The sequence below is a fragment of the Loxodonta africana genome, unplaced genomic scaffold, assembly GCF_030014295.1.
Source record: "Loxodonta africana isolate mLoxAfr1 unplaced genomic scaffold, mLoxAfr1.hap2 scaffold_299, whole genome shotgun sequence".
In the NCBI taxonomy this organism is placed as follows: domain Eukaryota; kingdom Metazoa; phylum Chordata; class Mammalia; order Proboscidea; family Elephantidae; genus Loxodonta; species Loxodonta africana.
In genome coordinates this window covers 42065-114153 of record NW_026975019.1, presented here as the reverse complement: position 1 = coordinate 114153, position 72089 = coordinate 42065, and the positions used below count along the sequence as shown (strand labels likewise).

General features: G+C 41.6%; 1 long non-coding RNA gene across 2 annotated transcripts; it reads left to right on the top strand.

Moving 5' to 3' along the window:
* The first annotated feature begins 15717 nt into the window (after positions 1–15717).
* LOC135229452 (uncharacterized) lies at positions 15718–58032 on the top strand. Of its 2 annotated transcripts, none has more exons than XR_010320156.1 (3): positions 15718–15782; positions 48157–48304; positions 55385–58032. It is a non-coding gene; the product is annotated as an uncharacterized LOC135229452 (long non-coding RNA). The 2 variants fall into 2 exon arrangements; XR_010320155.1 differs by lacking the exon at positions 15718–15782 and adding an exon at positions 29170–31492.
* Positions 58033–72089: the final 14057 nt, after the last annotated feature.

The window sequence follows — 72089 nt, the reverse complement described above, 5'->3', positions numbered from 1 at the left end:
GGGTAACAGCAATGTTATCATAGAAAAGAAGACAACATTAGAATAATAAAGAGGGAGTAAGAAATGTTATCATACACCTTCCATATGGAGTGGAAAATACGGCAATACAAAGAAATAAAAGTTACATTTAAATTTAGAAAAATAGGGGTAAATAATAAGGTAACCACAAAGGAGACAAGCTACCCTACTCATTAAAAAAAAAAAAAATAGAGACTCAGCAGAAACACAATCAACAACAACAGATATGAGGAAAGGACAATATATAAAGAAAATCTACTCAGCACATAAAATCAAGTGGGAAAAAGAAACTGTCAATACACAAAAAAAGACATCAAAATGATAGCACTAAATTCACACCTATCCATAATTACTCTGAATGTAAATGGACTAAATGCACCAATAAAGAGTCAGAGAGTCTCAGACTGGATAAAGAAACACGATCTGTCTATATGCTGCCTACAAGAGACACATCTTAGACTTAGAGACACAAACTAAAACTCAAAGGATGGAAAAAAATATATCAAGCAAACAATAAGCAAAAAAGAGCAGGAGTAGCAATATTAATTTCTGACAAAATAGGCTTTAAAGTTAAATCCATCAGAAAAGATAAGGAAGGACACTATATAATGATTAAAGGGACAATACACCAAGAAGCTATAACCATATTAAATATTTACACACCCAATGACAGGGCTGCAAGATACATAAAACAAACTCTATCAGCATTGAATAGTGAGATAGATAGCTCCACAATAATACTGGGATACTTCAACACACCACTTTCGCTGAAGAACAGGATATCCAGAAAGAAGCTCAGTAAAGACACAGAAGATCTAAATGCCACAATCAACTAACATGACCTCATAGACATATACAGAACACTCCACCCAACAGCAACCAACTAAACTTTCTTTTCTAGTGCACATGGAACATTCTATAGAATAGACCACATATTAGGTCATAAAGCAAGCCTTAGCAGAATCCAAAACACTGAAATATTACAAAGCATTTTCTCTGACCAGAAGGCCATAAAAGTGGAAATCAATAACAGGAAAAGCAGGAAAAAGAAATCAAACACTAACTAAACAATACCCTGCTCAAAAAAGATTGGATTATAGAAGACATTAAAAAAAAAAAATAGGGATGGAATAAAGAAATTCATAGAATCCAATAAGATGAAAACACTTCCTAACAGAACCCTTGGGACACAGCAAAAGCGGTGCTCAGAGGCCAATTTATATCAATAAATGCACACATACAAAAAGAAAAAATGGCCAAAATGAAAGAATTATCTCTACAACTTGAAGAAATAGAAACAGAGCAACAAAAAAAAACTCACAGACACTAGAAGAAAACAAATAATAAAAATTAGAGCAGAACTAAATGAAATAGAAAACAGAAAAACAATTGAAAGAATTAATAAGACCAAAAGCTAGTTTTTTTGAAAAAAATCAACAAAATTGATAAACTACTGGCCAAACTGACAAAAGAAAAACAGGAGAGGAACAAAATAACCCGAATAAGAAATGAGATGGGCGATATTACAACACACCCAACTGAAATTAAAAGAATCATATCAGATTACTCTGAAAAATTGTACTCTAACAATTTGAAAACCTAGAAGAAATGGATGAATTCCTAGAAACACATTACCTACTTAAACTAACACAAACAGAGGTAGTACAACTAAATAGAGCCATAACAAAAGACAAAGTGAAAAGGGTAATCAAAAAACTGCCCCCCCCCCCCCACCAAAAAGCTCTGGCCTGGACAGTTTCACTGAAGAGTTCTACCAAACTTTCAGAGAAGGGATAACACCACTACTACTACAGGTATTTCAGAGAACAGAAAAGGACAGAATACTCCCAAACTCATTCTATGAAGCCACCATATCCCTGATACCAAAACCACATAAAGACATCACACACACACAAAAAATTACAGACCTATATCCCTCATGAACTTAGATGCCAAAATCCTCAACAAAACTCTAGCCAATAGAGTTCAACAACATATAAAAAAAAAAATAATTCACCATGACCAAGTGGGATTCATACCACGTATACAGGAATGTTTCAACATTAGAAAAACCATTAATGTAATCCATCATATAAATAAAACAAAAGACAAGAATCACATGATTTCATCAATTGATGCAGAAAAGGCATTTGACAAAGTTCAACACCATTCATGACAAAAACTCTCAGCAAAATAGGAATACAAGGAAAATTTCTCAACATAATAAAGGGCATTGATACAAAACCGACAGCCAACATCATCCTAAATGGAGAGAGCCTGAAAGTATTCCCCTTGAGATAGGGAACCAGACAAGGATGCCCTTTATCACCACTCTTATTGAACACTGTGCTGGAGGTCCTACCCATAGCAATTAGGCTAAATAAAGACATAAAGGGCATCCAGATTGGCAAGGAAAAAGTAAAAGTATCTCTATTTGCAGATGACATGATCTTATACACAGAAAACCCTAAGGAATCCTCCAGAAAACTACTGAAACTAATAGAAGAGTTCAGCAGAGTATCAGGATACAAGACAAACATACAAAAATCAGTTGGATTCCTCTACACCAACAAAAAGAACATCGAAGAGGAAATCACCAAATCAATGCCATTTACAATAGCCCCGAAGAAGATAAAATACTTAGGAATACATCTTACCAGAGATGTAAAATACCTAAACATAGAAAACTAGAAGACACTACTGCAAGAAACCCAAAGAGACCTACCTATGTGGAAAAACATACGTTGCTCATGGATAGGAAGACTTAACATTATAAAAATGTCTATTCTACCAAAGGCAATCTATAGATTTAATGCAATTCCGAGCCAAATTCCAACTTTTTAAAAATAATTTGTATTGTGCTTTAAGTGAAAGTTTACAAATCAAGTCAGTCTCTCACATATAAACTTATAATATACGCCTTACTACACAATGAGACAGCCTGCTCCCTCCTTCCAGTCTCTTTTTTGGTGACCATTTTGTAAGCTTCTAACCGTCCCATCTTCCCTCCAAACAGGAGATGCCAACATAGTCTCAGGTGTCCACCTGATACAAGTAGCTCACTCCTCATCATCTCTCTCTCCAATCCATTGTCCAGTCCAATCCATGTCTAATGAGTCCAATGACATTTTTTAATGATAAGTAAAGCATTACTGGAAAAGAAGAACAAAGTGGGAGGCCTCACTCTACCTGATTTTAGAACATATTATACTGCCACAGTAGTCAAGTCAAAACAGCCTGGTACTCCTACAACAACAGATTCATAGACCACTGGAACAGATTTGAGAATCCAGACATAAATCCATCCACATATGAGCAGTTGATATTTGACTAAGGCACCAAAACAGTTAAATAGGGAAAAGACAGTTTTTTTTTTTAACAAATGATGCTGGCATAACTGGATATCCATCTGCAAAAAAATCAAACAAGACCCATACCTCACCCCATGCGCAAAAACAAACTCAAAATGGATCAAAGACCTAAATATAAAATCTAAAATGATAAAGATCATGGAAGAAAAAATAGGGACACTGTTTGGAGCCCTAATACATGGCATAAAGAGTATATGAAACATTATTAATAATGCAGAAGAAAAACCAGGTAACTGGGAGCTCCTAAAAATCAAACACCTATGCTCATCCAAAGACTTCACCAAAAGAGTTAAAAGATTACCCAGACTGAGGAAAAGTTTTTAGGTATGACATTTCCAATCAGTGCCTGATCCCTAGAATCTACATGATACTGCAAAAATTCAACTACAAAAAGACAAATAACACAATTAAAAAAATGTCAAAAGATATGAACAGACACCTCACTAAAGAAGACATTCAGGTAGCTAACAGATACATGAGGAAATATTCATGGTCGTTAGCCATTAGAGAAATGCAGATCAAAACTACAATGACATTTCATCTCACTCCAACAAGGCTGGCATTAATCCAAAAACACAAAACAAGAAATGTTGGGGAGGTTGTGGAGAGATTGGAACACTTACACACGGTTGGTGGGAATGTAAAATGGTACAACCACTTTTGAAATCAATTTGGCGCTTCCTTAAAAAGCTACAAATAGAACTACCATAAGATCCAGCAATCCCACTCCTTGGAATATATCCTAGAGAAATAAGAACTTTTACAGGAACAGATATATGCACCCTTATGTTCATTGCAGCACTGTTTAGAATAGCAAAAAGATGGAAGCAACCAAGGTGCCCATCAATGAATGAATGAATAAATAAACTATGGTATATTCACATGACAGAATACTGCGCATTGATAAAGAACAGTGATGAATCTGTGAAACATTTCATAACATGGAGGAACCTGGAAGGCATTATGTTGAGTGAAATTAGTTACAACAGAATAAGTATTGTATAAGACCACTACTATAAGAACTAAGAAATAGTTTAAACAGAGAAGAAAATATTCTTTGATGGTTAAGAGAGATGGGAGGGAGGGAAGGAGAGGGATATTCACTAATTAGGTAGTAGATAAGAACTACTTTAGGTGATGGGAAAGACAACACACAATACAGGGGAGGTCAGCACAACTGGACTAAACCAAAAGCAAAGAAGTTTCCTGAATAAACTGAACGCTTCGAAAGCCAGAGTAGCCGGGGCAGGGGTTTGGGGACCATGGTTTCAAGGGAAATCTAAGTCAATTGGCATTATAAAATCTATTAAGAAAGCATTCTGCATCCCACTTTGGAGATTGGCATCTGGAGTCTTCGGCCCTAGCAAGCGGCCATCTAAGATGCATCAATTGGTCTCAGTCCACCTGGATCAAAGGAGAATGTAGAACACCAAGGACACAAGGTCATTAAGAGCCTAAGAGACAGAAAGGGCCACATAAACCAGAGACTACATCAGCCTGAGACCAGAAGAACTAGATGGTGCCCAGCTACAACTGATGACTGCCCTGACAGGGAACACAGAGAACCCCTGAGGGAGCAGGAGAGCAGTGGGATGCAGACTCCAAATTCTCGTAAAAAGACCAGACTTAATGGTCTGACTGAGACTAGAAGGACCCTGGTGGTCATGGCCCCCAGACCTTCTGTTGGCCCAGGACAAGAACCAACTCTTCAGACAGGGATTAGACTGGACAATAGGTTGGAGAGGGATGTTGGTGAGGAGTGAGCTTCTTGGATCAGGTGGACACTTGAGACTGTGTTGGCATCTCCTGTCTGGAGGGAAGAGGAGAGGGTAGAGAGGGTTAGAAGCTGGAGGAATGGACATGAAAAGAGAGAGTGGAGGGAGGGAGTAGGCTGTCTCATTCGGGGAAGAGCAATTGGGAGTATGTAACAAGGTGTATATAAGTTTTTGTGTGAGAGACTGACTTGATTTGTAAACTTTTGCTTAAAGCACAACAAAAATTAAAAAAAAAAAAGAAAGAAATCAAAAGACACATTGCATTGGGCAAATCTGCTGCAAAGGACTTCTTTTAAGTGTTGAAAAGCAACTATGTCACTTTGAAGACTAAGGTGTGCCTGACCCAAGGCATTGTGTTTTCAATCGCCCAATATGCATGTGAAAACTGGACAATGAATAAGGAAGACCAAAAAAGAATTGACGCCTTTGAATTGTGGCGTTGGCAAAGAATATTGAATGCACTGCCAAGAGAAGGAACAAATCTGTCTTGGAAGAAGTACAACCAGAATGCTCCTTAGAAGCAAGGATGGCGAGACTGTGTCTTACATACTTTGGACATGTTGTCAGGAAAGATCAGCTCCTGGAGAAGGACATCATGCTTGGTAAAGTACAGGATCAGCGGAAAAAAAGGAAGACCCTCAAAGAGAGAGATTGACACAGTGGGTGCGACAATGGGCTCCAGGATAGTAACGATTTTAAGAATGGTACAGGACCAGGCAGTGTTTTGTCCTGTGATACATAGGTTGGCTATGAGTCAGAACAGACTTGATGGCACCTAACAACAACAATCAATTTGAAAATGATACCTTCAGTTTTTTTTTACTCCAATTTACTGAACGCTCTGTAATTCTGGTTGACTCATAGTGCCACAGTATTTCAAATTTATTTTCCTAACTTTTTTCAGATTCTTCGAAATCATCCTACTGAGTGATTTGGATAACTTTTATATACAACTTCCATCAACCTAGTTGCATGGTACATTCAAATATTAACAAAAAAAAAATTAGTCAACCCATTTATTTAAGTCTGATTAGAGCCACTTCATTTCTCACAAAAAGATTTAATAAATATAGAATTATTTTACAAATAGTTGTGTTGACATTTGTAAACATATTCCATTTTCTCATGCTGTACTTGAGTCATATTAAGCCCTGATATCCTCCTTCCTTTTGGGAATGTGAGAGTGGAGAGGCAATTAAGAATAATCCACAGCTGGCTCCAGTCAGGCATCTCCTTTCCATGAACCCTTTCTTTATGATAAAAATCTCACATGAGATGATTCTAGATGATGTAATTATCAAGGAAGAGTAAAATTCCCAGGTTTCCATATGAGGTTTCATTTCACTGAGAATTAAGTTACCTTGATTAGTGTTTATTTTCCTCGTGCCACACACAAGCAGTTGCACCTAGAAGATATTGCTTGTTTAAGATATTTCTGTTCATTTGTTTAACTTTAAGAGTCTTCTTTGGGACCCAGTCAAGACAGCCAAATTGCATTTGGTTCTTTTTCTGGTCTTTAGGAGCCAATGATGTAACCACCAGGAAGGTAAGTAGCTATAAAAATGAATGTTTCTGCACAAATGAGTTCAAATGCATGACTGCAGGACATCCGGAATGTTCTGGATGAAATATGATGAATATGTTGTTGCTTCTAAGATTTTGTGGAAACTCTGGTGACATAGTGGTTAAGTGCTATGGCTGCTAACCAAAGGGTCAGCAGTTTGAATCTGCCAGGCACTCCTTGGAAACTCTATGGGGCAGTTCTACTCTGTCCTTTAGGGTCGCCATGAGTAGGAATCACCTCGACGGCACTGGGTTTGGTTTGGTTTTTTGGTTCTAAGATTTTGCAGGTAAGGATAAATTTTCTTAATCTTTTTATTCCCATAAATGATTGTCTAATCAAATATACATTATTCTATTTTAAACACCATTGTAGAAGCAACCTTCTGTATGTTCCTGCTATTTTGTTTGATTATTACTGTTCTAGTCCTACCCTTCTGAGAACCAATCCTTTTGAAATCCTCACCTGCTCTTCATATTAGGTTTCTAACTTACTCTTCTTACATTAATAACAAAATATTAATATCTATATTTATAAATTTATCACTTCAACATGACAGTTAAATTATCTAGCCTGATGTATGGATTCAATAGATAATAAGTAACATATTTATATTTTCTTACTATTTTAAATAACTTTCGCATGCCATGTGAGGCAGGCAGTGCAGGAATTATCTATATTTTAATTTCAGGAAGGTAAATTGCTTACTTAGATGCATACCCCCAATAGCATATAAACACTGAAATTCAACCTAGCGTTTGTGAATTCACAATGAAACTGAAAGGGAAACAAAAAGAGGTAGCATAGAAAGAAAGAAGACGGGAAGGAAGGAAACGTATCTGAGCAAACTGTCTAGAAGCTTGGAGTGAGTAAAGAAGGCAGGTAGAAGAAATAGCAATATTTGTTAGTATTGGCTTTGTTTCATCCATTGTCAGAAGTAAGTTTCATACGTATGTATATATATATATATATATACATATATATATATGTATATATATATATATGTATATTCTTTCCAGATGAGGGTCATCATCCCATTTTGTGGGTGAGTAAATCAAGGCTACGGAAAGTAAGGAAGCATACTTAAAGTCATCAGCCAGTTAAGGGCAGAGTGGGATTACAAATACAAATCTGCGTAATTAAAAAGCCAACATTGTATCAATGATATTTCCCTTAACGTTATAATGGCTCCCACTTTATACTTACAATGTAAGCATTGCTGGACAGTATAAAATACCTATTTGATTTCTGAGTTTCCTATACAAAAAAGTAATGATGAAAGTGGTGAGAAATTTAAAGTATTGAACACTACAAACACTCTGGGCTGTACCATACATAATACGACATGAACAATTGACTTCGTTCTCCAAAAGTAAAAGATAAGAAATATTAGACAGTAAAGATAATTTAAATCTATTAGCCAGCAAAACATGTGAAAATAGTAGCCCAACCACTCCTGACTGTCTACTGTGTTAGTATCATAATCACTATTCAGAGACTGATGCTGAGTTTGTGCCATTGAGAATGGGTGAAAACAGGAGCACCAACTGGTCTCAAAGGCATTTAAACCCCTACTGAGAACTGGAGCTAATCATTTGATCTTACTTATTTGGAATTTATTATAATTTTTGATCAATTTACATTTAAAATTTTAAACATTACATAATTCTCTTTGACATATTTCATGCACTAAACACATAGCTGGAATATAAGCTTATCAATTTATCTGACTTATTACAAGAAAGGAATCCTGGTGATGTAGCGGATTCCAACCTGGCTGCTAACCAAAAGGCCGACAGTTCAAATCCACCAGCCACTCCTTGGAAGCCCTTATGGGGCAGCTCTCCTCTGTCCTACAGAGTCGGTATGAGTTGGAATCAACTTGATGACAACAGGTTTGGTTTAGTTTTTTTTAACACAAGAAAAATCTAAATGTTAACATCATTTTTGGTGAATTTATATTTTGAAATTAAAAAGAAATGTATATATCTAAAAAAAGCATAGATAGATTGTAACCTGTTTTACAAATGTTGAAATTAAGTTTTATAGTCAGTAAGTATTGCCGATATACAGCTAGTCAATGAAGGAAGTAAAACCCAGGTGATTGAAACTCGATTCTAAATCCCATTCTGTCTCCACAAAAATGTAATTACTTTTTAATCATGCCTGAACTCTGAGTGGACAAGAATATAATAAAAGAAAAAAAACAACAGCAAATAAAATGAAACACTGTTTTAAGTGTTAAGGTAGAGAAATAAGAAAGACATTTAAAAGTAAATAACAAGGCTTCAACAACAGGTAAAGAGCGCAATAAGGCAGTAAACATGTTGAGTCGACAATAGTGACCATAGTGCTATAAAAAATATATATATATATAGGATGTTAAAAAAAAAAAAAAGACTTCACAGGGACACAGAGTGACCAGTATCACATAAGATGGTGGTGGGACTAGAACTTGGGTTTACAGCACTGTGAAGATTTTCACAGCTATTTAGGAAGTGGTAAAGGGAAAAGTAATGCATTCAGAATGGGAAGAGCTGTGAGCAAAGCTATGTTTATGTAATGATTTAAGCATTTTTTCTACAGCATGGGACTTGTAAAATGATTTATTGCATTAAAATAATACTTGAATGACATGGACAACTAGTTTAATTCCAATAAATCAGAAATTGCAATACCTGCTAAAGGGAAAAGCTGCTGGATGCACATTTTGAAGCATCTAGCTATTTTATTTCGGTGTCAAGATGCTCCTCTCTTTTACATAACGCTGGTAACCTCTGCTGCACTTATTTTTTATTCTTTGTTTTCTGTTTGTATCTGTCATGACAATAGGTATCTATTGACTTATTCTGCTGTTTAATGTGTTTTTATTTGTTTTTGTCTTTTTTAACCATCCGAATTATTACATTAAACATTTACCTACAAGTACACCTATAGTTATGGAACATATTTGTTGTTGAAACTTTCATGTCAAAATATTTTTTGATTCAGTATTCTCTAGCCACAATAGTCCCTCCAACTCTTTAAACCATTGGAACATCACTTTATAATTTGAAATGTAATGATATACACATTATTACACACCTGATTGTTGTCTTAAGCCACATAAAAAAAAAAACATAGTGGTGAAAAATTTATATAGAGACGATGATTTGATGAAATAGTGGTTTGCCTGATAATAAAACTTAACATTTTTATAAGATTTTTCACTGTAATTTTCAAGGAGAGATTCGGAGCCAATTCTTGAACAATGCTCTTGGCAGGCTGAAGAATTTTTACCTTAATAGAAGGTGAAGAGCCCTTGCAAATATTGAGACAAAGCTGTCTTTCTTCCTGTGCTGAGATGAAGGTCCGTGTTGCTGTGCGGAACTGCATCAGGTAGAGAATTTCTAAAGGGAGACAAGACCCACTATGCAATTTCTTCATCCTTAGAGTTAAATAACCGTAAGAATATTTCCTATACTTCAATTTATTCTTGAACATTGAGTGAATGGTCAAAAAAATGAATGATATTGGGTAATATTTGTGAGAAAACTACGTGTAGAATGTTCATTATATGTACACAGAACTCTGGGTATATGGAGCAAGAAAAATATCTACAAAAAATATGAATTAATCAAGAGAATTAGATTCTGGCAACCAGCACAGAACCAATATGCACTTACGTCTTTAGTGATGTTCAATATCCAATGCCTTTATTTTTAACTGACTTGCTTACAGAGCTGTGTTTTGTTCTAGAGATCAGTGTTATGAAGGCAAGTGGGACTTGCTGAGGCACCGCAAATGCAGTCAGTGTGATTGTGTGTATCCAACTGGGGATCCGTCACCAACACTGCTGGGAAACTGCTGGTAAGGAAGCACTTTTATTCTACCTGTTTCTGACTAAAAGAGCCAGTCCCCAAAATATACTAAAAGGTGGATGTCATGGATTGTATTATGTCCCCCCCCAAATGTGTGTATCAAGTTGGTTAGGCCATGATTCCCAGTGTTCTGTAGTTGTCCTCCATTTTGTGATTGTAATTTTATGTTAAAGAGGATTAGGGTGGGATTGTAACAAAAACATTACTAACAATGTGCAAGCACCCAAAGAGAAATTAGGTAACTCCTAAAAATCAAACACTTATGCTCATCCAAAGTCTTCACCAGGAGAGTAAACTGATTACCTACAGACTGGGAAACAGTTTTTAGCTATAACATTTCTGATCAGCATCTGAACTCTAAAATCTACATGATATTGCAAAAACTCAATAACAAAAAGACAAATAATCCATTTAAAAATGGGCAAAGGATAGGAACAGGCACTTCAACGAAGAAGACATTCAGGCAGGTAACAGATACATGAGGAAATGCTCACAATCATTAGCCATTAGAGAAATGTAAATCAAAACTACAATGAGATACCATCTCACTCCAACAAGGCTGCCATTAATCCTAAATCACAAAATAATAAATGTTGGAGAGGTTGTAGAGAGACTGGAACACTTATTCACTGCTGGTGGGAATTTAAAATGGTGCAGCCACTTTGAAAATCAATCTGGCACTTCCTTAAAAAAGTAGAAATAGAAGTACCATAGCATATGGCAATCCCACTCCTTGGAATATATCTTAGAGAAATAAGAGCCTTTATATGAACAGATATATGCAAAACCATGTTCATTGCAGCACTGTTTACAATAGCAGGCTGATGGAAGTAACCAAGGTGCCCATCAACAGATGAATGGATAAATAAATTGTGGTGCATTCACACGATGGAATACTTCACACAGATCAAGAACAATGATGAATCCGTGAAATATTTCATAGCTTGGAGGAATCTGGAGGGCATTATGCTGAGTGAAATTAGTCAGTTGCAAAAGGACAAATATTGTATGAGACCACTATTATAAGAACTCAAGAAATAGTTTAAACAGAAGAAAATATTCTTTGATGGTTATGAGGGTGGGGAGAAAGGGACGGAGAAGGATATTTGCAAATTTAGATAGTAGACAAGAACTATTTTAGGTGAAGGGAAAGACAACATACAATAAAGGAGAGGTCAGCATAACTGGACTAAATCAAAAGCAGTTTCCTGAATAAACCAAATGCTCCAAAGGCCAGAGTAGCAGGGGCAGCAGTTGGGGGATCATGTTTTCAGGGGACATCTAGGTCAATTGGCATAATAAAATCTATTAAGAAAACATTCTGCATCCCACTTTGGTGAGTGGCATCTGCAGTCTTAAAAACACTATCAAGCGGCCATCTAAGATGCATCCATTGGTCTCAACCCACCTGGAGCAAAGGAGAATGAAGAACACCAAAGATACAAGGTAATTATGAGTCCAAAAGACAGAAATGGCCACGTAAATCCGAGACTACATCAGCCTGAGACCGGAAGAACTAGATGGTGCCCATCTACAACCGAAGACTGCCCCGACAGGGAACGAAACAGAGCATCCCTGACGGAGCACGAGAACAGTGAGATGCAGACCTCAAAGTCCCATAAAAAAATCAGACTTAATGATCTGACTGAGACTAGAGGAACCCTGGAGGTCACGGTCCCCAGACCTTCTGTTGGCCCACGGCTGGAACCATTCCCAAAGCCAACTCTTCAGACAGAGATTGGACTGGATTATAGGATAGAATATGATAGTGGTGAAGAGTGACCTTCTGGTCTCAAGTGGACACATGAGACTATGTGGGCAGCTCCCATTTGGAGGGGAGATGAGAAGGCAGAGGGGGACAGAAAGTGGCTGAATGGATACGGGGAATACAGGGCTGAGAGAAGGAGTGTGCTGTCTCATTAGTGGGAGAGGAACTAGGAGCACATAGCAAGCTGTATACAAATTTTTGTATGAGAGATTGACTTGATTTGTAAAGTTTCACTTAAAGCACACACACACAAAAGATGCAAAGAATACACAGAGTCACAGTACCAAAAGAAATGGTCGACTCTCAGTCGCTTCATGAGGTGGCATATGATGAAGAACTGGTAGTAGTGAAGCAAGAAGTCCAAGCTACACTGAAGGCACTGGCGAAAAACAAGGCTCCAGGAGCTGAGAGAATACCCACTGAGTTGTTTCAACAAACAGATGCAGCCCTGTACATGCCCACTCCACTATGCAAAGAAATTTGGAAGCTAGCTACCTGGCCAACAGACTGCAAGAGATGCATGTTTGTGTCCATTCCAAAGAAAAGCGATCCAACAGATTGTGGAAGTTATCAAATGTAAATCATAGTATTAGTAAATATGGTAAACAAACAGACAAACTATCTACTCCACAGTGAATATGACATTCTATCCCCAGGAGATCTAGTGAGTTTATGATGTTGTTGTCAGGTGCTGTTGGGTCAGTTCCAACTCATAGAGACCCTGTGTACAACAGAACGGAACAGTGCCCAGCCCTGGGCCTTTCTCATTGCTGTGTCTGAGCCCACTGTTGCAGCCACCATCTCAATCTGTCTCATTGAGGATCTTTGTCTTTTTCACTGACCCTCTACTTTACCAAGCACGATGTCTTTTTCCAGGGACTGATTCCTCCTGATAATATGTCCAGAGTACGTGAGACCAAGTCTTGCCACCCACCTTTCTAAGGAGCATTCTGGCTGTACTTCTTCCAAGACAGGTGTGTTCATTCTTCTAGCAGTCCATGGTATATTCATTATTCTCCACCAACAACATAATTCAAGTTTCAGTTCTTTTGTCTCCCTTATTCATTGTCCAGCTTTAGCTGCACATGAGGCGACTGAAAATATCATGGCTTGGTTCAGGCACACCTTAGTCCTCAAAGTGATATCTTCGATTTTTAACACTTTGAGGTCTTTTGTAGCAGATTTGCCCAATAAAACATGTCATTTGATTTCTCGAAGTCTGCTTCCATGGGTGTTGATTGTGGATCCAAGTAAAATGAAATCCTTGGCGACTTCAGTATTTTCTCTGTTTATTGTTCCAGTTGTGAGGATTTTTGTTTTCTTTATGTTGAAGTGTAATCCATACTGAAGGCTGAAGTCTTTGATCCTCATCAGTAAGTGCTTCAAGTCCTCTTCACTTTCAGTAAGCAAGGTTGTGTCATCTGCATGTCTAGGCTGTTAATGAGTCTTCTTCCAATCCTCGTGCCCCTTCTTCTTCATATGATCCAGCTTCTTGGACTGTATGGATTACATGTTTTTTTAAAGACACTGAGTTTTTGGTAATTTACTATGGCAGCCCTAGAAAATGAATACAGAGCCCTTCACCAAGGACAAGTCAAGTTAGCACCAAAAATGCTCCTGTAAGGGTAGCCACGTAACATGAGACATGGCAGTTTTTAAAAAGTATGAAGTAAAACTTTCAGCTTTGACAAAGAAAGGGCTCCTCTAAGTCCAAGTTCTAAGTCCATTGCTGTTGGATCAATTCTATCTCATAGCGACCCTAAACGACAGAGTAGAATTGACCCATAGGATTTCCAAGGAGTGGCCGGTAGATTCGAACTGCTTGAATAAGTATTGTGAAAAAATACAACCCTGACACACAACTTTTCTGAGCTTAGTATTAAAACAAAACAAAAAAAAAGTCGCTATTGAGTGGATTCTCACTCATAGGGACCCTATAGGACAGAGTAGAGCTTCCCCACAGGATTTCCAAGGAGCGACTGGTAGATTCAAACTGCAGACCTTTTGGTAGCAGCCAAATGCATAACCACTGCACCACCAGTGGCTTTCAAATCAGCTATAGGCTGATGATCTTCAAATTCTTAGAACCCAGAAAACTACTCTACCTCAGAGTGGTATCCACAGCTGGGAACTGTTCTCCACACTTGGATGACCTCAGACATCCAAATCTAACATGTACAGAAAAAAATCTTTTGGTCATTTTCTCAAGCTTGTTCCTCCATGGTTTTCCACATGGTAGAGAATGGCTCTGGTGACCATGCGCTCATGGTAGCCTGAATTCTAGAAGTCACCTTTGATTCTCCATTCCCCTCATCCCATACGTCTGATCGACCACCAATTCTTGGCAGCTCAAGCTCCAAAGTACACCTCAAGCCTGCCCACTGTTCCCACCTGCACTTCCACCATCACTCCTCACCCTGACCACTGCAGAAGCATCCTGACCGGTCCTCTGTATTTGCTGTCTTCAAGTTCTCCTGGGCTACAGTTAATTCCTGGGACACATTCTTTCTGAAGACCATTGAACAATAGAAGGAGAAGGGCATTTAGTTGTATGCTACCTCCTCCGCTTGAGCTGCATGCCCCTCAGAAATCACTTTTCAGTGTGCAGTCTATAATGTCTCTATCCCAATTTCCTGTCTTTGGCTGCACTGCTTTGATAGCGTGCATGCATGTGTGCTTCAGGGGTCATGTAGGCAGATGCTTGGAGGAATTTTTCTTACTACAATCATGGTTGTGTGCCATCAAGAGATTCTGACTCATATCAACCCTGTATGACAACTTAGAACTGCCTCACAAGGTTTCCTAGGTTGCAGTCTTTATGGCGCAGCCCTGGTGGCACCGTGGTTAAGAGCTCGGCTGCTAACCAAAGGGTGGACAGTTCAAATCCGCCAGTTGGTTATTTGCAGAAAGACATGGCAGTCTGCTTCTGTAAAGACTTATAGTCTTAGAAACCCTATGGGGCAGTTCTACTCTGCCCTATAGGGTCACTATGAGTCGGAATTGATTCAATAGCAACTGGTTCGGATTTTGTTTGGTTAGAATCTTTATGGGAGCCCATCTCCAGATCTTTTCAACCCCTGAGCTGGTGGGTTCCAACGGCCCACCTTTCAGTTAGCCAAGCACTTAACCGTTGCACCTCCAATACTTAACTCTGCACGTGAGAGGGCCCTCTCCTGACGTCTCCCGTCTCCTCACCTCGCACACCTTGGCGTTGTCCTTGCTTCTAGACCCCACTCTCCCCTCTGGAGGCCCAACCCCCCCACGCCCGCCCCACACCCGGGCCGCTGGGCGGGGCCGGCAGCCATGTTCCTCGCCCCCCAGCCAGTTACTCCCGGAAGCGCCGGGAGGGGTGGTGAGGGGCCCGGGCCGGATGGCGCGCCTTAGCGCGGACGGTGTTCGTGCTGCTTTCCGTGCCGTGGTTTCTGAAAGGTAGGAAACTCCGGCAGGTGGGTGGAGGGACCCGCTCCCAGACTGAACAAGCCCGGCCCCTCGAAGGTGTGGAGGGAAGGCGCCAGGAGGGCGGTTCCCAGTCCCAGCACCCCGTGGGCTCCAGAGGTTGGGGAGTCCGGACGTTGGGTTAGCAGCTGGCATCGCCCCCTCCGGCGTACCCCGTCCCGAGTGATCCCCAGGGGCGGACGCGGCACGGGGCCGGGCGGACGCAGCCACTCTAGGGGCTGCGAGAGGGAGCCTCTGGCCCGGGAGACGCAGCTGGTCTGCGAAATTTCATCCCCATGGATTTGCTGCGGGGGGGGGGGTCCAGCCGCGGGATCCAGCTGCGGAGTGCCCTCGGGCCTGGGGGCTTGAAGGGCTTGGGGAGAAAGGCCGTGTCCAGGGCTGCGCCCAGGTCCCTCCTCTGCCCGGGGCGGGTTTGCGGGCCAAGCTGGGGGATGGGCTCCTGCCCCCCCCGCCCCCCACCTGCTCCCTGTGTCGGGGGGAAACGAAGGCCCAGAGTTCGCCCGGGGGGGTGAGACTCCAGACTGAGGACGGGGCATTCGCCCCCGTTCGTCGTCCCACCCCCACCAGACTCCATAGGGTGCCAGGGACGGGGAGAGAGGGATCCCCCACCCAAGGCCCTGCTGCCCCTTACTGTTTTGGGCGCTGTGCCTGGGAGGCTGAGGCACCCCGCGCCCGCGCCCGCGCCCGACTGGTCTACTCTCGGGGCTGGGGCGTCGGCGCGGCCCCAGCCCCACCTGGAAAGGAAGGGGTCCTGGGAATCTGTGGAGCAGCGCGGGGACCCTACTCCTTGTGGAAGCAGCAGCGATTCAGTGTGTGTTAACAGTGTGGATGCCGGGTCCCGCTCCCCCTCTGGGTGGCGGGGGTGGGGGTAGCAGGAAGGGGTCCTGAGCGCCCATGTTGTTTGTTAACTTAAACGTTTGTGCGGCGCTGTGTAGCGGTAGCTGTGAACGCGGTCTCTGGTGCTGAGGGGATTTGAGGGTTCCTCAAACTGGTGGGATTTGGAGCCTCTACCCTGGTGGCAGTGGGTTCAGTGGGTTACCCTGGTGGCGTAGTGGTTAAGTGCTAAGGCTGCTAGCCAAAAGGTTGGCAGTTTGAATCCACCAGGCGCTCCTTGGAAGCTCTGTGGGGCAGTTCTACTCTGTCCTATAGGGTCGCTATGAGTCAGAATTGACTCGATGGCAACAGGTGTGGTTTTTTTTTTTAGGTTGGAGATTAGGTGTCTCTCGGGCTGACATTTGAAGGTCTGGAGCTGACGGTTTATGAGGGCTTGTAAGGGTTTTAATCGCTCCGGCCATGGGCACCAACCCGATCTTCCAGCCCCTGCGGACTGACCGCCCCCCCCCCGGGGGGGTTGGCTGCTCTGGGACCCTGAGCCCAGAGGGCGGTGAGAAGCTGACAAACGTGAGTGATGCCCTGCAGGCTCCAGTCGGCGGGGCAGCCCTGCTCACAGGGTCTCAATACGGGCAGTCGGCTTCGTGCCTGGGGGTGGTTTCCGAATGTTTCCTCGTGGCCCACCCCCCCCCCGTGCGGGGCGACAGCTCTCCCCTGGGCGGGGACCTAGTAGAGGCCTGCAGGGCATCAGGGTGTGGAGGGGCAGAGCTTGGGCGGGGAGGGCGCGGCCCTGCAGGTTCCTGTACGTGACCACGGCAGGGGGGTGCGGGTCTTGAAGGCTGGGCCTGGTCGAGGACCCACTAGGTCTCGCAGAAGGAGTGGGTTAGGATAATCATAGCATTAACGGGAGTATTGAGAGAGCGCCCTGGGGCGTTGGGTCCCTCGGGAAGAAAAGCTTCTGCTGTCGCCACTGGAGCGGTACCCAGTTCGTCCCGTCTTAGGTCCAGGAGGTTCCCATGCTCGGAGGGTCTGGTGGGCAGAACAGAACCGGCGGTGCGCACGCCCTCTCGCGGCCTTGCGCCGAATCGCAGAGGTTCAGTGTCAGGTGATTCTAAGCCATGGTTTTGGAACTCAGTAGTGAAGCAGAGCAAATAAATGATGCAGTGCCTTGATGGGACCGGTGGAGACAACAAGAAGCAAAGCACAGCTGAAACTTCAAATTCCACTGAGTGTTAGTAGGATTTGGAGGGAGAAAATAGACGGAGAGTCGAGAGGCCCAGAGATGCAGAAGGGTTAGAGGATTAGGGTTAGGGTTTGGTGTTAGGGGTTCAGGTTGGGGGGTTAGAGGTTTGGGAGTTAGGTTTAGGGGTATAGGTTTTAGGTGGCTGGGGTTGGGGTTAGGGCTGGGGTTACTAGGCTAGGGCACAAGTGGTTTAGGGTTATGGTTAGGGTTAGAGTGAGGCTGAGGTTGATTCCCAGTCTTGTGTACTGTCTCTTCCTTCACCAGAGTTACCACATATCTGTCGTTTGGTTGGAAACCCTGATGGCATAGTGGTTAAGACCCACCAGTGCTAACCAAAGGTCTGCAGTTCGAATCCACCAGGCACTCCTTGGAAACTCTATGGGGCAGTTCTAATCTGTCCTATAGGGTCTCTATGAGCTGGAATCGACTCGACGGCGGTGGGTTTGTTTTTTTTGGTTATTGTTTAGTTAGCTTTTCTCTACCCACTCTCCGTCTGCCTGGTGAACATCAAGGATTGTTTCTGTGTGTAAATGTTTTCATGAGTTTTTATGATAGTGGTCTCTTAGTGTATATGTCGTTTTGTGATTGACTTAGTCAGCATGATGCGCTCCAGATTCATCCATGGTGTGAGATGTTTCAGAGATTCATCATTGGTCTTCGTTGTCGTGTAGTGTTCCACTGTGTGTATGTACCGTAGTTTGTTTATCCATTCCTCCGTGGATGAGCACTTAGGTTGTTTCCATCTTTTTGCTACTGTGAATAATGTCGCAGTGAACACGGGTGTGCATATGTCTATTCCTGTGACTGCTCATGGAAACCCTGGTGGCTAGTGGTTAAGTGCTACGGCTGCTAACAAAAAGGGTTAGGGTTTGAGGTTCGGGATGTTAGGGTTAGGGTTGTTAGAGTTCTGGTTGTTAGGGTTTGGGGTTAGGGTTTTGGGGCTAGGGATGTTAGGGTTAGGGTTGTTAGGGTTTGGGTTAGGGTTTTTCGGTTGGGGTTAGGTGTTAGGGTTAGGTTTAGGGTTTGAGGTTAGAGTTTGGATTTACAGGTTAGGTGTTAGGGGTTGCAGTTTGGGGTTTACAGTTTTGGGGGTTTAGGGTTTTGGGGTTTAGTCGGTAGGGTTTGGGTTAGGTTTTAGGGGTCAGGATTTAGGTTTAGGGTTGGGGTTGGTGTTGGGTTTGTTTGGGATATGTGGTTTGGGGTAAGAGGGTGGGTGTTAGAGGTTTGGGGGTTAGAGATTGAGGGAGTTAGAGGGTGAGGGGTTAGAGGGTGAGGGGGTTAGAGGTTGAGAAGATTATAGAGTGAGGGAGTGAGAAGGTGAGGGTGTGAGGGGGTGAAGGTTAGGGTTTAGGGTTAGAGGGTTTAGGCTTAGGGTTCAGAGGCTTAGGGTTAGGGGGTTAGGGTTTCAGAGTTCAGAGGTTGGGGTTGGTGTTGTGGTTAGGGTTAGAGAGTTAGGGTTAGAGGGTTAGGGTTGGAGGTTTAGGGTTAGAAGATTAGGGGTATGGTTTAGAGGTTTAGGGTTAGGGGTTAGGGCTAGGGTTTAGGGGTTCAGGTTTAGGGGTGTGGGATGGGTCTGGGGTAAGGTTTTAGGGTTTAGGGTTAGAGGGTTATGTTTAGGGCTTAAGGCTTAGAGTTTAGGGTTTCAGGACTTAGGGTTTAGGGCTTAGGGCTTAGAGCCTAGGGTTTAGGACTTAAGGCTTAGGGTTTAAGGCTTAGAGTGAGGGTTAGGGCTGGGGGCTGGGGTTAGGGTTTAGGGTTTAGTGTTAGGGTATTAGGGTTAGAGGGTTAGATGGTTTAGCGTTTAAGTTTAGGGTTTAGGGGTTAGGGTTAAGGGTGTTAGTGTTTAGGGTTTTGGCATTTAGGGTGTTAGGGTTGAATGTGTTAGGGGTAAGGGTGTTAGGGTTTTAAGTGTTAGGGTTTACAGTTTAGGGTTAAGTGATAGGGTTAGGCTTAGACTCATTCTTAGGTTTAGGGCTAGGGATTTGAGGTTTAGGGTTTGGCGTTGGGTTTGGGGGTTGGGGTTAGGTTTAGGGCTAGGATTAGAGGGCTAGGGTTAGAGGGTTAGAGTTAGAGGGTTAGGGTTTCAGGTTAGCGTTAGAGGGTTAGGGTTCGAGTGTTAGGGTTAGGGTTAGGGTCGTTAAGGTTAGGGTGGTTAGGGGTTAGGTGTTAGGGTTTAGGGTTTAGGGTATAGGGGTTAGAGTTTGGGTTAGGGTTAGAGTTTAGGGCCTTGGGGGTTAGGACCTAAGGGCTTAGGGTCTTAGGGGCTTTGGGACTTAGGGCTTAGGGGCTAGAGTTAGAGGGTTAAGGCCAGAGGGCCAGGATTATGGTTTGATTCCTGGTTGGCAATTTTTTTCCTTCAATATTTTGTATAAGTCATCCCATTGCCTTCTTGCCTCCATGATTTCTGCTGAGTAGTCCAAGTTTATCATTATTTACTCTCCTTTTTTGGTGACTTCCTTTATCCCTAGCCTCTCTTAAAATTCTCTTTATGTTTGATTTTGGCAAGTTTGATTATTATATGTCTCGGTCACTTTCTTTTGAGATCACCTTATGTGGAATTTTATGAGCATCTTTCATGATATCAGGGAAGTTTTCTGCCAACAAATCTTCAACAGTTCCCTGTGTATTTTCTGTTAGCCCTCCCTGTTCTGGTACTGCAATCACTCATAGTTATTTCTCTTGATAAAGTCCCACATGATTCTTTGGATTTCTTCATTTAAAATTCTTTTATCTGGTTTCTTTTCAAATATATTGGTCCCAAGAGTTTTATCTTCTATCTCAGTAATTCTGCCTTCCAGTTCTTCAGTTGTGCTCTTCTTACTTTCTATCGAGTTTTCTAACTCTGTAATTTTATTGTTAATCTTCTGAATTTCTGATTGCAGTCTCTCTATGGTTTCTTGCAGCTTATTAAATTTTTAATTATGTGCTTGAGTAACCTTTTTAATTTCTTCAGCTGCTTTATCTTTGTGTTCCTTGGCTTGTTCTGTATTTTGCCTCATTTCCTTCCTGATATCTTTGAGAGTTCTGTATATTAATTTTTTGTATTCTGTATCCGGTAATTCCAGGATTGCACCTTCATCGAGAAGATTCCTTGAGTCTTAGTTCTGAGAGCTTGTTGAAGCAATCATGGGTCAGCTTCTTTTTTTTTTATTTTAATAATTTTTATTGTGTTTTAAGTGAAAGTTTACAAATCAAGGCAGTCTCTCACATAAAAACTTATACACAACTTGTTACATATTCCCAATTACTTTCCCCCCAATGGGACAGCCCACTCCCTCCTTCCACTCTTTCTTTCCGTGACCATTTTGCCAGTTTCTAAGCCCCTCTACCCACCCATCTCCCTTCCAGGCAGGAGATGCCAACATAGTCTCAAGTGTCCACCCAAACCAAGTAGCTCACGCCTCACCAGCATCCCTCTCCAACCCATTGTCTAGTCCAACCCATGTCTGATGAACCGGCTTTGGGGATGGTTCCCGTAGTGGGTAAACGGAAGGTGTGGGGGCCATGATCACTGGGGTCCTTCCAGTCTCAGTCAGACCATTAAGTCTGGTCTTTTTATGAGAATTTTGGGTCTGCATCCCACTGTTCTGCTCCCTCAAGGGATCTCTGTTATGTTCCCCGTCAGGGCAGTCATTGGTTGTGGCCCGGCACTGTCTAGTTCTTCTGATCTCAGGATGATGTAATCTCTAGTTCATGTAGTCCTTTCTGTCTCTTGGGCTCGTTATTATCTTATGTTCTTGGTGTTCTCCATTCTCCCTTGATCCAGGTGGGCTGAGAATCATTGATGCATCTGAGATGGCTGCTTGCTAGCATTTAAGATTCCAGATGCCACTCTTCAAAGTGGGATGCAGAATGTTTTCTTAATAGATTTTATTATGCCAGTTGACTTAGATGTCCCCTAAAACCATGGTCCCCAAACCTCTGCCCCTGCTTTGCTGACCTTCGAAGCGTTCAGTTTATTCAGGAAACTTCTTTGCTTTGGTTTAGTCCAGTTGTGCTGACCTCCACTGTGTTGAGTGTTGTCCTTCCATTCACTGAAAGTAGTTCTTGTCTATCTCTTTAGTAAATACCCCTCTCCTACCCTCCCTGCCTCCCCCCCTCATAACAACAAAGGAATATGTTCTTCTCAGTTTAAACTATTTCTCAAGATCTTATAATAGTGGTCTTATACAATATTTGACCTTTTGCTACTAATTTCACTCAGCATAATGCCTTCCAGGTTTCTCCATGTTATGAAGTGTTTCACAGATTCGTCACTGTTCTTTGTTGATGTGCAGTATTCCATTGTGTGAATATAGCATAATTTATTTATCCATTCATCCATTGATGGGCACCTTGGTTGGTTCCATCTTTTTGCTATTGTAAACAGTGCTGCAATAAACGTGGAAGTGCATGTATCTATTTGTGTAAAAGCTCTTATTTCTGTAGGATATATTCCGAGGAGTGGGATTGCTGGGTTGTATGGTAGTTCTATTTCTAGCTTTTTAAGGAAGCACCAAATTGATTTCCAACGTGGTTGTATACCATTTTACATTCCCACCAGCAGAGTATAAGTGTTCCGGTCTCTCCACAGCCTCTCCAACATTTATTTTTTTGTGTGGTTTGGATTAATGCCAGCCTTGTTGGAGTGAGATGGAATCTCATTGTAGTTTTGATTTGCATTTCTCTAATGGCTAATGATCGAGAGCATTTCCTTATGTATCTGTTAGCTGCCTGAATGTCTTCTTTAGTGAAGTGTCTGTTCATATCCTTTGCCCATTTTTTAATTGGGTTGTTTGTCTTTTTGTGGTTGAGTTTTAGCAGAGTCATGTAGGTTTTAGAGATCAGGCACTGGGTGGAGATGTCTTAGCTGAAAACTTTTTCCCAGTCTGTAGGTGGTCTTTTTACTCTTTTGGTGAAGTCTTTAGATGAGCATAGGTGTTTGATTTTTAGGAGCTCCCAGTTATCTGGTTTCTCTTCATCATTTTTGGTAATGTTTTGTATTCTGTTTATGCCATGTATTAGGTCTCCTAATGTTGTCCCTATTTTTTCTTCCATGATCTTTATCGTTTTAGATTTTATGTTTAGGTCTTTGATCCATTTGGAGTTAGTTTTTTGCATGGTGTGTGGTAGGGGTCCTGTTTCATTTTTTGGAGGTGGCTATACAGTTACGCCAGCACCTTTTGTTAAAAAGACTATCTTCTCCCCAATTAACTGACACTGGGTCTTTGGCAAATATCAGCTGCTCATATGCGGATGGATTTATATCTGGATTCTCAATATTGTTCCATCGGTCTATGTGTCTGTTGCTGTACCAGTACCAGGCTGTTTTGAGTACTGTGGCAGTATAATTTGTTCTAATATCAGGCAGAGTGAGTCCTCCCACTTTGTTCTTTTTTAGTAATGCTTTACTTTTCCGCGGCTTCTTTCCCTTCCATATGAAGTTGGTGATTTGTTTCTCCATCTGTTTAAAAAATGTCATTGGAATTTGGATCGGAAGTGCATTGTATCTATAGATGGCTTTTGATAGAATGGACAATTTTACAATGTTGTCTTCCTATCCACGAGCAAGATATGTTTTTCCAATTACGTAGATCCCTTTTGTTTTTTTTGCAGTAGTACCTTGTAGTTTTCTTGGTATAGCTCTTTTACATTTTTGGTAAGGTTTATTCCTAAGTATTTTATCTTCTTGGGGGCTGCTGTGAATGGTATTCATTTGATGATTTCCTCTTCAATGTTCTTTTTGTTGATATAGAGGAATCCAACTGATTTTGTGTGTTTGTATTGTAATCTGAAACTTTGCTGAACCCTTCTATTAGTTTTCTTGAGGATTCCTCAGGGTTTTCTGTGTATAAGATCATGTCTTTGGAAATAGAGATAATTTTATTTCTTCCTTACCAATCTGGATGCCCTTTATTTCTTTGTCTAGCCCAGTTGCTCTGGCTAGGACCTCTAGCACAATGCTGAGTAAGAGCAGTGATAAAGGGGATCTTTGTCTGTTTCCCGTTCTCAAGGGAAATGCTTTCAGGCTCTCTCCATTTAGGATGATGCTGGGTATTGGCTTTGTATCAATACCCTTTATTATGTTGAGGAATTTTCCTTTTATTCCTATTTTGCTGAGAGTTTTTGTCATGAGTGGGTGTTGGACTTTGTCAAATGCCTTTTCTGTATCAATTGATAAAATTATGTGGTTCTTGTCCTTTTTTTATGTGGTGGATTACATTAATTGTTTTTCTAATATTGAACCAACCTTGCATACCCGGTATAAATCCTACTTGGTTATGGTGGATTATTTTTTTGATATGTTGTTGAATTCTACTGGCTCGAATTTTGTTGAGGATTTTTGCATCTATGTTCATGAGGGATATAGGTCTGTAATTTTCTTTTTTTGTGTTGTCTTTAGCTGGTTTTGGTATCAGGGTTATGCTGGCTTCATAGAAGGAGTTAGGTAATATTCCGTCCTTTTCTATGCTTTGAAATACCTTCAGTAGTAGTGATAAGTCTTCCCTGAAAGTTTGGTAGAACTTTGCAGTGAAGCCATCAGGGCCAGGGCTTTTTTTTGTTGGGAGTGTTTTGATTACCTTTTCAATCTCTTTTTTTGTTATCAGTCTATTTAGTTGTTCTACTCCAGTTTGTGTTAGTTTAGGTAGGTAGTGTGTTTCTAGGAATTCATCCATTTTTTCTAGGTTTTCAAATTTGTTGGAATACAATTTTTTGTAGTAATCTGATATGATTGTTTTAATTTCAGTTGGATCTGTTGTGATATGGCCCATCCCATTTCTTATTTGGATTATTGGTTTGTTTTCCTGTATTTCTTTAGTCAGTCTGTCTAATGGTTTATCAATTTTGTTCATTTTTTCAAAGAAGCAGTTTTTGGCCTTGTTAACTCTTTCAATTGTTTTTCTATTCTCTAATTCATTTAATTTTGCTGTAGTTTTTATTTTTTGCTTTCTTTTGGTGCCTGACAGTTCCTTTTGTTGCTCTCTTTCTGTTTGTTCAAGTTGTAGGGACAGTTCTTTCATTTTGGCTCTTCTTTAATATGTGTGCCTTTATTGATATAAATTGACCTCTGAGCACTGCTTTCACCATGTCCCAAAGGTTTTCATAGGAAGTGTTTTCAGTCTTGTTGAATTCTGTGAATTTCTTTATTCCCTCCTTAAGGTCTTCCATAACCCAGTCTTTTTTGAGCAGGGTATTGTGCAGTTTCCAAGCATTTGATTTCTTTTCCCTGGTTTTTCTGTTATTGATTTTTGCTTTTATGGTCTTTTGTTCAGAGAAGATGTTTTATAATATTTCAATGTTTTGGGTTCTGCAAAGGCTTGTTTTATGACCTAATATGTGATCTATTCTAGAGAATGTTTCATGTGCACTAGAAAAGAAATTATAGTTTGCAGCTGTTGGGTGGAGTGTTCTGTATAAGTCTATGAAGTGAAGTTGTTTAATTGTAGCACTTAGATCTTCCGTGTCTCTATTGAGCTTCTTACTGCATTTCCTATCCTTCACCGAGAGTGTTGTGTTGAAGTCTCCTGCTATAATTGTGGAGGTGTCTATCTCACTTTTTAATTCTGTTAACATTTGTTTTATGAATGTTGTGGCCCTATCATTGGGTGCATAAATATTTAATACAGTTATATGTACCTGGTAAATTGTCCCTTTAATCTTTATGTAGTGTCCTTCTTTATCCTTTGTGGTGGATTTAATTTTAAAGTCTATTTTGTTGGAAATTAATATTGCCTTTCCTGGTCTTTTTTGATTGTTGTTTGCTTGATATATTTTTATCCATCCTTTCAGTTTTGGTTTATTTGTGTCTCTTAACTCTAAAGCGTGTCTCTTTTAGGAAGCATACAGACTGATCGTGTTTTTTTATCCAGTCTGCAACTTTCTGTCTCTTTATTGGTGAATTTAGTCCATTTACATTAAGTGTAATTATAGATAAGTATGAGTTTAGTGCTGTCATTTTGATGCCTGTTTTTGATAATTTCATTTTCCATTTACTTTTTTGTGCTGAGTTTTTCTTTGTAGAATGTGTGTTCCTCCTTTTTATAGTAGTTGAATTTATTTTGGTGAGTCGTTATGTTTATCTTGGTTTTTATTTTGAAGTATGGAATTGTTAGACCTTGTTGTGGTTACCTTAATATTTACCCTGGTTTGAGTAAGTAAAAACCTAAGTTGTTTCGCCCTGTATCGCCTTGGTTTCCTCTCCATATGTAATTTCTAAGCCTCCTGTATTTAGTCCCTCTTTTTTCACTATCGTAATCTTTTACATAATCACATCAATGATTCCCTGTTTTGAGTAATTTTTTTAATTAATCTTATTTTGTTTTTGTGATTTCCCTATCTGGGTTGATATCAGGATGTTTTGTTCTGTGACCTTGTGTTGTGTTGGTATCTGATATTATTGATTTTCTGACCAAAGAATTTCCTTCAGTAATTCTTGCAGTTTTGGTTTGGTTTTTGCAAATTCTCTAAGCTTGTGTTTATCTGTAAATATCTTAATTTCACCTTCATGTTTTAGAATTTTGCTGGATATATGATTGTTCGCTGACAGTTTTTCCTCTTTCAGTGCTCTATATATGTTATCCCATTGTCTTCTTGCCTGCATGGTTTCTGCCGAGTAGTGCAAACTTATTGATTCTCCTTTGTAGGTAACTTTTCGTTTATCCTTGGGTGCTTTTGAAATTTCTCTTTATCTTTGGTTTTGGCAGGTTTGATGATATGTCTTGGTGATTTTCTTTTGGGATCTATTTTGTATGAGGTTCGATGAGCATCTTGGGTAGATATCTTTTCATCTTTCACAATGCCAGGGAATTTTTCTCCCATCAGATCTTCCACTGTTCTCTCTGTATTTTCTGTTATCCCTCCCTGTTCTGGAACTCCAATCACACGCAAATTACTCTTCATAGAGTCCCCCATGATTCTTAGGGTTTCTTCATAGTTTTAAATTCTATTTGATTTTTCTTCAACTATATTTGTGTCAATTGTCTTATCCTCCAGCTCCCCCACTCTGCATTCCAGTTCCTCGATTCTGCTCCTGTGACTTCCTATTGAGTTGTCTGATTCTGTGACTTTATTGTTAATCTTTTGGATTTCTGAATGCTGTCTCTCTATGGATTCTTACAGCTTATTAATTTTTTCACTATGTTGTTGAATAATCTTTTGGATATCTTTGACTGCTTTATCTGCGTATTTCTTGGTGTTTTCTGTAGATTGCCTTATTTCATTTGTGAGGTCATTCCTGATGTCTTGAAGAATTCTGTATATAATTTTTTTATATTCTACATTTGGCAATTCTAGGAATGTATCTACATCTGGGAATGATTTTGATTCTTTGATTTGGGGGTTTGTAGAAGCAATCATGGTCTGCTTCTTCATGTGATTTGATGTCGACTGCTGTCTCTGAGCCATCTATAAGATATTGTAATATTTTCTTTTATATTTGCTCACTGAGTCTTATCTTCTTATTTTGTTTTGTTACAAGACACCCAGATGGGCTACTAGATTGTGGTATCGTGATTGATGTAGCTTTTGAATCACTTACGTCCTATTACCAGCTTGCCTGAGCTGTTACCAGGTATATAAGTGTATGAGTCCATTCACTATTCTTGAATAGAATCAGCTCAGGTGTCCTGATAGCTGGTCACCTAGTGTGTGGTGTAGGCTCTCACCTATTATCTTAGAGGAGTAGTGGTGATGGTTGTATGCACCAGTTTCTATTAGTGGCATGGGGTCACATTTCGAGGAGGGCAGGATGCTGACAGCCTTCCTTCAAGTGACAGTGAGGTAGGTGTGGCTCTATTCTCTAGAGCACTCTGGTGGGTGGGCTTTGCAGCTGTATCTTAGGCACCCAATGCTTGGGTAGGCGTCACTATTCTCAGACCCCTCTAGCAGGTGGCTAGGTGATGTGGGTGGAGTCTCAGCCCTCAGTTCCCTGGTGCGGATCAGCGAGGGCTCTGTTTAATAGGTAGAGAGGTATCTGACCTCCAAAACTTGCCTTTCCACTGCTGAGCTAAAACAATTATGGTCAGATCTCTATCAGAATTGCCTTTACATTGTAATAGCCACCTAGTTACCTGTAGGGTGAAAGCCAAAGACTATGGGTCTGTTAATGCCTGGATGGAGCTGATTCTGTACTGTTATTTCAGTTTAGGGAAGTCAGGGAAGGATTTTTTCTTTGATTGTTAAATGCTGCTTTTCTCAGGCCAGGAGAATGGGTTAGAAAAGAAAGAAGAAAAAAAATCCAGCAGTGCACTTCACTCTCTGGCACAGAGAATTCCAATGTTAATGAAGCTGGCTGGGGCAATGAGGGGTGGAATCAGATATATAGAAGAGAGTAGCCTGGCAAAATATAGAAAGTTACTTATGTTGTTTGGTGAGGACTGTTTTTTCTGAGATTCCAGAGCATTGTGTCGCTCGTGTGTGGTGGCTGGATCCCTGCTGAGACTGTCCCAGAGGGTTAGGGCTGCGTCCATGCTCACACCGTCTCAGGAAGCCACAATTGGCTCCCCCACACTTAGTCCAAAGCCCAGCACCAGGGTTTCCTTTCTGGGACGCTGCACTCCAGGCTCCAGAACCAGTCGCTGCTTCCCTATAGTTTTTCGTTTCCCTGTCAGCCGCGTCTGTGTGGAGCCTGTGTGTGCTGCCTGGGTCCCCTCTGAGGTTGGTCCTGAGGGTTGGGCCTATATCTGTTCTTCCGTGTCTCAGTAAGCCACAATCAGCCCCACCACTCTGACACCAGGAAACCACGAGGGCTCAAGGCTGTGGCGTGGGACACTGGCTCTGGAAGTGGTCCCTGCTGCAGCGTGGCTTTTCGGTCCCCCGTCACTCAGGTCAACTCCTTAGTTCTGTGTTTGATGGTCAGGGTTTGTAGATTGTCCTTTATGTAATCAGTTCACTTGTTTTTTCGAGTCTTTGTTTCAAGAGGGACAAGCGGAATCTTCTACCTAGTCAGCCATCTTGGTCCTGCCCCCGTGTCTGCCTCTTTATGTGATTTGATATTGACTGTTGTCTCTGAGCAATCTATAAGTTATTGTATTAGTTTATTTTATGCTTGCTTTTTGTATCCTAGCTTCTTGCTTTGTTTAGTTTTGGTATACCCAAATAAGCTGCTTGAGTGCACTAGGTTGATTATTTTCACCTTTGAAGCTCTAATGTACTATCACCAGATGGCTAGCACTGTTACCAGGCATATGAGCCTAGGAGTTCATTTATTTTTCTTGTATGGATTCAACTCAGGTGCCCAGGTAGTTGGTCATAAAGTGTAAGGTACAGGCTCTGTCCTACAGTCTTAAAGGGGCAGGGGTCATTGGTGTAGGCAGAAGTATCTGGCTGCAGTAGGGGGTCCGACTCTGATCAAGGCAGGGGGCTGACAGCTGACCTCTGAGTGTCTGTGAGGAAAGTGCATCCCTGTTCTGTAGAGCACACGGGTGGGTTCTGCAGAAGCGCGATGGGTACCCAATGCTTTTGGTTGTAAGTTCTGGGCGGTACTACTTATCCTTGGAGCCCTATCACAGGTGGCCAGGTATTGTGGGTGGGGCCACCAGTCCTTAGGCCCCTGATGTGGGTAGGTGAAGACCCTGTTTAATAGGCAAAGCAGTGTCAAACATCAAACACCCATCTTTCCACCGTCCAGCTGAAACAGTTGCAGTCTGGCAACAAGGGCCTATTCTCCTGAAATGGGCCCACACAGGTCCATGCTGGGGTGAAAGGTATTCAAAGCCCATGGACTGTCTGTGCCTGAACAAGAGCTGCTTCTGTCCTGAGCTCCCCAGCTTAATTGAGCTGGCAGATTATCTTTCCCCCAGTTGTGAACTTATACCTTCTTCAAGGATGGAAAAATGGCTCAGAGTGGTACCAGGGCCTATCTCAGGCCCAGGGAAGTTGACAGCCACTGAAGCCGGCTTGGGGGCTGGGGGCGTAGTAAAATAAACACAAGTAATTAGCTTTTGCTGAGAGTGCCGTTCTTCTCTTGTTCTGGAGGTGTGAGTAGTCTGTGCAACTTGCTGTCCTTCCCTGAGCTAAACGCCTGTGGAATGCTATTGCCAGCCCCACTGCAGTCGCTCCAGGGAACGGTGCCTGAGGGTTCCTGGCTATTCAGGTCCAGTAACTCCTCTCCACTTCTGAATAGTCTCTCCCTCCCCCTGCCGCTGAGTCCATTTTCTAACTTTACCTTTGATGTTCAGGGCTCCTAGCTTGTCATAAATATAATCGCTTCACTTGTTTTTTCGTGTCTTTTTTGTAAGAGGGATCACTGGTGGCGTCTCAATACTCAAAACTTCATCATTTCTTCCTTTCACTTTAGCTACTCGACATTCAAGAGCAACGTTCAGAGTCTCTTCCGACATCCGTTTTGGTCTTTTCTTTCTTTCCTGTCTTTTAAAGGATCTCTTGCTTTCTTCATGTGTGATGTCCTTGATGTCATTCCACAACTCGTCTGGTCTTCAGTCGTTAGTGTTCAACACGTAAAATGTGTTCTTGAGGTGGTCTCTAAATACAGGTGAGATATACTCAAGGTCATATTTTGGCCCCTTTTGACTTATTCTAATTTTCTTCAGTTTCAACTTGAACTCCCATATGAGCAATTGACAGTCTGTTTCACAATCGATCCCTGGCCTTGTTCTGACTGATGATATGAGTTTTCCCATCTTCTCTTTCCACAGATGTAGTCAGTTTGATTCCTGTGTATTCCATCTGGTAAAGTCCACGTGTATAGCTGCCGTTTATGTTGGTGAAAAAAAATATTTGCAGTGGATGAGTCACTGGTCTTGCAGAATTCTTTCATGAGATTTCTGGTGTCATTTATTTCAGCGATGCTGTATTTTCCAACTACTTTTCCTTCTTTGTTTCCAACTTTAACATTCTAATGACCAGTAATTATCAATGCATCTTGATTGCATGTTTGATCAATTTCAGGCTGCAGAAGTTGTTTAAAATCTTCAATTTCTTTATCTTTGGCATTAGTGGTTGGTGCATAAATTTGAATAGTCGTATAAACTAGTCTTCCTTGTAAGTGTATGGATTTTAGCCTATCAGTGACAACATTGTACTTCAGGCTAGATCTTGAAATGTTCTCTTTGATGATATGTAACGTCATTCTTTTGACTCTAGTGGAATATCCATGTTTGTAAGACTGCTCACAGACTGTTTCACCAGAGAGTTTTCTGGTACTGCAACATCTACCACTAATCTCTGTGATCCCTGTGAATTGGCAAAATAAGAATAGTGCTATAGATTTCTTCCAAATACAGAAAACATAAGTATGAAAATGTTCTTGCTGTTGATTATATTCTTTACCAATCTGTTTGTATGGGATTTTTGGTACTTCACTTGAAAAATGAGTCCAAGGTACTGTGATGTGATTGTTTACTTTGTGTGGCCTTTCTAGCCATGGTCTTATAACATCCACCCTGGTGCTTGGGCAGGACTGTGTGATAGGGTAATTGTGGCTCACCAAGGGGATTGTTTATTTTCCCTTCAAAGAGAACCAGTTCCAGAGCAAAGAGGAGGATTCAACTCCCATCAAGGAAGAACAGCCAAGAGCCGAGCATATATTATGGACCTGAGATCCCTGCACTGAGAAGCTCCTAGAAGCAGGAGACTGAGATAGAGAGAGGAAGCTGTAACCCTGAAGATGGTAAGATGCCATGGCAGGAGAGACCGAGCAACAGGGACCTGGCTATAGGAGATGATGGCCCATGGAGAAGGAAAGCTGAGTGCCTTTGGAGAGAGGCCGGCCCAAGGCCAGGCAGAGGCACGCCTATGAGCACAGGAGGGAAGAGGCTGTCCTGATAGAAGAATTGTATTCTGAGTGTCTTTGAGCCTGAGCTATAACTGTTACTTCCCTAATAAACCCCATAATCGTGAATATGGACTATGAGTTCTGTGTGGCCATTGCAATGAGTTATTGAACCCAGCAGAGAAGTAGGGAGTGCTGTGTGAGGGACAGTTGGTGTCAGGGTTAGTGAAGATGGTGGAGAGAGGATAGTTTTTCACCAATGCCTTCAATGCAGCTTCGATTTCTTCCTTTTATACCATCAGTTCTTGATCTTATGCTACCTCTTGAAATGGTTGAAAATTATCCAGTTCTACTGCAGTGGCTGTATTAATATCAGACAAATTATACTTCAGAAAAAGGAGTATTATTGGGAATAAGTAGGGACATAACATAATAAAGGTTCAATTCTCCAAAAAGATACAACACTCCTAAATGTGTACGTGTCTAACAACAGGGCTCCAAAATACAAAAACTAATAAATCTGAAAGGGGAAATGGACAAATACGCATTTATAACTGGTATCAGTACTTTTCTATCAATAATTAATAGAGCCCTGCTAGCTGAAGTCCAAAGCATCTGTATGAACCACTCATGGATGTCTATGTGTGTGTATGTGTGTATGTATGTATATAGTATAAAGAGAAGTAATACAGAAATAAACATAGATACATGTTGTAGTCCTTGGGAGGTACAAACGGTTAATGCATTCAGCTGGTAACCAAAATGTTGGAGGTTTGAGTCCACCCAGAGGTACTTTGGAAGAAAGGCTTGGTGATCTACTTTTGAAAAATTAGCCATTGAACTGACACACTTGTGTGTCAGTACTACTCTGACACACATGAGGGGAGGGGTCACCATGAGTCAGATCAGCTTGATAGCAATCGAATGATTTTTTTATGCATTCTGCCAATGTTTGTCTTTTAATTGGTATCTTAGGCTGGGTTCTCTAGAGAAACAAAACCAGTGAGGTGTATATATATATATTTATATATAAATAGCTTTATATCAAGAAAATGGCTCACGAGGCTGTAGAGGCTGGTAAGTCTCAAGTCCATGGGTCAGGCTTGTGGCTTCTCCTGACTCACATAGATGCAGGGACTGCAGAACTCAAGATCTGCAGGTCATACAACAGGTCTGTGGCTCACAGGCTGCAAAGGCTGACAGATCTCAAGATCGGCAGGTAAGCTGGCAGGCCGTGGCTCACAGACTGCGGAGGCTGGTGAATCCCAAAATTGGAAGGTAAGCTGAGAGTTCAAGTCCCAAAAACTTGAGATCAGATGAAGAGGAGCCAGCTGCAGGATTCCGAGTGAGCAAAAACTCAAGAGCCTTGCCAGAAAGTCCACCTATATTGGATGCAGTCCACACCCCCGAGGAAACTCCCTTAGATCTGATTGGCTACTCACAGCAGATCCCATCATGGAGGTAATCACATTATATCACATCTCATCATGGAAATGATTGCATCGTTATACGACTGCTAAACTACATCATAACTGCCAAAGCACTGAGAATCATGGTCCAACAAAGTTGACACACAACTTTAATGATCCCAATTGTGAATTTAATCTATTTAAATTTAAAGCGATTAATGATAAGGAAGGACTTATGTCTTCTACTTTGTAGTAGGTCATATACGTACTTTGTTTCTCATTTTCTTCACTACCGTCCACTTTTGTGTTTGACTGATTTTTTTCAAGTGTACAATTTTGATCCTCTCCTTATTTCCTTTCCTTATATTTTTTAACTTCTTAGTGGTGATCATGAGGATTACAATTAATATCTTATGTTTATAACAATCTTCTTTTAATTAATACAAATTTAGCTTCAACAGTATACAACATTCTGCTTTTATTCATCTCAGTTACCTCCCCTACTTACGTTGCTGTTACAAAAATTGCATCTTTATACATTGTGTGTCCGTTAAGAGAGATGTGTAAGTATTTTTATGCATTTGTGCTTTAAATCATATATGAGAAAAAGAGAGGTGTGATATAAAAATATTACTGACTTTGTTTTATCTAAGTAGTTACCTTTACAGAGTCTTCGTTTCTTTTTATGGCTTCAAGTTACTGTCTAGTGTCCTTCCATGCCAGCCAGGATGATTCCCTGTAGCATTTCTCATAAGGCAGTTCTGCTGCTAACATACTCCCTCAGGTTTTGTGTATCTGGGCATGTCTTAATTTCACCTTCATTTTTGAAAGATAGTTTTGCTAGATATTGACATCTTGGTTCATAGTTTTGTTTCTGTATTTTTTTTCCAGTACCTTAAATACATCATTCGACTATTTTCTTGTCTCAATGGTTTCTGATGAAAAATCAAGTTAAACTTGTTGAGACTCTCTTGTACATTAAAAAAAAAAAAAATTGTACATTAGGGGTCACTTATCTGTCGCTGCTTTCAAGTTTCTATCTTCGTCTTTTGACATTTTGATTATGTCTGTCTGTGGATATCTATGTATTTACTGTCCTTTGAGTTTATTGAGCTTCTTGGATATCTAGGTGACATTTGGGAAACTTCCAGTCATTACATTTTTAAATATTCTTCCTGTCCTTTCATCTTTCTTTCCTTTCTGGGACTCCTTAATGAGTATGTTGGTATGCTTGATGTTGTCCCGCAGGTCCCTTAGGCTCTATTCATTTTCTTCATTCTTTTTCCTTTATGCTCCTCAGTTAGAACAATTTCAGTTGTGCTTTTTCAAGTTTACATTTTCCTGCTTTCTTGCTCAAATCTGCTGTTGAGCTCCTCTAATGAAATTTTTATTTCAGCTATTCAACTTTTCAGCTCTATAATTTCTATTTGGTTCTTTTGTATAATATTTCTTTATTAATGTTTTCTACTTGTTCATACATTCTTCTCTTGGTTTCCTTTTTTTGTGTGTGTGTCTATGGTTTGTTTAGCTCTTTGGGGAAATTTAAGACAATTGGTTTAAAATCTTTGTCTAGTAATCCCAATATCTGTGTTTCCTTAGGGATGCTTTCAGTTCATTTCTCTTCTTTCTTTCTTCTTAACAAATGAACCATCCTTTTCTTTTTTCTTTTTATGACTTAGAATAGTGTGTTGCAAACTGGATATCTTAAATATTATAATGTAACTCTGGAAATCAGATTCCCTCCTGTCATTAGGGTTTGCTTTTTTTTTTTTTTTAATTGTTGAAGGCCAGTCATCCATTTGCTTAGTGATGTTTCCAAACTATTTCTGCAGAGATTGTATGTCTTCTCATGTGTGGACACTGAAGTTCTGTTCTGTTATCTCAGCAGTCAGTTCATGACCTGACAGTGCTTTCTTTAAATGCTTGTAGCCAAAAAGAAAAAGTAACATTATCCCAGTCTTTGCAGATTGGCTCTGAACTGGTGCGTTCTTTCAATGCTAAGCAAGAGTGCCTAAAACTCTGCGCTAGCCTTCACTTCCTGCCCCCATGGAGCCCAAAGATCAGCCAGAGGTGCAAGCCTAAAGCTTTGTCAGGATCTTTATGAGCATATCTTCATCCTTAGGCAAGAACATTGCACTTCAGATTCCTCAGTATATATGGTAGCCCTTCAAAGCCCTTAAACCACCAACCATTGTCCTCTCAGCCCTTTTTCCAAGCTTTTGGATGTCTCTGCTGTTTTCTCTGTCCTTCATCCTTTGACCCTGGAGGTAGGACCAATTCTTTTTAGCTTCGTACTTCTGAGTTTCCATCACATCATACATTTTTTCTTGTGTGCTGTTGAGTCAATTCTGACTCATAGTGAATATAGGATGGAGTAGAACTTCTCCAAAGGTTTCTAAGGCTGTAATCTTTATGGAAGGGAACGGTCATATCTTTCTCCTGTGGAGTAGTTGGTGGATCAAATCAAAAGGTTTAAGAGCTGAGTGCTTAACCACTGCACTACTGGGGCTCCTTTTGACATCATGCATCATAATAGATTTTTAACACACCCCTCAGAAACATAGAAGTCCATAAATTATCAAGGATACAGGAGATTTAACATGTAAAAAAATACCAAATTGATATATGTGTATGTGTATGTATTATCTAACCACTAAAGAATATACATTCATCTCATGCACATACATAGTGTGTATAAAAATTAACTGTATACTGTGTTATAAAGCAAGTCTCAACAAATTTCAAGAGTCTGCAATAATATAGAGGATATAAGTACACCATAATTAAAAAAAAAAACCATCTTAGAAAATGAAAATACAAAATCTCCATTTTTTTTTTTATGTAAGTACACCATAATTAAAAAAAAAAAAAAACCATCTTAGAAAATGAAAATACAAAATCTCCATGTGCTCGGATATTTTAAAATACTATGAGTCAAAAAAGACATCATAATGAAAATTAGAATACATTTTGAAGTGAACAATTATGAACATAGTGCATATAAAAATTTGTGCAGTACAGACAATATAATATAGGAAACTTATAGCCTTAAAAATATAATTGGAAAGAACAAATCTTGAAAAATAAGTGAGTGAAACATCCATTCAAAATGTTGGGAAAAAACCAGAAACAAACATTCATAGGAATTTTTGTTTCTATTAATGATTGAATACATGCAACAGACGATCAACAAAGACTAAAGTTGATTCTTAGAAAATGCTAGTAAAATTGACAAACTTTAGGCAAGATTGATCAAGTGAAAAAGAATGAAGATATAAAAAACGAATATCAGGAATTAGAAAGAAAATGACTACAGATCTTGCAGAACATCAAGATAATGTGAGAATGTTATGAACCGTATTAGCCAATAAATTTGCAAATTTAGGTAAAGTAGGCAAACGTATCATACCATGTAAGTTAATAACAACGATTCAAGAAGAAACAGGAAGCAAAAGTAATTCCACAACTGTTAATAGAATTGAATTAGAGCTCAAACTATTCTCAAAAAGAAAACTTCATATCAGATGGCTTTTCCTGCAAATTCTGCCAAATATTCAAGAAATATTTCACAAATTCTTCAATATAAAATGAAATATATACCCAAACTCATTTTATAAAGCTTGTAGAATGAATATTGATACCAAAACCTGACAAGAGAAGCAGAAGATGGGAAAATTACAGGCCAATGTCACTGATGAACATAGATGCAAAATATAAAAATAAATAGGCAAAACAAATCCAGCAATACTCTAAAGAAGAATATATTATGACCAAGTTGGGTCTATCCCAAGAATTCAAGGTTAGTTTAACATTCGAAAATGAATCAGTATAATTTGCCATATGTACAGGAAAAATAAATGTGATTATATTAATAGGTGTAATAAAATAAGTATTTGATAACCTTCAGCATCCACTCATGTTTTTTAAAAGAATGTCTAGCATGCCATGAGACCAGAAGAACCAGAAGGTTCCCGGCTGCTGTCGCTGAACATTTTGATCAAAGAGTCCATAGAAAAGCCCTGATCAAAAGGGGGAAAATGCAGAACAGAATTTCAAATGAACCCTAGACTTTTTGGAGCCACTGAGGGTGAATGAACTCCTGAAACTATTGCCGTGAGATAATCTTTAAACATTACACCAAAAGCATTCCCTTGAATCATCTTAAAACCGAAGTATGAAAAAGAAAAAACCAAACTGTTGCTGTTGATTCCAACTCAGAGACTCTGTAAGACAGAATAGCACTGCCCCATAGAGTTTCCAAGGTGCAGGTGGTAGATTCAAACTGCTCTTCTTTTGCTTGGCTACCGTATCACTTAACCACTGTGCCATGAGGGCTCCAGAACATTAGCTTACTTAACTAATAAAAATGGTCTACCTTGAGCATATGCTCTTTTAAGAACTGTCTACATGGCATCAGATTGCCAACAGCTACTGAAAAGATTAGATAGGAACCTTAAGGAGCAGTGGGTTTATGTTAATGACAGAGGAACAACTCAGAAAAGGAGGGTAAGAATGGTTGCACAACTTCAAGAATGTAGCCACTGTTATTAAATTGTACAGGTAGAAACTGTTGAGTTGGCGTATGTTTTGCTGCATATATTCTCAACCAGAAAAAATACAGGTAATAATTAAAAAAAAATGTCAAGGAGAGCTAAATATTTTGAAAATAAGACAGAGTTGCATGTGAGGGAATGAGTGGGGTGAGCTGTTTTAGATTAATAGTAAAGGCTTATGGGAGCAGGATATTTGAGGAGATAACTGACCTATATCAAAGGAGAGAATAGCTGTATGAAGTTCTGAAGGGAGGGATATTGCCAATAAAGGAAAGAGTTGTTTCTGAGGCCCTTAAATAACCAAGTGTTTTGGCACGTTTGAGGAAGCTCAGGAAAGAAGTCATGGCTAGTGTGGAGTGAACCGAGGGAAGACTGTTAGGAAATGAGGTTAGTATGGTGAGCAAGCCCCGCATCATGAAAGACCATGGGAAGGATTTGGGAATTTTTCCTAATTGCCATGAGAAGCCACTGAAATGATGCTGTTATGTAGATTGTAAGAGGGAAGATCGGTGCATGGAGTCCAGTTTTAACCAAGAGATGATGGTGGATGTAAGGTGGAGGTAGTGAGAAGTGGATAGAGTCAGGATTTATGTTAAGGTAGTGCCAAGAGTCCAGAATATGTCAATGGATTGGATGCAAGATTTGAATAAAGGAGAGAAATCAAGGATGATTTCTAGGTTTTTGTCCTGAACGACCCAGAGGATAGTGAGAACATTTGCTGAGATAAGGAAGACTGGGAGGTAGATAAGACACTTGGACGAAGAATTTTGTTTGAACCACATTAAGTTTGAGATGCCTAGTAGACATTCAAGGGGAGATGTGAGGTCAGCCATTGGTGAAGGAACAGGGCAGAGTATGTAAATGAGGGTATCCTAGGGCTCAGGTGGAATTGACTGCCATGAATTGGCTCAGATAACCTAGACAGTGAGAAGTGATGAGTGACGTTACTTAAACAGGGCATGGAAATCAATGAAAAAGGTGTGGGAATGGCAGGGAAGCTAAGGTAGAGAAGTTTCTCTCTCCCTAAACCTGATTAGCTGGATTTGAAGACATCATAAGTTCCTGTATGAGAAATATCCAGCAAATTACCAGTTGATTTAATAAATTGATAACAAAGTCCACCTTTCAGCCAAAGATTGAAAAGCAAACAAACCAATTGCCATCCAGTGAATTCTAACTCTTAGCAACCCTATAGGACTGAGTAGAACTACCCCATACGGTTTCTAAGGAGCAGCTGATGAATTCAAACTGCAGACCTTTTGGTTAGCAGCTGAGCTCTTACCCACCGCACCACCAGGACTCAGACCAAGAATAACACATGTGAGGAACTTACTCCTTAGTTCAATCAAGTATGTAGAAATTGAAATTTCTAATTTTGGAGATTCCCCTCTTTTTTTTTCGAAATGGGGGGCATTGAGATGGAGGATTTTCCTATGCCCACCATCCTAAGGGATTTAATTAACCCATAGTTGAGACATTGTAAACATTTGAAGAAATTATTACCTTTGAGAAATTTGAGGGTGAGTAGGCATATCACCTGGCACCTCTTAAACTCCTTTTAAAAACCTGACTTGAAGACTCACCTGCCTTTTTGAATAAGTGCCAGCTTGAATAGGCAGGGTTCAGGGAATTGCCAACCAAAGGTATGGTTTCTCCAGAGGCCTCCAAGGGGTGTAAAAGAAGAGCGGAGCCAGACCCCGTGCTTGGGACACACCCTTGGTAGGAAATATTTGAGTGTGTGTGTGGTGAGGGGAGCACTGGGTGTGGGAGAGTGGGGTGGGTGGGTAATAGGGAAATGCCTGGTTTTTTTTAAGAAACAGTTTTTTACTTTTTTTTTTTTTTTAATTACAATGAACAGTTCAGTGGAGACACATTCCTTATCTGCAGGGGCTAGTGGAAGTGCTGATAGCTGAGAATGTAGCCTGCTCCCCAAGTGCCAGTTGGCATTTTGGAGAGAAAACTTGATGTTTGGAGCACTGACTGGCCCTGCCTTTTCTAAATAATTAAGGGTGGTGGGTGGTGGTAAGAGAAAGAGGATGGTCTATGAACACTGACCCTGGAAAATTAACCCGAGTGTGTGGGTTGTGGATAGCAGGAAAAGAACATCACCCGCAAATGACAGCAGTGCCTTTATTTATTTATTTATGCTTCTTTTTAGTTCTGAGTTGTTTTTAAGCCAGAAATTAATGGGGCCACCGTGAATTTTCAGAGAATGAGTTTTACAAAAATGTAAGTTTTAAATATTGCAAGGATTTCCTTATATATGCTGTATATGAGAAAAGTCCTTCCAGTTATAGGGAGGAGAAAGAAAGTATATTCAGGAATTAAATTTTCACAGTTCTCTGAATTCTTATATTTCTCCTGTTGTCCATTTTTCTTTTTTTGTCCTTCATCCACCCCTTCCACCTTGACCCACTGTCTTCATCATCTAGTGCTGCCATAACAGAAATACCATGAGTGGATGGCTTTAACCGAGAGAAATTTAATACCTCACGTTGAAGTAGGCTAATAGTCCACATTCAAGGCATCAGCTCTAAGGGAAAGCTTTCTCTCTCTTTCGGCTCTGGAAGAAGGTCCTTGTCCTTAGCCTTCCCATGGTCAAGGAGCTTCTCAGGTGCAGGGACCTTGGGTCCAGAGGGCATGCTCTGCTCCTGGTGCTGCTTTCTTGATAGTCTGAGGCTCCCAACTCTCTGCTTGCTTCCCTTTCGTTTTATCTCTGGAGAGATAAAAGGTGGTGCAGGCCACACCCCAGGGAAAGGTGACCTGAGTGAGGGTGGTGTTACAATCCCACCCTAATCCTCTTAAAGTAAAATTACAATCACAAAATGGAGGACAACTACACAGTAGTGGGAATCATGGCCTAACCAAGTTGAGACACACATTTTTTAGGGTCATAATTCAATCCATGACACCCACCAAACCAAACTTGTCACCATCAGAGTTGATTCCAACTCATAGAGACCCTAGTTGATTCGAACTCATAGAGACCCTATAGCATAGAATAGAACTATTCCATAGAGTTTCCAAGGACTAGTTGGTGGATTCGAACTGCTGACCTTTTGGTTAGCAGCTGAGCTCTTAACCACTATGCCACCAGAGCTCCTCTTGATCCACAGTCCACCCTAATTCACCACTGTGTTAGAAACTAAGGTTTTGCTACTCTGAAATAAGAACCTTTTACTATACTTTTGTGTTAGTGGTTGCTTTTGGTACGTCTTTAAGCACTGAACAGTTACCTCATACCCGTTAAAAACCCATTGCCACTGCGTCTATTCCAACTCATAGCGGCCCTATAGGGCAGAGCAGAACTGTGCCATAGACTTTCCAAGGAGCGCCTGGTGGATTTGAACTGATGACCTTTTGGTTAGCAGCCGTAGCTCTTAAACAGTACACCACCAGCGTGGGAGGGGTTTAATTGATAACATGATGTCTGGGCTCCAAGGGAGATGGAATGGATGTGCAGGAGAAGGGCATGCAGAGTCTGCCTGTATAGTCCCCAGAACTCTGTTCAAGATCATAACACACTTCAGTAATCACTTGAATCTAAACATACAACTTTAACAGTTGATGTAAATGACTTTACACATGAATTTTGGAACTCAACTCTTTTTCAATGGAAGTTCCTTCAACCTAGCCATTTGTTTGTATTCCCTTAATAATCATGAAAGCTAACAATTATTGTGTTCATTCTGTGTGTAAGGCCTTTTTCTAAGTGCCTTGTGTGTTTTATTTAACCTGCGTAACAACCTTTTGCATAAGACCCATTTTAGAAATGGGAAACTGAGGCAGTGAGAGGTAAAGTAACGTGCCCAGATCACCCAGCTGATAAATTGAGTTAGGATTTAAACCCAGGCAGTTTGTTTCAGAATTTGCTTATGTAATCACTGTACATGACAGCAGTGAGCCCTAGTGGCTCTGTGGTTAAAGAACTTGGCTGCTAACTGAAAGGTCAGTGGTTCGAACCCACCAGCCTCTCTGTAGGAGACAGACGTGGCAGTCTGCTTCAGTGAAAACCCTATGGGGCAGTTTTACTCTGTCCTTTGGGGTCACTGTGAGTTAGAATCGACTTGATGACAGTGGGTTTTGGCACATAATACTAATGTGCAGTGTATTCTGTATGCCGTGTATATGTTCAGAAACTAATTTTCCCAACATTTATGCCATATATAGATTACCAATCCAGTTGCCGTTGAGTAGATTTTCACTCATGACGACCCCGTGAGTTTTCAGAGTAGGACTGCCCTCCATACGGTTTTCAATAGCTGTGACTATTTGGAGGTAGATTGCCAGGCCTTTCTTCCAAGGCAACTCTGAGTGTATTTAAACTGCCAACCTTTCAGTTAGTAGCTGAGCACTTAACTCTTTGTGCCACCTAATACATATATATACTAGGAGGTTTTCCTCCTTATTTGTACTTTAACGTTTTTTAGACTCTTACGAATACTTGTTCCTGGCAGTGAACTAGATGCTAAAGAACAGAATAGGCACATGTAACCCTCTCTCACCTTCTCCCTCCCCTCTTCCACAGAGATGAAATGAAAAGGAATTAATGAAGACAGATCACTGGATTAGGGCCCATACTCAGGGCTATAACAGCATGGGGAGTTTCTCCTGTCACTTCAGTTCTTGTTCAGGAATTGGTACCTGCTTTTTGTGAATCACAAAGACCAGTGCTGTATATCAAGCCATTTAGATTTGGGGTATGGAGCAGTGATGTAAAAAAATTAAATTTTATTTTCAGAGATTTTTTCTATTAATTGTTTACATTTATTTTAATTGTGAATACTATCTCTCTATGAAAAAGGCATGAAATAATTGTTTAAATTTTAATTCATATGGGTCAAAATGTATGTTAAACTACCTATCGTCACCTTCACAGTCGTCGTTATGTTTGAGCCAATTGTTGTGGCCACTTGTTACCAAGTATGACCTGCTTCTCCAGGGACTGATCTCTCCTGACAACATGTCCAAAATATGTGAGATGAAGCCTCGCCATTCTTGCTTCTAAGGAATATTCTGGCTGTACTTCTTTCAAGACAGATTTGTTCATTCTTTTGGCAGTCCGTGGTATATTCAATATTCTTTGCAAACACCGTAATTCAATGCCTTCAATTTTTCTTTGGTCTTCCTTATTCATTGCCCACCTTTCGTGTGCGTATGAGGCAACTGAAAGCACCGTGGCTTGAGTCAGGCACACATTAGTTTTCAAGGTGACATCTGTACTTTTGAACACTTTAAGAGGCCTCTGGCAGCAGATTTGCCCAATGCAATGTGTCGTTTGATTTCTTGACTGCTGCTTCCGTGGGTGTTTATTGTGGATCCAAGTAAAAATGAAGCCCTTAATGACGTGAACATTTTCTCCGTTTATCATGATGTTGCTTATTGGTCCAGTTGTTAGGCTGTTAGTCTGTAGTCTTTGATCTTCAGCAGTAAATGCTTTAAGGCCTCTTCACTTTCAGCAAGCAAGATTGTATCATCTGCATATCTCAGGTTATTAATGAGTCTTCCTCCAATTCTGATGCCTTCTTCTTCAGACCAGCTTCTCAGATTATTTGCTCAGCATACAGGTTGAATACATATGGTGAAAGGATACAACGGTGATGCACACCTTTCTTGACTTTAAACCATGCTGTATTCCTTGTTCTGTTTAGATGACTGCCTCTTGTTCTATGTACAGGTTTCTCATAAAAACAGTTAAGTGTCCTGGAAATCTCATTCTTCCCCATGTTATCCATAATTTGTTATGAGCTGGAGTAGGTCTCAGAAATAATGTACCATTTCTTCCAGTTGGTTGTGCATGGCTGCCTACTTCCCTAGGTGGTAGCAGCTAAGGCCTGTCTCAGAAACACTCTCCTCCCCACTTAGCATGAGTTTTCACACTGCTCCATCTTCTTTCCCTTGTGTGTCTCCTGCCCTCCTCAGTGGCTGGGGAAAATGATAGTAGTCCACTGATGAGATTTATTCTTTTATTATACTTTATTTTATTATTTGTTTTTATAACATAGTTCTGTTAAAATCAAGGGTAATAAAAATGTTTGTATGATGGAAGTGGATAATCCCACCCACTGTGTCCATCTAAAGTTTCACGAGAAAACTGTGCCCACAACAGAGGGCTCCCACTCCTCTGGCTCACTGTATTTTCTCCTTGTTCATTTGCTCTTCCCTCTTTCCTGATGGATGCATGGAACCACTGAGCTTCAGGACTCCACAATTCTGCTTTTCATACCAGTGTTACTGTAATCTTGGGTTCATGGGCTGCCTTGCCACAGATTTACTCATTCTGTTTCTGTTAATTATTTCATTACTTAAAAATCTCTCATGAATTTTTCCAGAAGTACATTCTATTCCTCAAAAACTTGGAAGCAATGGGAAAGTATGCAAAAAAAAAAAAAAAAAAAAAACAAGAAAACATACGTAATGCATAGAATAAATTATTAACGTTCCGATATGTCTATTTTCTTGCTTATATTGGCATGTATGTGTATTAGAGTCTCTGGTTGATGCAAATGGTTAATATCTTGAGCTGCTGACAGAAAGTTGGAGTTCAGGTCCACCCAGAATTGCTATGAAAGAGAGGTCTGGCAGCCTACTTCCGAAAACTCAGCCATTGGAACCCCTATGGAGTACAGTTCTACTCTGGCACACTGGTGTCATCATGAATCAGAACTGACTCAGTGGCAACTGGTTTTATGTGTGTATTAGCACACACAGTTATGTATATTAACACAGATATTATACCCTGATATTTTCATTCAACATTAGTCTTTTCATGGTAATTTTTTTTGTTTTTTTTTAATGAGGGCATTAAATTACTTTATAATATTCTGTGTGCATGTAGTATATGTTTTTTAGCGATTTGACTATAGTTGCAATAATGTGCATGTTTCTAGTAATCTTTAAGCTATACTTACATCTTTTTAACATACATCTCTGCCATTAAATCTCTTTGTTTAAGTGTTGTTTAACACTCATTACGCCTAAGGGATGGTCTCAGAAGCAGCCCTGATCAATTTTTCTCCCTCTTACTCATGAAGCCCCTTAATGTATTTCAAGGTATCAACTACGAAGGATTTTACGTACTTATCGTTTGTTTATTTTTCATTCAGTCAGTGTATTCCATGGGCCAGAAGTAGTCTATGTTATGCAGATACAGTGGTGAAAGGTACACACTGTCCCTGTCGTCATGAAGGGGACAACCCAGTGCAGGTGGGAGGAGCACTGGGGAAATGCAGCTGAGAGCAAGGACAGACAACCCTCCAGGAACCACACTGGACTTCAGAGAGGCTTGTTGGCTGCTGTTCACCTGGCAGGCTTCTAGATACCCGAGTACCCTTGGCCTTGGTGCCTGCTCCTCTCTCTATTGACACCCTCCCTCTAGGATGCCTCAGTGAGTTTACTGCTGTCTATTTGTAGCTAAGGACGTGAGGTTTATACCTCCATCCATTCAAACTCCTCCTGGGTCCAGACTCATATATTCAAATGTCAGCCTAACTCTCTGTATTGACCTCTTTATGCATTATAATGATACATTCCTCATATGGCCATCATGAAAAGCAAACATGAAAGGAAAGCACAGGAGTGCCTGGCACCAGTGTAGGTACTCAATGACCATTAGCTGTTGGTATTATTCTTGACATCTCCGTGTGGGGTGAAGTTTTATTACCTGACATCTCCATGTGGGTATCTAACAGCTGCACCATGTTATCTAGGCTATGAAACAATTCTTGGTTCCAACCACCATTCTGTTCGTATCGATGAATTTCTCAAGGCTTCGGTGATGGGAGTGTGTGTTTTTCCACACAATGGACATGATTAGGAATGGTAGGCCAGGTCCTGCACAATAAATTGCTCCAACATTCCTATGGGTGACCATTGAGACAAGTTTCAACCACTGAATGTAGCAAAGAATTGGAACTACTCTCAGCTGTTCATGTGAGTACTCTCAATCCAGAATATCTGGTAAGTCGACTGTTAGGGATTGAATTGTGTCCCTCCAAAATGTATGTGGAAATCCTAACCCCTGTACCTGTAATTCTGACCTTGTTTGGAAATAAGGGGCCTGCTTTTATTATGTGAATGAGGTCATACCAATGTAGGGTGGGTCCTAAGCCTAACTCTTCTTAGTTATAAAAGGAGCAGAATACACACAGACACAAACAGGTGAAAAGGAAGACAGACAAAGAAGACAGATGCTTCTAGAAGGCCAGGAACACAAATGATTGCTGGCATCTACTAGAAGCTGAGGTAGACAAGGAAGGACCTCCCACTACAGCCATGCCCTGAATTCGAACTACTACCTGCTAAACTGTGAGAAAATAAATTTCTGTCCTTTAAAAGCCATCCAGTTGTGTTATTTTTTGTTATGGAGGGACTAGGTAACTAACACACATACCCGTGCTTATAAGTTCAGCCCAGTGCAGAACAGTTTTCTTCCCTCCTTGGTCTAGCCCACCTGAACCTGCTCTTTCCCTATCAGTGTCCTTTGCTTTCACCTAAGAGCTATGACAGAGTCCGCTTGATGCTGACGCATTGAAATTTCAATTTATTTTTTATTTATGATTACTATTAATTCCAATATTTTCTACGGTTTTCAATGGAGACAGTCCTATAATCTATGAATAGCAGTTATACTTTTTTTGTATTAGCTTACACTTCCAGTGTTAAATGTTTAATAAAAATAATGATAGAAGCATCCTTATTTTATTGTTTATTAATTTCAAAGAGAATGTCCCACACGTCACCATGAACTATCATGTTAGTTGTAGTTTTCCACGTTCAGGAACTCCTTTTCTGTTCCATGTTTGCTCCTAGTCCTTATCTCTCCGTGTGATTGGATTTTATCAACCTGCTTTGCCCCCATCTCTTGAGGTGAGCATATGTCTTCTCTTCTTTCACCTATGCATGTGGTGAATGAAATTACTAAATCTTTAATGTTCACTCAAATTTGTATGCCTACAATAAACCGCCTTGATCATGGCATGTTACGTGGTTTACCCTTTGCTGGATTTCCTTTGCTGGCATCTTGTGTAGGGTTTTGCATCTCAGTTACTGAGTGTGCTTGTCCTCTAACTCTTCTTCTACCTTCTTTCTCTAATTTGTTATCATTTTTAAACTAGCCATAAGGATCAAGTTAGGGGAGTGTCTCATGGTTTTCTAATCTCTGTTGACTATGTACTAGATTAAAATGACTGTTTCTTGCATGTTTGCTGGAACCTGACTGGAAACGATCTAGGTCTGCCATTTTCTTTGTAGGGAGATCTTGAACTACTGACTCATTTTATTTAGTGGTTAAAGGCCTCTTCTGGTGCTAATTTACTTGTAAAAAATTCTGATGCATGTTCTAGATTGCTCGAATCTCATCTTTAAATATTGATTATCAGGGCTTGTAGCCTCATGCAAGCCAATTAATCAATCCCAGATTTCCCCAAAGTCAGGCTCTGCAACTATTCCTGGTACCAAATTCCCTCATCTAAGACTTATTTGCAAAGAAAGAGACAACAGTATGCTATCTACGCAGTTGTGTATCCGCAGCCTTCTTGAGTCCATAATGTGAGGTTACAGTCTTCTAATACTTTTTTTGTAATTGTTCTCTTTCTTATTTTATTTTTCCTTTTTTCACTGCCAATACCGCCCCCCCCCCCAGTCTAGTAGTTTTAAAGTTGTGCGTTTCAGGTTCAAGTCTGTAATCCAGCTGGGATTCTGTGTGTGCTGCATGTGTGCATCAAAAGAACACGCTTCTAGAAGCAGAAAGCAGGCAGTGGGACTGTTGGGTGGTTGGCGGGGCGGGGGGAGGGGAGCTGCTGCCCAGAGAGGGCGCCCGAGGGAGGCAGGAGATGCCGGGCTGCCCACTGCAAGCCTGCAGACTCCAAGGGGGCGGAACCTGCGTGCGCCATGAGCCTTTTGAGACAGGCCCTAGCCCGCCCAGCCGGGTGCTAACCTCGCACCCGCCAGGCTTGCGGGTTCCCCCAGGACTAGGGGAAGCCTGAGGCCAAGGAGGGCAAGACCTAGGGTCTGGACCTGGGAACTGGTTCTGCCACGTGTGATCGCAGCACTTATGCTGGGAAGGGGGGCAGGAAGCATATCGCAACGTGCATCCAGACGATGACCCAGAAGGGTAGGAGTTGTGGTCACCCTCGGACTCTGCGTCTGCATATGGACGCCCCCCCAGGGTGCAATTCCAGGAGCACAAGGCAAAGCCACAGAGGCCACAGTGCACCTCGCCGATGCTCCCCAGGGGCATTGCCCCAAATTTGGGGAACAGTCCCTCCTCTGGGCTAGGGACTTTGTTTCCTCCATTGTACTCACTGACTGTGAGCAGACTCTTGTCTAGGCAGACTAATGAGGAGTTATCAAAATGAGCTTAAAAGTCCGGATTTGAGTTAAGGATCATAAATTAACACAGAGAAATACGACTTTAGCAATAAGTGCCTGCTTGAAGCCCAAGTTGCCTGAAAACACGGAATTTCAGTCTTTCAGCTCCTCTGCTAATCTAGGGACTAAGAACTGGATCTCACTGGAGCTCAAAGATGTGGGGCACTGGAAATACTCCTGGGTCTGTCTGCTCATGGCTGATTGCCTGATTCCCAGTTTTATTATACAGCTTAAATACAGACCAGAAGAGGAGTTTGGGGCTTGACACCTGACATCTTAACACCAGTTCCTGTTTCTTGAGGAAGGAAGAGGTAAAATAAATCAGCGTTTACTGTTTCCTTCTCCATCCCCGGAAGTCCTGATGAAGACCCTCTCAGGTAAGGACTGACAGGGAGTGGCTTGGTTTACTATTCAACTTTGTCCTTCAGTCACTTTGTTTATGTCCGGCATGTAAACTATTGTGCATTGAGAAGCATTCTAATTCTTGTGCAGAAGGACTAGACCTCCTGCAGAATGACTATATTGTGCCTCCCTCGGGCACCCCTGTCTGCGCAGCACCCCCCAACGCCAACTGCCCAACCGCCTCTCTCCTGGCATTCTGCTTCTAGAAGCATGTTCTTTTGATGCAGAGATGCAGCACACACAGAGTCCCAGCTGGATTACAGACTTGAACCTGAAGACCTTATGCAGAATGACTATTTATGAACCACTAAGCTAAAGCAGGTACTTACCCCTCAGAGAAGGCCCTGGGGGAGGTTGACACCTGCATTCCCCAGCGCTCCTGCTGCTCTAGAAGTGCCTGAAATGCCTCTCTGGGAAAGGCCTTCAGAGTAGTAGGCTCATGGCCCAGGTGGGAATTCAGGCCTATTTTTCTGTTAGAACATCTCATTTCGCTCTGAAAATATTATTATCCAGTTTATTCACCAGGCATGAGTACAGACATCTCATATTTTCAAAATTAACCCCATTCTCTAATACTAATTTGCCACCAAGAGTATATTCCAAAGTTTTTCCAATAGGCTAGAAAGTCTTTGCAAAGAGGGGAGTCCTGCGCCATGTTGTGCAGTGACAACAGGGTTAGCATAATATGTTTACCGAGATACCTACCACTTTTTTTTATTTTTTATTGTGCTTTATTTGAAACTTTACAGAGCAAATTACTTTCTTGTTCAACCATTTATACACAATTGTTTTGTGACATTGGTTGCAATATTCATGATATGTCAATATTGTCCTCTCCTGTGCTCCAGTTCCCCGTTTCCATCCGCCATGATTCCTGTTCCGTCCTGCCCTCTTTTCAGTGCTTTTGGGCTGGTTTTGTACTTTTGGTCTCATACACATGATTGAACTAAGAAACACTTTCTTCACGTGTGTTATTGTTTGTTTTATAGACCTGTCTAATCTTTGGTGGAGGGCGAACTTCCGAAGATACTTTCCACTTTGTTGCTTGCCATAATTCCTGAAATTCCAAGCCTGCCACCTGAAGAACTTCCTTTAGTGTTTCATTTAGAGCAAGTCTGGTGGCGATGAATTCTCTTAAGCGTCTTTCACCTGAGAATGTCAATATTTTTCCTTTACTCATGAAGGAAATAACAGCCTATAGAACACTGGGTTAATGTTTCTTTCAGTGTTGAAAAAATGTTGTTTTCACAGCCTTTTGGCCTCCATGGCTTCTGATGATGAATACAGAGTCATTCCAATTGTTTCTCCTGTGTGAGATGAGTTGTTTTCTCTCTAGCTTCTTTGAAGATATTTTCTTGGTCCTTGTTATTCCACAATTGACAATGAGGCATTTGGGCGTAAAATTATGTGAATTTAACTTGTTGGAGTTTGCATAGCTTCTTGAATCTGTAAGTTTATGTCTTTCAACAAATTGGGAAAGTGTTGAGCCAGTATTTCTTCAGATACTTTTTTCTACACCACATATTTTCTCTACACCTTATGGAATTCCAATAAATAAATGTTAGATATTTTTGAATTTTTTTGAGGCTCTGTTCATTTTTTTTCAATATTTGTTCTCTGTTTTCAGATTGGATATTTTCAATTGAACTGTTTTCATCTCACTGATCCTTTTGTCTGTCAACAGCATTCCGCTGTAGAGCTGATCAAGTGAATTTTTTATCTCTATTTTTCTGTTTTTCCTGTCTAAAATTTTCATTTGTGAATGGTTTCTATGTATTTTTCTATTTTTCTAAGTTGTGCCTGTTACTTCTTTGAGCATGGTTAAAGTAGCTTTTTAAAGTTTTTGTCTGTGATTCCAAGACTGTGTCTTACTTCAATCTTACAGAAAATGTCGATGTTGTTTGTTTTAGGAATCACTTGACCCAGTTATGTTCAGGCTGCAGGTTCTTTCCCAACTTCTGTATGCTGTGGCTCAGATGTCAGTTCAGATTTTGAAGACTTTGCAATGATATTTGGATGTAATCTATGGGAGTGTCACTCAGTCTGGGACCTTGTTGGTGTTCTAACCTATAATGCAGTTCTCAAAGGATTGATCTACTTCTTAGGGTCAGAGCAAAGCATATGCAACTGTGGGAGTGGGGAGGGGTATGAAAAACAACTTTATGGTATCCCTCTCTTGAGCCGCCTGGTCTCTGTCTCTCTGAGGCTCTCTGATGTCTGAGCAGCTACCTTCCTGGTCCACTGGCAAAAATGTTGGGGCTTTAATCTCTTCATTCTGCTGCGCAATTAAGTGACTGGGTCTGCGTATGAGGCCAAATAATGGTAAGATGGAGAAAATGTAACAGAGATTCCTGTACATTATTTGGTCCTTATATACTTAGGTCAGAGAGAAGGCACACTGTTTCGGGTGATACTTTGAAACAGGTATGGAGAAAAAGGCATTAACAGGTTGATAGCTGCATACTAGGTGTTATGGATTAAACTCTGTCTTCCCAAAATGTATATATCAGCTTGACTAGGCCATGCTTCTCAGTATTGTGCGATTATCCACCATTTTGTCAGCTGATGTGATTTTCCAATGCATTGTAAATCCTACCTCCATGATGTTAATGATCGAGGATTTGAAGCAGTTATGTTAAGGAGGCAGGGCTCAGTCTACAAGATTAAGTTGTGTTTTAAGTCAATCTCTTTTGAGATATAAAAGAGAAAAGAGCAGAGAGACAGGGGGACCTCAGTAGCACCAAGAAAGAAGTGTCAGGAGCAGTGCATCCTTTGGACCTAGGATCCCTGTGCTGAGAACCTTCTTGTCCAGGGGAAGATTGGTGACAAAGACCTTCCCCTAGGAGTGACAGAGAGAAAAAGCCTTCCCCTGGAGTTGGCACCCTGAATTTGGACTTATAGCCTTCTAGACTGTGAGGGAATAATTTTCTTTGTTAAAGTCATCCGTTTGTGGTATTTCTGTTACAGGAGCACTGGATATCTAAGACGCTAGGTACCAGGAGATGTACATTTCCCAGCTCTTTCATTCCCAGGGACACTATGACTAAGTAGCCAATGCCATAAATCCATGCGAGCAGACTGTTCTGATTACTGCTTTGACTCTACTGTCTGTTATGGTAACCACACCCACCTTGTCTTTGTTGATTGAGTGCTACCATTTGGCTGCTACCACCATGGGGTCCAGTCAACTGCATTGTAGTCAGGTGTCTTCATTCAGTTAGGGCAGTTCTCACTGTGGACTCTTACTTACATAAAATAGCAACCACAGAAGTCTTCAATAATGCTGGGGCTTGCTTCCCAAATTTGTACCTTACTGCTATGGTAAAAAGAGAGCCCTCTGGGCACTCCGTGTGTGGGTCTGTGGGTCCAGCCTAATAAATCCATTCTAACATGCCAGTTTCCCTCAGCCTTTGGATACCTTCTCCTACAGTATACAATGGCAGATCTGCCATTTCCACTTGATTTATTTTAGGCCACCACTTAATCCATGCTTCAGTAAACCAACCAAATAAACTATGAGATCCTTTTCTAACCTCTCAAGCTGAAACACTGAATGAAGAATCTATGCTTCCTGGGCCTATATCAATAAACTCAGACTAATCCACCTTTATGTTGCTTGCACCGTTATCCCACACCCATAATAGCCATTCCCACACATATTCACCAGGTTTCTGTATGTATATATTAGAAAAATCAAGCAGTTCTTTTGGAGTTTAGCATAGCTTTTCCTGGGTCACACTTCATAGCTCACCTTTTGGGGCTTGTTGGGACTGAAGCCTAGGTATAGGTCTAGAAGCAAAAATGGGCAGTGGCAGTGGGATGTTCAGCCGTGTCTTATAAGGCATCTGCCTAAGGTGATGCCCCAGGCAATGCCCCAGACACCACCCCAGGAGACAACTCAAACAAGACACTTCAGGCACAGCTGGGGTAATCTCATCAGATGGAGGTGGAAGGGATAATTGTTTTACTGGGAAGGGTGCCTTAGCAGGCAAAGTTAGAGAATCTCTTCAGATGGGAGTAAGAGGTCTGGTTCTGTTAGGAAGAGCGATTCAACAGAAATTGGAGGTTCATTGTCCCCCGCTTCCTGACTATCTGCCCATATGTCCTCATCCCAAGTTTCAGGATCCCATTTCTTCCCAATCAGTGCCCTTACTTTAACTTCAGAAACCATTTGAGGTTGGATATTCAACTGGCGCTTTAATTCAGTCACTCTTATGATAAGAATCTGAGTTTATTTTTGGCAGCATTAGCCTTGTTACTATAAGAAATACGGTTTTCTTTCTGGGCACAAGTGGCAGCTTTCAGGTCTTGTATGTAGTGCTTGAGCTTTGAGTCCTTTTCTTTCATTCACCAGTGTGGCTAGCAAAAGCAGGACCAACCAAGCAGCTTCCTTATTATTCTTATTCTGACAAAATTATAGAAAAGTATCAAATATGTAATCAGGCAGAGCCTTGTCTCTCACAAATATTTGATCCAGTGGTAGTAGTATTTTGCGTATTTCTATTGTCACCTCCCACCATGGATTAGCAATAGCCTATTTACTACTGGAGACAGTCATCAGTGCCTTTAAGATTAGCCAGACTTGAGAATCAATTCAGAAAACTTATCCTTAAGATTTGGTTCCTCTGGAACCACTGTAGGTACCAAATATCTTAGCCTGGGATCTCTAGAGATGCAAAACTGGTGAACAGAATATATATATACACACATATATATGAAAAAAAAAAAAAGAGTGTGTGTATATATATATGTGTGTGTATATATATATATATAATTTTTTTTTTTTTTTATGGAAGCCCGAGTCGCATAATGGTTAATAGCTATAGCTGCTAACCAAAAGGTTAGCATTTTGAATCCACCAGGCGCTCCTCGGGAACTCTGTGGGCCAGTTCTGCTCTGTCCTGTAGGGTCACTATGAGTTGGAACCGACTCGACGGCAATGGGTATACACACACACACACACACACACACACATATGCTTACATATGTTAGTTGTGGCTCTTAGAGGCCATCGATCCTGTGTAAAACAGAATGAAACACTGCCTGATCCTGAACCATCCTCACAATCATTGCCATGTTTGAGCCCATTCTTGCAGCCATTGTGTCAGTTCATGTTGTTGAGCGCCTTCCTCTTTTTTTCTGACCCTCAGCTTTTCCAAGCATGATGAGCCTCTCCTGGGACAGGTCCCTCCTGAAAATATGTCCAAGGCACGTGAGACGAAGTCTCGCCATCCTTGCTTCTAAGGTGCATTCTTGGTGTACTTCTTCCCAGATGGATTTGTTTATTCTTCTGGCAGTCCATGGTATATTCAGTATTCTTTGCCAACACCATATTTTAAATGAATCAGTTCTTTGGTTTTCCGTATTCATTGTCTAACTTGCTCAAGCATGTGAGGTGATAGAAAATATCATGGCTTTGCTCAGGCACACCTTAGTCCTCAAAGTGACATCTTTCCTTCACAACACTTTAAGGAGGTCTTTTGCAATAGATTTGCCCAATGCAATACATTGTTTGAATTCTTGACTGCTGCTTCTGTGGGCATTGATTATGGATTCAAGTTAAATGAAATGCTTGATGACTTCAGTATTTTCTCTGTTTATCATGGTGTTGCTTACTGGTCCAGTTGTGAGAATTTTTGTTTTCTTTATGTTGAGGTGTAATCCATACTGAAGGCTGTAGTGGTTGCTCTTCATCAGTAACTGCTTCAAGTCCTCTTTACTTTCAGCAAGCAAGGTCGTATCAGCTCCATATCATAGGTTGTTAGTGAATCTTTCTCCAAAACTAATGCCATGTTCTTCTTCTTACAGACCAGCTTCTCAGATTATTTGCTCAGCATACAGATTGAGTAAGTATGGTGAAAGGATACCGCCATGACACACAACTTTCTGATTTTAAACCACACGGTATCCCCTTGCCCTACTCAAATGACTGCCTCTTGGTCTACGTAGATATTCCGCATGACTACAGTTAAGTGTTCTGGAATTCCCATTCTTTGGTAAGCTATTCAATTTGTCATGAGCCACACAGTTGAGTGTGCTTGTATAGTAAACAAAAATAGGTAAACATCTTAGTGATAGTCTCTACTTTCAGCCAAGATCCATCAGACATCAGAAATGATATCCCACGTTCCATGTCTTCCTCTGAATCCAGCTTGAATTTTTGGTAGTTCCCGTCTGTGTACTGCTGCAACTGTTTTTAAATTATATTCAGCAAAATTTTTCTTGCATGTAATGTTAATGACATTGCTCGATAATTTCCGCATTGTGTTGGACCGCCTCTCTTTGGAATGGGCACACATATAGATCTCTTTCAGTCATTTGGTCAGGTAGCTGTCTTCCAAATATATTGGAATAGACAAGTGAGCACCTCCAGCACTGCGTCCGTGTGTTGAAACATCTCATTTGGTACGCCATCAATTCCTGGAGCCATGTTTTTTGCCAATGCCTTCAGTGCAGCTTGGAGTTCTTCCTTCAGTACCATCAGCTCTTGATCCTATGCTACCTCCTGAAATGGTTGAACGTCGACCAATTGTTTTTGGTGTATTGAGTCTGTGTATTCCTTCCATCTACTTTTGATGTTTCCTCTGTTGTTCGATATTTTGCCCATAGAATCCTTCAGTATTGCACCTAGAGGCTTGAATATTTCCTTCAGTTCTTTTAGCTTGAGAAATGCCAGGTGTTTTCTTCCCTTTTGGTTTTCTAACTCCAGATCTGTTCACATTATATTATCATACTTTGTTTTCTCCAGCTTCCCTTTCAGGTATTCTATTGAGCTCTTTTACTTTATTTTTCCTTCCATTCTCTTTAGCTACTGTACATTCAAGAGCAAGATTTAGAGTCTCTTGTGACATCCTCTTTGGTGTTTGCTTTCTTTCCTGTCTTTCTAATGACTGTTTTTTTCATATATGATGTCCTTGCTATCATCCCACAACTAATCTGGTCTTCGATCATTAGTGTGCAGTGCATCAAATCTATTCTTGAGATGCTCTCTAAATTCAGGTTTGATATACTCAAGGGCATACTTTGACTCATGGACTTGTTTTAATTTTCTTCAGCTTCAACTTGAACGTGAATATGAGCAACTGATCATCTGTTCTGCAGTCAGCCCCTGGCCTGATTCTGACTCATGATATTGACCAAGTGAAGAGTGATTTAGAGAAAAACATGGGTAGAGTGTGACCTAATTTCCATAAAAACAAATGAATGTACTTACATGTGTCCCGGCAAAAAGAAGTGTGTAAAAGGGTACATATGTATCTTTGGACACTGGACACTTCAGGGGAGCAGGTACAATATACTTATGTGGGGATGGCTCTTATTAAAACTTCTATATACAAATCTCTATTGTTAAATGTGTTATAAGAATGTAAAAGCTTTTAAAGTTTAATAACATCATACGTGTATGTGTGTGTATTTGAAACTTTTTTTTTTTTTTTACTATTTTATATATGTGTTTTTTAGTTATCTAGTTTTTTTTTTAGTGTGGCTATAGCAGAGATACCACAAGTGGATGGCTTTAACAAACAGAAACTTATTCTCTCACAGTTTAAGAAGCAACAAGTTTGAAGTCAGGGCACCAGGTCTAGGAGAAAGCTTTCTCTCTTTGTGGCTCTGGGGGAAGGTCCTTGTCATCTATCTTCCCCTGGCCTAGGAAATTCTCAGCGTGTGGACACTGGGTCAAAAAGACGTGCTCCACTCCAGACACTTCTTCCTTGGTGGTATGAGGTCCCTCTCATTTCCGCTCACTCTTCTCTTTGTATCTCAAAAGAGACTGACTCAAGACTCACCCTAATCCTGTAGATTGTGTCCTCCCTCATTAACCTAACTGTCTCTAATCCCGCCTTATTAACATCACAGAGGTTAGAATTTACAACACATAAGTAATTACATCAGATCACAAAATGCAGGACAACCACACAATACTGGGAATCATGGTCTGGCCAGGTGGGCACACATTTTGGGGGACACTATTCAATCCATAACAATAGAGAAAACACTGTCTTCAATGCCAGATTCAGAGACTTTTATCCATCTATGAAGGGCAAACACAGAAATTGAACAAAATTCAGACCAGCGAATTATTGCTTGCTCTTGTAACTAACGACTTCTTCTGGTCTCTGTACCTGGAAATGGCCAAAACGAATTCTGTGAGGATTAATTCAGTTATTGCTAAAACATCTACTGCATTTACATGTCTACAGATAAGGAAGAATGCTGGACACCATGTGTGATTCATTAAGTAACACAGGGACTATTAGACTGTTGTTCTCCTTCTCTGATATGCCACTATCACCTTCTCCCCTTGTTGCTCTCCTGAAAAACCCACACTTGTATATTCTAGGCTTTTTTCCAGGATTGAATTTGCAGGAAGTTGAAGATATATCTTTGAAAGATAAAAAAGACTTTGGCCACATTGTCTTTAGACAGTCAAACTTCCCAGCCAGCCTCTGTGCAGGATGGGAATTCACAATCCCTCCTACTCAGTACCTCTGAGCAGGACAGGATTTCTGTTTCATTATCAGGAGACTGTGGAATTCACCCCTCTTCAGAAAACTTACTTTCCTTTGCCTCAAACTGTCCCTCTCAGGATCTGTCACGGTCACTCTGAGAAATTCACATGGGCAGCCTGTATGGAAGTGCCCATCCTAGAGACCCTGCCCTCCCTTCCTTGCTCCGTAGGGCTTCCTCTGACACTTGGGGTCACATCTCCCAGTGAGTACACACCTCTGGCACTTCCAGGGATTCCCAGGCCCTGGGATACTGTGGATGGGACTTGGAACTCAATCTCTTTCTTCCCATCCTCACCTTTGGTTATCTGTGTTCTGTCTTCACCAGATTTAGGAGGCCTTGTCTTCTCTTTGCTCATTTCATTTCAGTCAGGCTTTTCTATTCCAACTCTCTGATCTCAGGACAGATCAGGTTAGACCACAGAAAAGAGAAAGACCAAGCAAACATCACTGATCTGTGCAGAAGCTGCTGGGAAGGGATTCGATTCTCATTGGTTTAGGGTTTTATGCCCACTGCTCACCGGCAGGCAGGTTCCCCCCAGAGTCTGGGTTCTGTCTGGTACCTTGTACTACAAAGAACTCAGTGACCAGCCCACCTTCACAATCACACCTCCCTTAGAGCTACCTTTGCAGAGGCTCTTTCTCAGACTTCCATGTCCCACTGAAATCCCATTTCTCTTTCCTTACAAACATTGTGCTCATTCTCAGGGCCCCGAGACCTTATCTGCAGGTGAGTCTTGTCCTCTTCTCTCCTTGGCTTTTGAGTGGACCTCATGTCTTCGGACAGCTATCCTGGGGCTTCTTCCACCCTGGTGCTCTGGGGCTGGATCTCTCCATGTACTAGAGGGGGCGTGGAAGGGGCACAAGGCTAAAAGGATGGATCTTCCAGGTGAGGTGGGTTTAAGAAGCCTGAATGAAGTTCTTCCCTGAAGGGTGCATATTTTGCAGTCCACACATCCTGCTTCTCTCAGTCTGAGAGTCCTAGCATGTCTTCATGTGCTTTCTCCTTTGACTTTGAGGCCATGCCTGCACCCTCTGCAGCCAGGTCTCCCACATGTGTAGCAGCACCAGTAGGTGTGGTAGCCTCTTCAGCCCCTGTCTCCTCCTCCATATGCTCCTGGAGGTACCTGGCTCTTCTTGCCAGGACTCCAGGATGCTGACCAGGAACTCAGTGTTGGTTAGACTGAGGGCAGCCAAATCACAACCATGCCTCCTGTGGGTGGGGGGGGCGGGGGGCAGGGCTTGAATATGTCAGCATAAGGGTCAGTATTTTTCTGAGTATGAGGGAATGATTGGCGAGTTAAGGAAGAAAGAGAAGGAGTTTGGGAGGGGAATGTAAGCTCCAGTGACAGACAGAAGATGGGGTGGGGGATCTCTCAAAGGGTATTAGAGGCCAGTCAGAAAAGCAGGAAGCAGCAGGAAGCAGGGTCAGTGGAGGGCAGCACTGGGTGGAGGAGGACAGCAGAGGTAATAGTAGTGGGGAGGGCAACAAAACTGGCCTGGAAAGAGTGATACATGACTGATCCTAGATGAAGCTCAGGTTGAGAAAAGTAGGAAAATAAAAAATTCTATCCTGTAGCCATGTTTGTGCTTAGGGGTTGTTAGGCTCTTGAGGGAGGTGGGCAGGAGACACAGGAGGGGAAGGGGAGTTCCTGGATCTAGGGAGGAGTCTACAGCCCTTCTTCTGCCCTCAATGATATGGGTTCTGGGCTGTTCAACCTACTACTCCCAGAACCTCCTGAATAATTTCCTTAGTTCTTCACATGGTATATTAATTCCATCTCAGTAGAAAATATAATAATGAAGTACGCTTCTTCTTACCCACCCTTTCCACCATCCTATACTCTCTGCCCCAGTTGCCCACTGGCTTCCTTCCCTTCCATCATGTTCAGATCCAGAACAAAAGAGTGCCTTGTCTGCAGCTATTCTGGAAAGCTCTCAAACTTACAATTGAATTCTTTCGTTTCATCCGTCATTTATTCCTACATTTCTTATTGACAAAATAAACTTTGGTTAATTATCTACTAAATGACAGAAAGTGCTTTCTCAGGAGAATCTTCCTTATGACCTTATCCATTCATCCCAAATCCTTCATCTTGTCCTACCATGGCTCTCTTTTCTGGTGGAAGTCAGACCTTTTGTTCTGTAGCACTCATCAATCTGGGTCGATTTTTCCTCATCTTTATCTACAGTCTTAGAGAAAGGCCTTTTCCTCGTGTATCACTGTTTCATCCTGCCTGGGTGAAGATGTCCAAACATAATGGTCTCTGAAGGACATTTATCCCTTCTCCCAGCAGGACCCTTTGATAACCTGGGGACTCTGGCTTGCTCCTGAATTTCCTTGATTCAGTAGCTAAGGTTTCTCTCCCACAAGACCTGAGATCGGCACCCTTTTCAAAAAGCAGCTGAGATCTGAGTTAGCACCAAGGCTTCCGTAATCCTGTGTGACATCATTGCTGACAGTGCTGAGTTCCATGGGCCCAGTTTGAAGCTAAACAGGGCAACCAGAAAAACATGAAACTGTCAGGTAGGCACTTGAGAAGTGCTAGTGCCAATGTAGGAAGAAGGAGATTAGATACTAAAAATGAATTGCAACTTTTCCGTGCCGTGTAAGGGGTTACTATCCCCTGGTGGGTAAAGAGAGCACAGGGAATGATAACAGTATCATGGGCAGCTGCTTTCTCCCAGTGCTCTCATTTGACTCTGTTGGAATCATGTCTCTCCAGCTCTGTTCATGAAATGTCCACTCTGAGCCACTCTTAGGTCTCCTTAGCCTCTGAGTCTTCACACAGGCTCTGCTCTCTGACTAGGAGATGTTCTCTCCCTTCCCGTCTGCTGGCCTACTCTCCCTGGTGAAGCGTGAAGGTGAAGAAAACTGTCCCCATTGGAAAGATTAGGCTCATGACTTCACCAAGAAGCCCTAAGACTCAGGAGTTTTGTGGTCAGTCAGAATGGGAAGTTTGGGAGTTGACTTGGGGAACTGCTTTTGTTTAGGAGGCCATTTAGAAGAGAAACCAGCAAATGGGGAGACCATTTGAGGAGGAAATTAAGAAGGTTGGGGTGGTGATGAGGAAGGAGGAGTCTTCTCCAAGGAAAATAAAAGTTTCCACATGGGGATGGTAGGGGCTTGTTTTGTGTGACCCCAAAGGACAGAAGAGGCAGGAATGGTAGGGAAACAATAGAACAAAAGATAATCTGTGCCTGTTCACAAATGTAACAAATGCCCCAGTGTTTTCAGCCTGTTTCCTCAGACTTTTCTCATCAAGCCATCCCTCCCCTTTTACTGAAGCCTCTGGAAAATACCTGGGGCTTCCTGGATGCTTGGCCTTTTTTCACCCCTTAACTATTCAGTCATATTCCCAACTTGGTTCAGGCATCACTTCCTGGTTGTAGTCTTGCCTGAATCTTCTCCTGGTAGATGAGTCCACTTCTTGCTCTGTACTCCATTGTACCCAGGAAACCCTTTACTGCAGCATAAAACACAATTGCATTTACTACACATTCTTCCTCTCTCTGTGCCCACGCCTTCTATGAGACTCCAGAGCACCTTTCATTAGCAGTAGGAGTCTTCTTCTACCTGTTGAAGGCCGACCTTACGGTTGCTTCAGCCATTGAAATAGTAGCAGAGATGATACAAGGAGAGAATTGAAAAGATTTTACATTGAGTCTTGCCCTTTTGTTGCTCTTAAACCCTGAGAACCTGTGGGAGTGACCCCAGGCCAGCCTGCTGAATGATGAGGGACCATTGGAAAGAGGATCCAGCGGTTTCCCTGAGTTGATTTTATGAAACTGGCTCGCAGGTGACCTGGAATCAAATTGTAGGCACATGAGTAAGCCCTGCTGTGAGCCGCTGTGGCTGGCCCAGATCAGAAGAACCCCAAATTGACAACCTGAAAAATTGTGAGCTTAGTAAATGGTTGTTTTTTTAAGACACTACCTTTTGGAGTCATTTGTTACACAGCAATACGTGACTGATACACCTGTTAACTTGGCCGTTTCTCTCACCAGGCAGTGAGGCAGCTTCTGTAAGTCATTTCATCACTAAGAGCATCTGGCCTAGGGTCTGACATGTAGCTGTTTATACAGGAAATCTTTGTTGACTTAATGCATGAATGAGTAATACGAATTTTATGTGCGAGTCTGCACAAAACCATGTATGAATAAAAGCATGATTTTTTATAAAATAAAATGAATTGAGGCTCAGAACTACCTGCTTACAAAATTGAGGGGAGTTTTTAACCTCACTTACTTTTAGGGTACTCCCTCCTCCAGATATGCAATAATTCCCAGGGTCTAATGAAGGACCAGTGCTTGGAGAAGACCTTGAAGACACCCATTGCCTCAGCGTATGTGGGTGATCTCTCTAGAAGCATTCGTTCTGCTGTTTCCATTCTCAGCTGGATCATGAGAACCTTGGTGGGGCTGTCAACAGCATAATAGGGTTTGTCTACTTATGTGACTGCATCAGCCTTTGAGGTGCTGTAACCCCCTCCAGGGCACTATCAAGAAGGAGGTCCTACCCCTTCCCAATGTCTAGGACCCTACTATCTGACTGTCACTCTTCCCCTGGGCTCCAGTTCACTCAGTGTGATCACCTCAGTGAGCTGAGGCTTTTACCACAGACTCTTCAGAGTCTTGAAGTTTCAGGGCTTCAACACTGTGAGTCCAGCTATCTCCTTGAAATGAGGTAGGGAAGGAGGAAAAACGTAGGAAGATTTTATTTTCCATTTAATGTTGCAATAAAATTTCTTGCCCTGCATTTTTGAAGGGTCCTGTCTAACAATTCCCTCTGTTCTCTTCCAAGATGTAGGACGATGAAGAGTGAATGTTTGTTGTGTCATAATCTGCAGAAGGCTGCAAAGTGCACATGGGGTCCATTCCCCCGATGCTCACACTAGAGCACCCCACCCACGTGGAAATCTCTGCAAGTGTTACTGAGTCCCTCCCACATCCACAGTGAACAGCTTTCAGATTCTTATAAGAGGGAATTGTGTCCTAACACCAGCTGCTCCCTGGAAACCCTATGGGGCAGTTCTACTCTGTCCTATACGGTCTCTGAGTCAGAATTGACTAGATGGCTACGGGTTTGGTTTTTTCTTTCAGCCGAGTGGTGAGAGTTTGATGTCAGCTCCATAATCATGTTATTAAAAAATAATGACAGGGTACCAGGTGAAAGTAACAAAACAAAACTGAAATGTAATGGCTTTTTCACATTTATTGGCCCCACAGAGTTCCTTCGAGGTGTTTACTTTTCACTAGATTCGGAGAAATCTTTGTGAGAGAGACAACAGCTTGAGATAGCTCCAAAATTACATGTTTCCCTCCTTAATGTTAGGTTACATTAAGAGCTGGTTGGCTGATTTGTCATCTGCCTGCTTCACAAAAATAGAAGGCCCATGCAGGCAGGAACTTGTCTGTTGTGTTTGTCAGAGAATCCTGGTACCTGGCACCTAAGAAGTGCTAAAAAATGATTTGAGTGAATGTGGGTGGGTTTTTATAAAAAACACTGTGTTGCTGTCTTTATTTAGTTAAATAGTGAAAACAGGGATAAGGAAAATGGAGACAATTATTTGTATAATTTAGAGTTACATAAGATGAGAATAGAACTTGAATAATGAAGAGATAAAAAAATAAGCTGTGTGGATGGAATGTACCCCCTTCCCTTTGCTTTGGAGGGAGACATTTTAAAATTGGATTGTTTTTTCCCTACTGATTTATAGGTTCTATATGTTAATTGAAAAGTTAGTCTTTTAGGAATCACAAATACTTCTATTGAGATACAATTCACCTGCCGTAACGCTGCCTTTGAAAATATGCACAATACCGTGGCTTTTAGTATATGGGCAGACTTGGCACAACAGTCACCACTGTCTAGCTTCAGAATATTTTCAGTGCCCCGTAAATAAAGGCCCTTGTTAATAAAGGCGTATTAACAGTCATCCTCATTACTCCTTTCCTCCAAGCCGTAGCAACCACTAATCTACTTCTGTCTGTGTTGGTTTGTCTGTTCTGGACATTTCATGTAAATGGAATCATACACGATGCGGTCATTTGTGTTTGGCTTCTTTCATTTAGCGTAATGTTCTCAAGGTTCATCCATGTTGTGGCATGTATCAGTACTTGGTGCCTTTTTGTGGTTGAGTAATATTCCAGTCTATGAATATACCACATCCTGTCTATCAGGTCATGACATGTGGGTTCTCTCCACATTTTGGCTGTTACGAATAACACTACTAGGAATCCTCTGTGTGAGTTTGTATGTGAACATGCTTTTGATTCTCCGGGTGCAGACCTAGGAGTGCAATTGCAGTGTTGTATGGGAATTCTCTGTTTAACTTTCTGCAGAATTGCCAAACCATTTTCCAAAACAATTGGATCATTTTACATTTCCACCAGCGGTATTCCAGCTTCTCCACATCGTTGCCGACGCTTGTCCATCCTGTTGAGTTTAGCCATCTTAGTGGTTTTGAAATAATAGTGCACTTTAGTTTAGATTTGCATTTCCCTGATGACTAATGAGGTTACGCTTCTTTTCCTGTGCTTGTTGACAGTTTCTACATCTGATTTCGAGAAATCTCTATTCAAATCCTTAGCCTGCAAGCTTTTTTTCAGCTCTTTGCCTGTATTTTTACTCCCTTCATATACTTTTTGATATGCCAAAGATCTATAGATCTTAACAGTTTTAGCCTTCATATTTTGGGATTTTTAAAAAGTCTTTCTCTTTTATCAATAAAAAGAAAATAAAAACTTCTAAAATTTTTATGGTTGCATATTTTAATTTTAAATATTCGATCCATCTGGAATTTTGTTTTGTGTAAAGTATGAGAAAAAGGATGAAAACATTTTTACAGGTGGTCTGAGTGATTACCAGATTGCTACAAACGCTCCTTTTCCCATGACCCATATCTTAACTGCATTTTCCCGTAGTCGGTACAGAGACGCCTTTTTACAAAGGGAGGCCACCATTCCCAGCCATTTCATTTTAAGGTTTGTTTTCTGCAATTAAATCCCTTGTGTATCTTATCTACACACCTTTTCTTTTAAGCTAATACAAATTTTGTGTGAGTAGGACCTTGGCGAGTGTAAGATGGGCTTGAATTTCATAACTGGTTCCGTGTGGTGCAGCCCAGCAGACGGACAGACAGAAGCAGGGGCTGCAGAGGCGACAGAAGCTATGAGAACATGAGCCTCTAGAGATGTGCTGTGGAATTTCAGATAAAGATTCCACGTGCCAGGAATAGTCTACATCATGTGGACGCAGTGGTGAAAGTACACATTGTCCCTGCCATTGTGAAGGGGACACCCAGTGCGGGTGGGAGGGGGACTGGTAAAATGCAGTCCAGAGAAAGGACAGACCATGCTCCAGGAACCACACTGGACTTCAGAGAGCTTTGTTGGCTGCCGTTCATCTGTCCGGCTTCTAGATGTCAGAGTGCCCTCAGGCTCAGTGCTTAGTCCTCTCTCTCTATTGACACCCTCTCTCTAGGATGCCTCAGGGAGTCGGTGGCTGTCTGTAGCTGAGGATGTGATGTTTACACCTCCATCCATTTCAACTCCTCCTGGTTCATGACTTCTATTCAAATGTCAGCGTAACTCTGTGTACCGAGTTCTTCATCTGTAAAATGTGCCTTATAATGATACATTCCTCACATGGGTATCATGCAGAGCAAGTATCTTAAGAGAGGAGAAGCCCTCACAAGAGTCCTGGCACCAGTAAGTGTTAGCTGTCAGTATTATTACCTGACATCTCCACGTAGATGTCTGACAGCTATGCCATGTTACCAACGCCATGAAACAATTCTTGGTCCCAACCCCATTCCACCCTTATCGATGAATTTCTCAGGGCTTCAGTGATGGGAATGTGTGCGTTTTTCCACATAATGGACATGGCTAATAAAGGTTGGCCTGGTCCTTCATAATAAGTTGCTCCAAAGTTTATATGGGTGGACTCAGACAAGTGATAGCCAACTAATATAGACAAAAAATAGAACTCTCAGCTGCTCATATTTGTACTCTCAGCCTAGAATATCTTGTGAGGGTACTATATGGACTGAATTGTGTAACCCCAAAGGTACGTTGAAATCCTAACTACTGTACCTATAAATGTGACCTGATTTGGAAATAGGGGATTTTTAAAATTATTTTAATGAGGCCATACCAGTGTAGGGTGAGTCCTAAACCTAATCCCTTCTGAGTTACAAAAAGAACAGAATAGACACAGACACAAACAGGGGAAGAGGGAGACAGACAAAGGGGAAGATAATCTACAAGGCCAGGAACGCAAAGGGTGGCTGGAAGCTGCTAGAAGCTGAAGTAGACACGAGCCATGCCCTGAATTCCTACTTCTAGCCTCCCGAACTGTGAGAAAATAAATATCTGTTCTTTAAAGCCACCCAATTGTGTTATTTTTTTCTTATGGCAGCACTAGATGACTAACACATACCCATGGCTATACATGAAGCCTGGTGTAAAATAGCGTTCTCCCCTGCTTGTCTAGCCCACCTGAATCCTGCTATTTCCTTGTCAGTGTCCTCTGCTTTCACTAAGAGCTACAACAGAGTCGGCTTGATGCTGATGCATAGAAATGCAGTTTATTTTTTAGTTTATATTTATGATTGACTAGCATTAATTTCAATGGTTTGTAAATTTTTCTGTGGAGGCATTTCTGTAATCTATGAGTAATAGCAGTTGCAGCTTTTCCTTCTTTTTGTTGTCATTTTGTTCTAGCTTGGGCCTCCAGTGTTAAATATTTAATATAAATAATGATAGAAAGCATCCTTATTTTTTTAATATTTTTTTGTGTGCTTTAAGTGGAAGTTTTCAAATCAAGTCAGTCTCTCACACAAAAACGCGTATACACCTTGCTACACACTCCCAATTACTCTCCCCCTAATGAGGCAGCCTGCTCTCTCCCTCCACTCTCTCTTTTCGTGTCCTTTTCGCCAGCTTCTAAACCCCCTCCACCCTCTCATCTCCCTTCCAGGCAGGAGATGCCAACATAGTCTCAAGTGTCCACCTGATCCAAGAAGCTCACTCCTCACCAGCATCCCTCTCCAACCCATTGTCCAGTCCAATCCATGTCTGAAGAGTTGACTTCGGGAATGGTTCCTTTCCTGGGGCAACGGAAGGTCTGGGGGCCATGACCACCGGGATCCTTCCAGTCTCAGTAAGACCATTAAGTATGAATTTATGAGAATTTGGGGTCTGCATCCCACTGTTCTCCTGCTCCCTTAGGGTTTCTCTGTTGTGTTCCCTGTCAGGGCAGTCATTGGTAGTAGCCGGGCACCATCTAGTTCTTCTGGTCTCAGGATGATGTAGTAGCTGATTCACGTGGCCCTTTCTGTCTCTTGGGCTCGTAATCACCTCGTGTCCTTGGTGTTCTTCATTCTCCTTTGATCCAGGTGGGTTGAGACCAATGGATGAACCTTAGATGGCTGCTTTCTAATGTTTAAGACGCCAGACGCCAGTCTTCAAATTGGGAAAGCATCCTTATTTTAATGCTAATTAATTTTAAAGAGAATGTCCCACATTTTCCCATGAACTATCATGCCAGTTGTATTTTTCCAACTTAAGGAACTCCTTTTCTGGTCCATGATTGCTCAGAGTCCTTATCTCTCAGTGTGATTGGATTTTATCAACTGCTTTGTCCCCATCTCTTGAGGTGAGCATGTCTTTTCTTCTTCCATCTATGCTTATGGTGAATTAAATTATTAAATCTTTAATGTTCACTCAAGCTTGCATGCTGACGATAAACCCCCTTGATGATGGCGTATTACCTGGTTTATACTTTGCTGGATTTCCTTTGCCAGTATTTTTTGTAGGTTTTTGCATCTCAGTTACTTGGTGTGCTTGCCCTGTAACTCTTCTTCTATCATCCTTGTCTAATTTGGTGTCAATATTAAACTAGCCTTAGGGATGAAGTAGAGGAGCATCTCATCTTTTTTTCTTCTTTTCTGACTTTGCACAAGATTAAAATGCTCTGTTTCTTGCCTGTTTGCTGCAACCTGAATGAAAGTGGTCTCGGCCTCCTATTTTCTTAGGGAGATCTTGAACTACTGACCCATTTTGTGTAGTGATTAAAGGTCTTTTCTGGTGCTACTTAGAAAAATTTCCACTGCATGTTCTAGGCTGCTAGGATTTCATCTTTAAATGTTATGTTGTTATCACGATTTTCAGTCTCATCCCCGTCAATTAATCAATCCCAGATTTTCCCTCATTTTTCCAAAGTCAGACTCTACATCTATTCCTGGCACCAATTCCCTTATCTAAGACTTGTTTGCAAACAAAAATACAACCCAGCATCTTTGAGTCCATGATGTGAGAATACAGTCCCATATAACTTTTTTTGTAACTGTTGTTAAGTGTTTCTCCTCTTTTTTTTTTTTTTTTTTGTTCATTTCCCACCTATCTAGCAGTTTCAAAGTTGTGCAGTTAAGGTTGAGGTCATTAGCTGGATTGACTCCGTGCAGGGCCATGGGGTGCTAGTTGCAAATGGACATCAAAAGAGCACTCCTCTAGAACTAGGAGGCAGGAGGAGGTGGTTGGGCGGTTGCGGGAGGGGGGAGGGAACTGGGCAGGGCTGTGTGGAGAGGGACGCCCAGGGGAGGTGCCAGGTCGGAGGCTGCCCCACCACAATCTCAGGTGCATCAGGAAGGAGCTGGCTGCAGGAGCCTTTCGTGAGAGTCCCAGCCCACCCAGCCTTGGCCTGAACTCAGACCCGCTAGGCTCACAGGTCCCATCAGAACTAGGGGAAGCCTGAGGCTACCGATGTCAAGTCCCAGGGTACACCCCTGAGCCCAGTCACAGTGCTTATGCTTGGATAGTAGGGCAGAGGAGGCGTATGGGGACTTGGGTCCAGAGGGTGACCCAGAAAGGGTGGGAGAGTTGTGGTCACTCTAGGACTCTGGCTCCGCACGTGAAGGGCCCCAGGTTGCACTTCCAGGAGGAGAAGGCGAAGCCACAGAGGCCACACTGCTCACACAGCAATCCCCCACCCCCCTCCGCCCTTTCTCCAGGCGGGAGGCCCCTCCTGTGCTGTCCTCAGAAGGGCTCTTCAGGGACCGCACCCCTAGTTTGTGGAGCAGCAGAGCCTGCCCCAGTCTGGACCAGGGACTTTATTTCTTCCACTCTCACCACTGGCTGAAGGCAGACTCCTGTCTCCACAGACTAAAGAGGAATTATCAAAATGAGCTCGAAACTCTAGATTTGAGTTAAGGATCATAAATTAACACAGAGAAATACAACTTTAACAACAAAGACCTGTTTGGAGCCCCAGTTGGAATTAAAAAAAAAAAAACTTGAACAGAGGGAGTGATAAAGTCTTCCTTCTTTTGCCACCCTCTCTCGGTGGTCCCAAGCTTTCTCATCTCCCACCTCACAAGACTGTATCAACTGCTTTGAGACTTTTAGAATAAAGATCCCCAGGCATATCACTGCTGTTACCCTGTGAGGATTTCCCCAGTGCTGGGTTAGACTAAGACAGAATCCTTCCAAGGCTTCCAGGGCCTGTGTACTGGACGGTCAGCACACGGAGCCTCAGAGCCCACTTCGTTTTTCCTGTAGTTGGGCATGACCCCAGGGACATGACCCTGAGAGTGCTGACACTTCCTGAAGCCAGTGACCCTCCCCCTGGGCTTCTCTCTGCATGGGTCTCAGAATCTCTGAGGCCAACTTGTACCCTCGGAAGTGTTTCTGCTGAAGGACACGTAAACAGCACTGTGGATTTGTGTCCCGCAGTCTGCAAAACTGCCTCCCCTGAGTGGGGTGAGGAGCTACTGAAATACTGAAATCATTGAAACTAGCAGAAGCCACAGCTCATGGTGCTGGGAGAAAACTGGGAAGGACGGAGAGGTGAAGAGGCTATAAAGGCCCAGTCATGAAGGCGACCATGGGCCAGGATGTCCTGAAGTCGCAAAGCTGACCAATGCTGAGTGCCCTAAAAGCTGCCACTCCTGTGCCCATCTTTTCTTTCAATGGACAAAGTCTTCCCCTGCTCTTATGTGCCTGGCCTGGAAGGGCCTTTGACTTATAACATGAAGCAGCCTCCAGAGCCTCTTGGGGCAAGTGATGGTCAAGGAGGCTCTGCCTAACCCCACCCTGCCCTTCCCAGTTGTCAGAGGACCAGGAATTTCAGTCTTCCAGCTCCTGGGCTGATCTAGTGACTTGTAACAGGATTTCGCTGGAACTGGAAGGTGTTGAAGACAGGAAGTACTCCTGGGTTGCTTCACCCAGCTGAATGCCTAGTTCCTGGTCTTATTACACGGCTTACATTCAGGATAAGAAGAGGCATTTGGAGCTTTACGCATGACCTCTTAGCAGAGGTTTCTGTTCAGGAGCGAAGAGGTAAAAAGAAAGCAGTGTCTACTAAATCCTTTTCCAAGAGTCTCAGGAAATTCTCACGAAGACCTTCTCAGGTAAGGACTGATGGGAAATGCCTTGGTTTAATATTAAACTTTGCCCTTGACACATTTTGTTTATGGAGGGCATATACAAGGTTGTCCGCTCAAGGAAGCACTGTAGTTCTTCTCTAGACTTTATGTAGAATGAGTATATATAAAACCTAAACTTGGTCCTTAAGCAAGGGGTTACCTCTCAGAGAAGGCCTATGGGAAGGTTTCTACCAAATTCTGTGGTGCTGCCATTGCTCCAAGGAGCCCAGGTGGTGCCAAGTTTGAGCACTCGGCTGTTAACCGAAGGTTAGTTTTTTGAACCCACCAAAAGGCTCTAAGGAGTAAAGACCTGGCGAACTGCTTACGTTAAGATTACAAACCAGGAAACCCTATCGGGGAAGTTCTCCTTTTACACTGGGCCACAATGACTCAGAAACCCACTCGATGGCACCTAGCAATATCAACAGGAAGCCGTTGCCCCCCATGTGCTTGAAGTGCCTCTCTGGGGAAGGTTGGCCTTCAGAACCAGCTCATGGCCACACGGGAACTGAGACTCATGTTTTGTTACCACACCTTAGTTTCAGTCAGTAAATTTATTTTCCAGTTTATTCACTAGACTTGACTACAGACATCTCTCAGGTATTGTCAAAATTAATTCCATTCTCTAATAATGACTTGCCAGGATGTATTTCCAAGCGTTTCCAAGAGACTGGAAAAACTTTCCAAAGAGGCTTGTTCAGTGCCATGTTGTGCAGTAACTACAGTGTTGACATAGTATATTTATCCACATAGTTTCCACGTTTTCTGCTTTCCATAAATACAACTGAAATTCCAAGTCTACCACCTGAAGTACTTCCTTTAGTGTTTCACTTAGAAGTCTGGTGGTGATGAATTCTCTCAGTTTTCTTTCCCCTAAGAATGGCATTATTTGTGCTTTACTCCTGAAGGTAATGATTGGACATAGAATTCTGGGTTAATATTTCCATCTTTCAGGGTTGAAAAAATGATGTTTCACAATCTTTTTTTTTTGGCTTCCATGGCTTCTGATAGTGAATACAGAGTCATTCAAATTATTTTTCTCAGGTGAAATGTGTTGTTTTCTCTCTACCTCCTTCCTCAGTATTTTCTTGACCTTTGTTATTCTGCAGCTGATTATGATGTATGGTATTTTTATGCAAGTAACCCAAGTTCTATATATATATATGTGTGTCAACTGTTTTTCCCCTCCCGGGTATGTCTGTGAGTACAGTATACTGTTTTTTTCTTTTTACATGCTGCTGTTAAAAAAAAAAAAAAAAATTAGAGTAATGTACTTACAAATATACTTGGGATGTGGGGTAAGGCCCACTGGGTTGGCAAAAAACCCATAACCCGCAGAATATTTTTGTGAAAATTCGGTATTGGGGCATGGAATTATTTAACTTGCTGTGGTTTGCTGAACTTCTTGAATCTGTAAGTTTATGTCTTTCACCACATTTGGAAAGTGTTCAGCCAGTATTTTTTCAAATACTATTTTCTTCACCACACGTTTTGTCCACTTCTTCTGGAGTTCCAATAAATAAGCTTTTTGTCTAGTTCTTGAGGCACTGTCCATTTTTTTCCATATTTTCCTCTCAGTTTGCAGAATGGATATTTTCTACTGATCTATTTCAAGTATTTAGTTTTTTTCTCTGTCATCACCATTCTGCTATTGTGAAAATATCAACTGAATTTTTGATTTCTACGATTGTACTTTTAACATGTAAAATTTTCATTTGCAAATAGCACCTATTATCTTTCCATTTATTTAAAAAGTGTCCCTGTTATTTCTTGGATTAGAATAGCATTTTAAAATCTGTTTCTTATGATTTTGAGAGTACAAGTCCTGCTTAAATTTTATGGAGAATTTTTTTGTTTTTAGCAGTCAATTGACCCAGTTATGTTCAGGCTCCAAGTTCTGTCCCATCTTCTGTATTCTATGGTTCAAATGTTAGTTCAATTTTTGAAGGCTTTGCAGGTGTATTTAGGTCTAACCTATGTGAGCGCCACTCAGTATGGAACCTTGATGGCATTCTAACCCATAGTGCGGGTCTTAAAGGATTTGATAATGCTTCTTAGGGTCAGGGCAATGGATACGCACCTGGGGAGTGAACCAGGAGTTCATAGCAAGTCTGCAGAATCTCTTTCTTGCACAGCCTCCTCTTTCTCTTTCTCTTCTGCTCTCTGAGTTCAGAAGGAGTGCTTTCCTGGCCCACTGGTGGGAATGCTGGGGCTTTAATCTCCTCATTCTGTTGTGCACATCAGTGACTGGTTCTGCCTATGGGGCCAAAGCACTGGACAACCAGCCAAAAGGCTGGCACTTTGAACGTGTCAAGAAGCGCCTCAGAAGACAAGCCTGGTGATCTGCTTTTGAAAAGTCTCACCCTTTGAGGCAGAATTGACTAGGTGCCAGTTAACAGCAGAGAGAGAGAAAATGTAATGGAGCTTTCTCTACAATATTTGGTTCTTCCATACTCTGGTCAGAGAGAAGGATTCTCCTCTGCCAGAGTTTCAGGTGTCTGCCCACCTGCCCAGCTGCCTGTCTCTCTCCTTTACGGACCTTCTATCCCATTTATATGAGAGAGGGCTTCTCTCGGGGCTGTTTCTGTCCACAACGGGTGTGCAGCTGTGAGATTTGGGCTCATTTAATTTCAGCCTCTAGAATGTTCATACTTTATGTTCTGGTTCCGCCCCGCCCCCATCCACCTTCAACACTTTCCTTTGCAGAGTCCTGAGATAGTGTCCCATGCATTTGTCCAGATACTTAGTTGTCAGATACCAGCATAGCCACCGGGGGCAGTGCTGTTGTGGTTGAGAGGGGAGGGACTGTACACTGAAGGAGCTGC